This window comes from Rhipicephalus sanguineus, chromosome 11 (assembly GCF_013339695.2).
Source record: "Rhipicephalus sanguineus isolate Rsan-2018 chromosome 11, BIME_Rsan_1.4, whole genome shotgun sequence".
NCBI classification, from domain to species: Eukaryota; Metazoa; Arthropoda; class Arachnida; order Ixodida; family Ixodidae; genus Rhipicephalus; species Rhipicephalus sanguineus.
In genome coordinates, this window is record NC_051186.1 from 58,859,925 (window position 1) to 58,930,460 (window position 70,536).

Here is a 70,536-nt window from a genome sequence, read left to right on the forward strand (position 1 = left end):
CCACGTGGCGCGGGCTGCGCGGCAACTTCGTTCACTTCGTCTTGGCGGCGTGCGCGTGATTAAAATTTTAAAATATATACAATTGTACACTTTGCCCAAGGGCTAACACGAAGCAGGCCAGCAGTAGTAGTAGTAGTATCCTCTACTGCATGGCTCATACCCACTCTGGGGCATTGGCCAAGAAGTCATCTTATGAAAAACGCTCACAGTATGTCGTCTTCCTCTTCTCTCTTGCTCGAGCCCCGTGTCCACTGCCTTCATCACATAATAAACGACGCTAGTGGGACTGTTACTTCGTCCTTTGCGACGATAAAGAAGACGATCTCCTGCCCGTGGCTTTTGTCTTTCCCGGAGTGGGTATATGTGCCATCTTGGTGGAAAAACAAGCAAACTTCTCTTTGAACGAGCTTCCTAATTTTGTACGTTTCAGATTTGGATATGTGCTCGAGTTTTCGCTGAATCAAAGCGCCTAATTCTGTGTGACCGGTACATGTCTGAACCTATGATGTTAACGGGAACCTGTCCTCCCGTTGTGTGTGTGTGTGGGGGGGGGGGGGGGGAGGGCGCTTCTGTTCCCCGCGTGGTGTCCAAGGGACGGAACGGAACTTCTTTCCGGCGCAAGCAGCTGTGTTTTCTATGCTTTCTTTTTTCTTTTTTTAGTAGGGCTCGTAATTCTGTTTTCAGCGAAAAGAAGGACTGAAGGGGGGGGGGGGGTCTGTCTTTCTTGAATGGCTTTAGGCGAAAATGGGACGAAGTTACGTTGAATGCTTACGTTACCAAGAGTCGCTGCATGCTGGTTTTTCGGCTACAGCTTTAAACAGCTGTAGTTTGAGAGGTTTTTCAGACAGGAAGAAAAACATAAATAAACATAAGTTAGCACAGCGTATTTATACACGCAGACAAAAAAGAACTACGGTCGCCGTTCTCGGAGAACAGCGGCCGTCGCAACCGTCGCCGCCGATATGAAACAGACGGGCGCGTAAGCGACAATCCTGACAGTGCGCCGCCGGCCCGACAGAGGGCGAGAGCAGCAGCGCCACCATACCAGCTCTCGAGGTCAATACCATACTTAATAATATTGACCATAGGTAGGCCTTACCATAGGCGTGCGCAGGGTTCCCCATCAGGGGGGGGGGAGGGGCAAAGGTTCATCGCAGCGCCCCCCTCCCCCTCTTAGGTGACAATAAGGGTCAATGTACGGGGCAGATTTTGCGCCCCCCCCCCCCTTTGCGCACGCCTATGATATTGACCACAGCGCAAAGATTCTAGTTCATTGTACAGCCTGCATGCACAGCTATAATGCTGCCAAGCCATTACTGTTTTGTATTAGATAATCGGTACTTATGACTGTTCGCGTGATGGACATATTTTAGGTAATTTCAATAATTAAATTGTGATTAGTTTCACTTTTTTTTTTTGCGTAACATACTTGGAGTGTCTTTTTAAACAGCCCTTATTAAAACGGACTCAAAGCTCAGCTTAGGATCAAAATCTAAAAAGATTTCCAAAAAGGGGGCAACATACCGTAAGAGACCCTCGGAATTTTTCAAATGTCTTGAAAGAAAGAGAAAGCTCCCATTGCTACTGACGACAGTGCCACTGCATACTGTTTGCTGCTGGTTTATGCTGCTTGCATTGCCAACTAAACTATAATGAGAGCTTCAGGCTTAAAGTTTTACGCAATTGTTGTCAGTTATTATTTGAATATTGCGCATGTGTAAATACTTACGTCATGGCCGCCATGTTTTCAACGCAAACACTTAATTTTTTTTGCGCTCACATAGTGGCGCTGGCTGCTATTCTGATTCAGTGTAATAATTTCATACCTCCAGTATTCGTCAACAACAGAGGAGGCGTTGCAACACAAACTCGGGAGGGCAACAACGAGCATCTGTCCATAACGTTACAAATATTTCGTGTTGTGCGGCTGCGATTAGCGACGTCGCCTTTAACTCGTGTATTTAATACGCGTCAAAGTTTCTTTTGTAAGCCGGCCGACACCAAACTGTAGCCACGGTGAGGTTTGACGTTACCTGCTGGAGGGCTTAAAAACAAAAGCCGGGCGCCCAAGTCTGTATGTAGTTAAGCGAGATGCCATCAACTTGCCTGCCCTAGATAAGGCTTAGCTCGCATGTTTCGTGAATGCTCACAGGCGGCCGCTCTCCTTTATTATTGTTGCTAGTTTTAACAAACTCGCAGATCTGTCCTAGCGTTTTGGAGCAGGAGGATTACCCGTAAGCGCGTTTCTGTGGTTAGCGGACTTCGCGTGCTTGCTCTTGGTAAGCTGGAACCACAGCGAGTTGTCTACGTTGCTTCACGACGCGCCTTCACCAGAACTGTGTGACGTTCTCGGCATTTGTTTGTATTTTCTAAAGTGCCTGCTTGCCTCGTCCTATACCCGCAAATCGATGTATCGTTAGCGTTTTCAGCAGCATCGAGCTGTTATTTAACCCCTCTCAAATTTGCGGCATAGATCGTCTGCGAACGAACATAAGCGTTCGTACCAGTGGTTTGTTTATTTTTTACGGTCGATTTGTCCCATCTTGCATATCTGTTTGCATCGCGTATGTTGTGGAATGAGCCAGCTGCGTCAGTTTGTAAACTGCTATTTTAGTTTTGAAGTTTGCGGCATAGTTAGGTCTCTGAACGAACATAAGCGTTCGTGCCAGCAGTCTTCTATTTTTACAGTCGATTTGTGCCATCTTGCATCTGTTTGCACCGACTATGTTCTAGAATGAGCGAGCTGCGTCTGTTTATAAGCTTCTATTTTAGTTGTTTGACCGTGCGTCGCTCTTTTTGTTGACCGCACCTTCGTTTTAGCGGTAAAAGGACCAACACATGAAAGACCACAGGACAGGCCTTTCAGTGTTTGTCCTTTTAGCGCTAAAATCGCCAACTAGCCCAGCAACAAGTTCTGATTAAGCACTTACGCTGTTTCATCGAGTCGAGGCTTGGGTTTTGCAGTGCCAGCATCTTTGATGTGATCTTGTTTTCGTGTTTTTTCAGGAGTACCGACTAGTACTTCGGGAAGACATGGCTTTCCCACCCCACAGACCGCCACTGGGCATGCCCGGCATGCCGGTGCCACCCATGTTGGCACCACCATACACCATGCCGCACATGGGTAAGAATCACACTTTCACGTTGAGCGCTTTGCGTGAAAAGCCTTCCCGCCCCGCGTGCCCCCATTGCCCGAAACTCCTGGGGGCAGATGTGAAGTTCTCCCCACTAACAGTTACATTTTCTCCAACTCCTGTCGGCCGGGCTCTAATGTCCACATGTCGTACCTTGAACTACGAGTGGTCATACTACATCAGTCTGAAAGAATGACAGGTTTGATGCATCTAGGTTACTGTTATGCAGTGTTGCTTTTTCCAGACACCAACGTCTTGGTGCAGTTCTTGCTCTTAGTCAGTGGTCAGGGCAGTGGACTGCCTGTGTGTATCAATAGTATAGACGGCTTGCACTGACGTCACTGGAACAGCTGTGTTTGAGCACCAACATGGCGGGACGCGAACTTTGTGATGTCACGTTACCGTTATCAGTACACCGAATGCTGGTTCCTTGTATTCGTGCACAGAGGCCCCATAACATTCCAGAGACGTCGTTATCACACTGAAGCAAGTTAATAGCAGCATGGTTATCCCCTTCAGGCGCAAGTTATGATGCACTGACTCCAAATGTGTCAAATTTGTGTAGCATAATTCCAAGGCACTCTAATTCCAAGAAAGAAAAGGAAGGAATGTGTTGTTTTGTGTGAGCCATGTTGTGGGTCCATGACGTCATGTGCAAGCTATGAATTGTAAGTCCACGAGCAGTTTATGATACGAATGGCATAGAATCCTTGAGCACAAGGCATGGTTACGAAGTAGCGGTCCTTGGTATGCCGTGCAGTTTACTACTAGGAGTCAATAGTTTTTTCTACGAGTCACTCGTAACAGTTTGCGAGTTGCGGTTTCATGTGTTTGAGGGCACTACCACAAGCTGCCTAGTTGTAATAACCGATATCGTGGAGCTGTGAAACGAACAAATTGCCAAGGTATTTCGATAAGGGCTTGCTGGGATCCTCGGGTAGGATGAGTGAGACTGAAGTAAGTGCTAGCGGAACGCTTTTAAATTGAGGCTACTTGTTCCAGTTTTCTGACATGCTTCCCAATAGGTGAGAAACTCAAGCCACCGACTGCATCGAAATAGCTTAACGTTTTCGTATTCCGACGGGTTTCTCATACTCTGATGCATTGTAATGAAGGACCAGTAAGAGTTCCCCGATGGATCTTATTCGTGAGGAGCCGTGAATGAAGAACAAAAGATAGTCATCACTAGCTTTATTATTTTTTTGCCACCTGTAAGATGGTCTACGATTGCATTCGCTTTTACAAAACTCTTCACTATACTTTCTGTAGTTTCACTCGTTGGATGGACACTTTGCGGCTTTCTTGAGTGGCTGCATGCATTCCTTGAGAGCTTAACAAAGGTCCTCTTGAGACAAAAGTCGCATAATTGCCATCCGATTATTTGTTCAGTGCTTCGGTGCTGAACATTTCAATTTCAAACAACAGTTATGATTCTCGTTATCTCTATAAAAAAAACTTTGCTGGGAGTGCTTTCTCATTGTGTCGTATTCAGATGATGGATTGATCTTTGTTACCGTTCTTAAGGATGCTCTGTGCATTCCAGGTAGTTAATGCTAATGAAGTTTAGGTGTCCGTCATCTCGATCAAGCTGAGCCAGAGATATTGCGAAGCTTGTTCCCAGTTTTAAGTGCCTTGCTGTAAAGATAAGGATGGGGTGTGCAGATATGTTGATTTTTAATATGTTTACAGCTGAATAAAAGGACTGCAGTATGTAATTTGAAAAAAAAAAAAAGATATATTGCTGTTTTGGTTTTCAGAACTTTTGTTTGTTCAATATGTGCAGTAATCTTCAGGGATATCTTATTCTGGGAACTTGATAAATACACTTGCCGTGAGAAAAGACGCCTAAAAATTTTGCATCAGCATCTCATTAGGGAGGCATTATGCATGCCATCTCCTTTCACATTTAATAATATTCATCATAAGCTTGGAAGCTAAGCAAAAAAAATTTGTCGTCTTAGTTCTCTGAGGGAATGCTGAAACGTAAAGCAGTGTTGTGCGATGCCTACTCACCAAGACTTGTAATTCTTTTATTGCCAGGCTTTTTCCAGTTGCGAATTTGTATTAAAAAAGGTAGTGACAGAATTACCAGAAATAACCTGTAAGTAAGTTTACCTAAATCACTGGTTAGGGGAGTTTAATAAATCTAGGATATTATAGCAGGTGTGTGACTTAAACAGTTAGTTATATCGGGTGCACACATAAATGTCATTTGACCTTAAAGGGACACAAGTTGAGATAACCCCACTAATAGAAGGATTGTCTAATGTCTAAAACGAGGCCTGTTTTTCTTATTAAACGCAGATTTATATTTTTATTCACTCAAAATTAGTCTTGGCGCCTCTGGCGGCAAAAAAAGTGGATGTGCGCATGTACCTATCACATGACCTTTCACTGGTGTACGCTATTAATTGTCTCTATATTAGTGTTGAAATGCAGCACACTTTTATTATAACCTTTTCCCAACGTAAAACGTGCAGATATACATTCGTTTGCACAGAGTAGAACAGTGGCACCGCCTTCACGTGACGTATGACCGATGCTCATGAGTGCCAGCATCAGCGTTGTTAGCTGAGGGCCTTGCGGCACCTGACGACGTGTTGGAAAAGTACGAAGAGCGCCTCGCGACCTCTGAGATTACCTCCGGCAATGCGTTGCCGGAACTAATCGCGGAGGCCACAAGCGCCTAGCTCACGAGGCAATAAAGAGAACTCATGTAACGACGAGCATTCGCAAAACTTATTCTACCTGCTTTTAATATTCTGAAATTGTTGAAAATGCCAATGTGAAGGTGGTTAACCACAGTTTCACCCACTCCTGTGAGAACAAAACCTTGAGCATAATGCGAGGAGGGCTATCGGCATCGCTATTCCTTCATAGCGTTGCTGGGGGACGTGTACGTACGGTTCAGGGGCTTTTCAGATAGAAAAATACTGCTGATAAAATAACCACATGCTTTTGGGATTAACGGCTGCAGCTGCAAACGGTACGAAGGGTGAGCTTTCTAATGCAGTATAAAAACTGGGTCAAGAAAAATCTGTTGTTGGTCACTTTAAAGGGTCGAGGCATATTGCTGTTGCAATGGGCAATTGGTATCCACCTATGGTATTCTGAAACTTTGCTATGAACGACGTGTTCATTAGTGGCCGTTTCATTGTCTTTTTTTCCTCGTTTCATTATTTACATGTTCGCGCACAATGTAGTATATTAGAGCAGCAAATTAGTGTTACTCATACACGTTTCTCAAAAAGTTTTTGTCATCTGTAAAGAAGCGTATTGAATTCATGCATTCACTACTCACAAGAACAATTGGCATTGCTGCGGTAGAAGCAACGTTCGTGCATTATGAAGATTCAGATTCTTTTTATTTTTGCATATCGTCGGGGATCACATATTGTCGCCATGATTGGATGATCGCGAGTGCTGGGGGATAAGTGGGGCCAGGCAAAGGGAACCACTGCATTATTGTCACGCAAATATAAATAATGATCGATTGATGTTGGCCAATTTCAATGAAAATTGAGCATAACAATTTTTACATCGCTGTTGCCTGCTGAATGCGAAGCAAAATCTGGCGCTGCTGTTGCAAACGAAGCTTGGCGTGTTTCTATTGCTGTTCCTGATGTCATTGTGTGCCTTTTGCACTGCTGCTGCGGCAGACGACGTAATGAATAATAACTTGGGTCAGTAGCCACCAACAACATTTATGCATGCCATTTTCTTCTCTGGACTTTCTTTTTTTTTTATGCTGTGTCTTGCATCATGTGGAGTTTCGGCTACGTTCTCTGCAAGTATTACTTCTGGGTGTCGAACACTTCTTCAGCTTTCATTCATTACATTTGTTGCATGCTTATCCGAGAGCTTTGTTCTTTCTTTTTCTTTCTTTTTTTTTAAGCGAGAAATGTCTGTGATCTGACGTGTAGTTTTGGTTCCAGTGCCGTGTCGTCTCTGCACGTGTGTTTCTTGCTTGTCATTGCTTTAGTATTGCCGTGCTGTTCGCAGTGTTAGTATTGCTTAGTAGTATCGGTGTTGTATCAGTAAAGGCATAGGACCAATAACCGATGGTCAGTTAAAGACGTGGAATGTGTACCAAGATATTGAAAACTCAGTCGAGGACCATAGAAAGTTAGGGGTGGGGTGGGTGGTTATGAGATTTATAAATTTGCAGGTGGTAAAAATGAACCCAGCTTGCGCAAGACCTGGTAAATTGAAGGTCATTGGAAGAGTCCTTTGCCCAGCGGCCATATTTTTAGACGATCACTTGCGGTGGCAGTGTCGCTTTGCGGGACGTATAATCTCGCGTGTCCAACGATTGAAGCAACTACTTGCCTATTTTTTCTTTAAAGCGAATCAACACGCACTAAAAGCAATGTATCCAAAAGTGATTGTCTTAGATGTTCTGCAGTGGAATAAAAGTCTGATGATGCTGATAGATTCACCGTTGAGCGGTGTGATTTTCGTCAAATCGATGTTGCCGCTTTGCACTTGACTGGCAGTATTATAGACATATTTTTTATTTCAGTGGGCTTCTATGCATGCTTCACTTGTTATGGCTTTCGGTTTTCTAAATAGTGAAACATTGCTGCACATTACCGCATGCCATTTCATTTCTTCATGCGTGTTATGGTTTTGCTACACGCTTTCGCTATACGTTACCCTCTCAAGACTGTTGTCAACAGTGCTTTAAGTCTTGCACTTGCCATTTCTAGATAAAAGGAGTCTTGCGATGTGATGTGGTCGGGAGACGTGTAAGTGGAAAAGCAGTCCGTTTTTTTGTTACGCCTATTTGTCTTATGCGGTCGCACACTGCAAAGCTTGATGGCATCCTTCTGTGGAAGCTGCACATGTTTGTATCTTTTTTTTTCTTGTATTTTTGTGTTGTATATGGAATAAGTGTCTTTGCAATAGTGGTGTGGCTTTTGTCCTCCGTTTAAGTACAGAATGTGTTTGCAGTGTAGCTTCGGCTAAGCTAGTTCCTTGTTGCACGAACTAAGCCGCGTCAGCAGAAGTAAATCTGTTAGCGGAAGTATGACTCGCGGTGTTACACGGTCACCTTTAATTTTGATTGGGTATTGTCCAGGTGGAATTTCTTTATCACGATTGGTGCAACGTCACTATGTGGGCCGGAAGTCTGAAGTTTGGCTGTGTTAGAGTGCACAAGGTCATCACTAGTGGATACGCAGCACTTATTGAACTTGTCTAATATGTTGTAAAAAAAAGTGCTTTACAGAAGCCCTCCCTCTTTTCAAGAAAATATTACTGCTGTTTGTCATTATGGGTCGTCATAAGCAAACAATTAGTAGCGAGTTTTAATATATAGCAGTTATAAGGAAGTTCTAGTACTGCGTATATAGCATCTGTAGCGGCGTTGTGCACGTAAGAATGCCACTGTTTGACATAGAGTGCATGTGCAGGACTACATCATGCGCACACTGTGGGAAACATGTTCTTACTTACACTGCGCGGTTACAGATGCTAGATAAGCAGTTCTAAACTTGCTATTCTCTGCAACTCTCGCAACCACGACGTGTTGCAGCTACAAATGAAAATTTACTAAACAATACTTGAATATGTTTCAATCATGCGGCGTACCCTTGCCCAGAAATAACTTCTCTCGTGGCTTTTTATCGAGTGATGCCTGCTTCTTATTTTTAAGCTTACAGGATAGTGCAGCTGTCAGCCAGATTGCACTGAAGCTCGATCCCAATTGCCTTGATTCATATTAGGCCGGATTGTGATTAAAACTGGCGGCGTATCAGCACTCCAGTTCTAATTGGGCCCGATTACCATTGAAGGTGACTGTGTGACACTAATGTAATAAGTCTTGTTAGGGAAAGCAAAGCCCGTTAGGCTGAAAAGTTGAGACTTCTCAAGTTAATGAAATTAGACAAGAGAGATAGGTTAGACATTGTGCACATTGTCACTGGCACGTCTGTGTGTAGAAAAAAAGCATCGTGCAACTTGACTGTTTCAAACAGTTCTTTTATAACCATCGTTTTCGAGCATACTTTTTGATCATCTTACTCCGTAAAGATCAGTTCACTGCGCACTATTTGTTTTGCATGCTCATTCGCTTTGCCTCACGTAGCTGCCGTAATTCTGTGCAGCTTTGTTGTTGCCAATCGGTCCTCTTATTAACTGCCTTCTTTTTCTTTCAGTCCCAGGAGGCATGATACCAATGGCCATGGGTGTGATGCCACCGGTGAGTGCCTCCATCTCGGTGTTGCAAATTTGTCGTTTGCTTTGGTCACAAGTTGCTCCTGTGTTCGCATTAGTTAGGCTGACCAAGTGAAGGTGCCCGCAGCGCGGGCAGAGTGCGGACTCTCAACAGTGTTGCGCACTTGTGTTGCTTTTGTGTTTTCAGATGATGGCACATGTGGCCGTGACGGTGCCTCCGTCGATTCCAATCCTGGCGCAGCCGCCGCAGCAGCCTTCGCCGCAACCGCGCTCGCAAGGCAAGCGTGGCCACGGAACAGGCTCCAACTCGGCAGTTATCGAGAAGAAACCGCTCGTGCGCAGGAACCAACAACAACAACAGGCGGTGAGCGCTCAGGCTTAATTAAAGGGACACTCAAGCGAAACAAGGAGCCGGTTTATAGTGATAAATTGGTCTCTGAGAACTCTAATGTTGTTAATTTTACCACCACAGCTTTATTATAATGGAGGAGGAAAGGTCAAACTTCCATGGTTAAATTTTGCGCCGAAATCTCCGTGTGCCGCGTTGCGGATTTAAAAGTGTATTTTTCGTATTTTGGCGGCATTGGCTCAACGAAATTGCCTTAAACTTGGTACGTTAAATCTGTGGCCCCCACAGAGGACTGTGTACTTCATTTTTATTGATTAGGAACTATATAGGACTTCGTAGGCGCCGTCGTAATCTATGACATCACGGTGACTTGGCGTGAGAACTTCCAAGGTGGCGTCGCCACATGCATCTTCTTCTAGTGAGTTTTCTGTCTTGCTGAGCATCTTTTCATAGCAAGCGTGGTGATTTTAGAATTGTGAAAGAGAAATTTACTAATTTGAAAAAAAAAAAAAATTGGTTTTTTCCTTTAGTGTGTCCCGTTAAGGTTTTGTTTGTTCTCCTTTTGTTTGGACATAATATAGTTTATAATTACGCACTGCTGGAGACGATGTGGGGCTGTTGATGTTACATCATGCTAACAAGCTTTTGGCACATTGCGGTATTGTTATGCAATCTCGTAATGCATTGGCGTAAAGTGATAACGAAACAATGTGTTATCAAGCTGTTTCTGGGATGTGGATGGCTCTTTATTTGCGATGCCATGGCTGGGATGTGGATGGCTCTTTATTTGCGATGCCATGGATAATGCAGTGATGCTCATTCCCCCATTTTCGTGTAGCTGCTGATTTACTTAGCTTTAGTACTGGAGGCAATAATATGGAACTGGTTGTTTTTTCTTCCAGCACGAAAACACGTCAAAAGGGCCTCCCGTCACAGTCTTTGTGGGCAACATCACGGAGCGAGCGTCCGACAACCTCATCAGACTCATTCTTCAGGTTGGTAGTGTTTGATCACCTACAGCCTTACGGTGCCTTACAAGTCTCGGTCACAAGCGTTTTCCTGAATTCTGTCGTGTTTCGCTCTGCACAGCGGTGTGGTACCGTGGTCAGCTGGAAGAGAGTCCAGGGCGCAAACGGCTGGCTGCAAGGTGCGTAAGGCTCGCACCTCCGACGCCACTAATTCTCTGGTGGCTGTCATGCTATGCAACTTGTGGATTGATTTTTGGATTTCGCAGGCTTTGGCTTCTGCGAGTACGGAGATCCCGAGTCGGCCATGAGGGCCATTCGCATCCTGCACGACTGGGAAATTGGAGACAAGAAACTAGTGGTAAGCTCTTGCTGTTGCAAGCTTTTCATGTCCACTCGCTCTGGATGCGTGTGTTGGTTGGCATATACAAACATTTGTATTTTTTTTTATGGTAAAACATTGTTAATATGCACAGGTTTTAAACCTACTGTGGATGAAACATAAATGCCATGAATGCCTTATTGAGCCCAGTGTATTTGCTATCGTAGTGGCTCCTCCTACGCCCTTCAGTCACCGCGTATCATAGGTTAACCGAAACCCTGAACTCGCGGTGTGGCCGATGCCAGAAAAAGGCCTTCCGCACTTTTCTACTACAGTGCAGACCACTTATAACGTAACCGCATATAGTGCAGGACCGGTTATAATGCGGTCTTTTTCGAATCCCGTTCACCCTCCCATAGAACCGCATGTATACGCATACCGCTTATTGTGCAGTCTCCCAAGATGAAATACCGTTTATAATGCGGTTGCGGGAAAATATTTCTGACAAACGCGGTAGCGAGTGCGGTTCTCAAAGGAGGTACGCCGCTGGGGAGGGAGCGACGAGGTCGTTATGAAGGGCGAGGGCACGCACAGTGAACGAACGAGGGGCGGAGGGAGGAAAAAGACCGCGGCAGCGCTGTGCGGGCTCGCCGAGTGGGGAAGGATGGTGGTTGCCTAGGCGACGGAGTAGCCTTTGCACCGGCGGCGGCAAGGCGGCAAGGCTCCGCGGCCGCTTGCTGGCAGCGCATTACGCGTGGAACGTACGATCGCGTCCTCATCAAGTGCGCTTTAAAGTAAGTTTCCTGTCGGGAAAAGCGTCGTCGTTATCACACTTGCTACAGATATCGCGTTTGCGACCTCGTCCGCAAATTGAAAAGTTTTGCGGCTTCATGACGCGAGCTTTCGCCTTTTCTGCCAGTGCGCGGACTTAAACGAGCTTGGTGGGCTTTTGTCGCCGTTGATCTCCTGGCCGCGAACACAAACTTCGTATCACGCGCGCTGTTCTTAAGTTAGTGCTTGAGTGCGATCTTTTCGACGTCCGATCTTCTTCTTGTTTTGGACAAACTTCCCACGACAACATGCTGAACGGCACGCTAGGCCTAATCAGCGTTGGTTGCCTTTCGGTAGCGGTCGCGGGCGATAAAAGTTGCGGTTTGGTGCGGAATCAACGAAACTTTTTGCGATGGCTGCACTTGAAGGGAAGAGAATCATATAGTTAATGAAAACGAGGGCATGGTTGGCACATGCAACTCTCGAACTGTGGTTCCGGATTCGATTGCAATGTCTTGGACATCGCGTGCGCGCCCGTGAAATCGAACGATCGGTACCGCTCAGCACGTGAAATTTCGGTCGCGATTCGACATGGTTTTGTGTAATGCGCATACCTCGAGGTGGCCTTAAACGTAGTCGGCGAATTTCCGCGATGCAGTGATTCCACTCCTGCGCCAACTGCGCCAAAGTGCGCCAAATTGTATTTACTGCGCCATCCTGATAATATCGACGAAAATTGCGCCAAACTGCGCCAAAGTCGGGTTTGGGGGCGTCTATCACCGGCAATCGCACGGCCGGAGCGTCAGAACATGTGCAGCTTGATCTTGGGGCTGCCAAAGTCGCAACCATGGACCAAGCATTATTCCGCTGAATAAATAGCGCTCGCGCGTGCGTCCCGAGTAAGCCACGGTGCCGACGCAGCTTCTGTTCTGCAAGTCGGCTCGACAGCAAAATGCGCTCTCCGCAGAGGCTCGTGACGTCTAGGCCTATCGGTAGCGAGAAATTGCGACGGCGATTCTTCGGCGGACGTCGTCTGTTCTAGAAACGCTGCTGATAGCTCGTTTCAAGCGTCGCACGGCACGTAAGGAAAGCAATGTTCAGTAATAACTACATGTGTGCTGCTAAAATATCTGTCACTTCTGTTTCCGGACATCGCGGAATGAAATCTGGGATCGCTAGCAGTAGATATATGGGACAATATCGAATTTTCCTTGCTTCGCGTTTATGGAAGAGCACGTGAACGGTGGAAACGCGTTCTCACTTTTCCTCAGATATGCTTTATCCATGGAGCTTCATTCGGAAGAGCCTTTTCGTAATTGCTTATACAGTAAAACCCCGTTAATTCGGACTTCACGGGACCATAGAGAATGTCCGAATTAACCGAGGGTCCGAATTATCGCGAGTACGATCAAAACACTAGAAAAATGTTTCCGCCATCACCAGACTTTTATTTCTTAAAGAAGTCGGTGATCGCGGTTTGCTTCGCGGAGGCAACGTGCAAGGAAATCACAATTTTGCTAAGTTCCTGAAGGTCCGCGCACACTGTGCCGCAAAGCGGCGGTCTAGCTGACGCAGCCAGGTCATCCAAGCCTTTCTATTAAAGCGGTAGTCGACAGGCAGCTGCTTAATGTTCTTCAAACATCTTGGCTTCGCAGCCTTTCCTATCACCAGCAGCGGCAACTACTCTGTGCCGGTCATGCTCGTAGCCAGAAGAACCGTCACCCGCTCTTTTCTCCATTTCCCGCCGACGCACGGGTCCCCCCTTAAACACGATCGTCTTGTCAGGCGCTGTCTCGTCAGTGTTGAAAATGTTGCACGGCTCGTACGTAGAAAGGAGTGCGGAAAGTCCGGAACGCCAGGCCTGCACAACGCTTCACCGCGCACGTTGCGGAACACCAGGGGTGCTATCGCGGAACGATGCCTTATGCCATATTCTATGCTATTCTTATCATCCACCACTCATGGGTGGCTGATCGCGTTGATACAGTGGCAGTACGGTCCGATATTCTAGGGACCGTAACTGTAGCGTTGATAACGCGGACGGACCGTCGCCATGTTGCCTGTTGCTGATGACAGTAGCGATGCACTGCCTTTCATTGTGTATGTGCCTCCGAGATGCAAAGCTCGTTTTAAATCTCGGAGGCCATAATCCGATCTCGTTACCTCGTTTTAAATCTCGGAGGCCATGATCCGATCTCGAAATTGTTCAGATGCGCCGTCGATTTCGGCTGCGAATCCGAATTATATCCGAACCGCGGCCGTGGCGGTATCCGCTGCTGCTTCCCCGTCTCGACCCGACCTCGGTCGGGAGTTCGAATTAACCGAAGTGCGGTCGAATCTGTCCGAATTAATGAGAGTTCTCAGCCATAGAACAATGCACATTTTGGACGGGACCAGACGCCGCGTCCGAATTAACCGAAATTCCGAATTAACGGGGGTCGAATTAACGAGATTTTACTGTACCAGCACGTCCGAGTTTGTAATCACTCTGCAGTAAATACCCCCTAAAAGGCCCTGCCCTTTCGAGCTCACGTGCTAGGGTTCCAATTCGAATTTTTTGCTTGCTCTTTAAAAATGTCATCTCATTAATAAAAGCATATCTCCCGGTCGGAGCAGCCGCAAATGCGCAGCTGTCAATAGCGGGCCCGTCGCTGACGGCCCACAGTGAAGCGGCTACCCCATGTTACACGTCCGACGGTTAAAAAAACTCAGTTTCGCTTAAGGGCGAGGCAATGAATGCGATACCAACAAATTGTATTGTTAAACGAAGTAAGGCTAGCAGCTAACTCTTTTGGATCCGATCTCGCGTAACTCAACAAAACACTGGTTTAAGGGAATATGCCCGCTCCAGGAACCGAAGCGTTTTCTTGCTCTGAGTTCTCTAAACACGAAGTAAGCGTTGAGAGCACAGCAAGTTTACGAGCCGTCTCCTGATGCCTCGAGATAGCGCGCGCGCAAGCGACTGCGCCCTTCGAACGATGCGGTCCCCGCTCCCCTGGCGTCCTTTCCTGATCCTTACGAAAGACGGGCGGGGCGTTTCCTCTCTGTTTGATGAGCAATCGACGGCAGGCCCGCACGCGGGAAGGTGTTATCTCATGCGCTGTCCGTGCGACGGAGACAGACGGCCGGCTAGTTTAATCTCCGCTTCAGCCGCGTTCGTCGCCAGCGCTCACGAGCTTTTACCGGCGGCTAGAATGCGCGTGGTGATGTTATTAATTTGGGCTTTATACGAAAAATTACGGCAACGGCGACGGCAAAAATCCGCCGAGAGTGCCCATATAATCGCTATCACAATAAAAATGAAAAAAAAAATTGAGGAGCCATTTCACTCTGTGAAGTGGTTGATAAACGAAGCTGTTTCGCGCATGGCAAAAAGGTGACATGGTGGAGGACAGTTTGGTATGTAAGGCCAGGTTGTTAACGTTCAATACGCAATATTAATGCGAAAGCCTCAGATGCTTTATCAAACACGAAAATTGACCGTCGGCGACGTCAATCGATTGATGCAAAAAATAATCATCATGTGATGGCATCATCATCACGTCATAGACGTCAAAACTTGTAACGTCATCATGGCGTCATATATCGTGATGTCACGTGATGACGCCATCACATGACATCGTCGCTTTACACTGCTTCTGTGATCGGTGCGCTGATCATGGAGCTAGCGCAAAACCAGGTGAGGTGCAGAAAGCTTGCAGAGGAGGAGGGGGAGGATCAACCCGTCGATCGAGAAGAAAAAGAACCTGGCTTTCGCCTTGGAGTTGTGTTGGGGGAATGCATTAGGGACAGTGTGGCTCTTTGACATTGAGGCACTGCTGTACGTCACGGCGTTCGTCTACCACGTCTCCTGATAACCACATATATGTATTTAGAGTGTTATTTCATAAGGTGCAATTTTATTGATCCGGTATTCTGTTTATTTGCTAGTGTCGAAAATAATCGCCAAAGAGGTTAATCCAGAACACTCAACTGCATGAGCCCTTATTTTTTCGTTAGCGAGTGAAATATGGTGTTCTCCTGAGATTATTTTTTCCATGGGATTTGCAATGAATCGAAATATTTCTAGCCTTCATAAGAGCCCCATAGTAATATTCTGGTGCTTGAATGTTATTGCAATATGCTTCTGTAGTGCACTCCAGGATGTAAAATTCGCTGCTCCAGAGTGCTCCCAGATGCAAAATTATGTGCTCCAAAGTGCTCCAAGACGAAAATTTTGCTGCTCCAAAGTGCTCCAAAACGGAAATTTTGCTGCTCCAAAAATTGCTCCAAATCAGAAGTCCTCGGTAGCATCACTGCGCGATGGCACTTTGTTTTGTTTGCTTTTTTCCCCCGTGTTCATTTCGTTGGCAACGCAGGTCTTTGGCGGTTAATTTTTGAACATTCGGACATTTAAGTGGTTGTAAGCGCCCCAAATCGCATATGTCGATTATCGAACACGCGAGGCTACATGCTCAACACGTTTTGCGCAAGTGCAGCCTTTGAAGAAGGTTGTTTTGGTTATAGTGCGGATATTCGCGACTCCGGCGACTTACGTTATAAGCGGTCTATACTGTAGTGGCAAAGACCCCTGTCACACGGACAGCTTTAACTGCGGTTATGTTTAACCGTGATTTACAGGATTAACCGCAGTTAACTTGAACATAGTTTGCCATTGCTATACGGGCTCAGTTAGCTTAGTTGAGTGAGTCAACGAAATCACATGCTTATCATGTGGTCAGCAGGAAGTTTGGGCACACGTTCGGCAAGTTTTGTGGTACGAGACGGCTCTTCTACACCTCCGCTAGACCTCTGCGACAGTGTGTTGAATCGTTCCACCTTCGACTACATATACAGCGTTGCGGCTCTATGAGGCAGCTAGATGCGAATAAAGCAAAAAGCAATTCCCCTCAAGAAACTTTTAGTGCTAGGGCCGCACCCTCTCACTACCCCCGCCGAGGAGGGAATAAACTTTGTTCTTGGCCGTCCCATGGCGAACCTCGTTTTCCGCAACTGGAGTCGCAGTCCATTTAAATCCTTGAACAACTTGAAGCTGCCGATTAACTCCGCCGGTTCACGGCTGGTGCACTCGCAGCTTGGCCGCCATCTTATCAGCTTCTCGGTTTGCAAAGGTAAACCGTGCTTGCCTAGCTCGGTTTGCGACAACCACGGTTATGAAAGTAACTGCAGTTACGTCCATGTAGCTACCTCTAACCGTGGTTAGCCATAACCGTAGTTAGCTTAACCACATTTAAGGCTGTCCGTGTGACAGGGGTATTACAGAGAAGAGCAGCCTCGGGGGGGGGGGGGGGGGTGCTTTTCCTAAGGTTGGGAGACCAGTCGATCATTGGGGTTTTCTTCCGCCAGGTGAAAGTGGACGCCAAGACCAAGGAGAAGCTAGACGAATACAAAGCGAGCAAGCGGACCACCACTGGGCAGCAACAACAACAGCAGCCCGGTGGCACGACGGACGGTGCTCCGGCCACGGACGGTTCCAACTCCGAAGCCAAGCCACAGCCAACGGACGATATAGACGAGGCCACCTGGCGCCAGGACAGGGACACGCGCGAGGCCATCCTACACCTGCTGCGCTCGCACTCAAGCGAGCTCAGCCGGGGCACCGACAGAGAACGGGAGATGGACAGGACTAACAACGGTGAGCAATGGCATCCTTGCTGATGTAGTGCTTTTGCGCTGCACTTTTTGGTACACCAGCACTGTAGCACCGAAACACTCGAGGTCTAGTCGCTTTGGCCTAACTTGTTGGCACGTGTCTTGTTGGGTGTGGACTCACGCACCGTAACCTGCACTGACCGTGCCTTTTCATTGGTTGGTGATGCCATGTGCCTTTTACAAAGCGAATGGAGGTTTACCATACAGCATTGTAACTGACTGCCTGTGAGCTTGGAACAATTAGCTGGGGGGGGGCCTCACTGTGATGGGTTTTTAGAGGTTTTTAGCATGTCCGTGTACTTTTCTTTTAACATTACTGGAATACTGGATTGTGTTTACCGTGTAACTGGAAGGCACGTTTCAGTAAGGTTTTAGCTCCCCCATCCTTAAGGGGAGACTCTGGTCTTCTAAAAAAAACTTTTGTTTATTGTCATATTCAAATGAAATTTTCAGGCAATGTATATCTTAACCTGCTATAAACAGATATGCAATCCATTTTTTCTTAGCTCAAGTAGTTTTTGAGATATTAAATAAATAATGAATGATCAAATTGCCCAATTGTTCTGCAATTTAATCGTTGAATATCCTAGAAAACTTGATATGGCCATATTCTAGAACAATCAAGGATCACAACTAAACCATTACTGTAATTTTAGCTCTATTTTTATAAAAGTTATTGCCATCTGTAATGTAATGGTTGGGAACATGAGAATTTTTATCAGTTTTATCAGCATATAAAAAATTTTCTCTTGACCAAGTCTATAATTTAGTAGTATTATTGTGTGTAGGAACTCATAAGCTTTCAATTGCAACAAGAATCATTCAAATCTGATCACAAGATAAAAAGATACTGTGGGCAACAGTATAGCACATAGGCAAAAAATGGATTTTGAGAAAACTCAAAAAGAAGTTTGAAGACTTGATATAGGTTTCTTCTTGCTACTAAAAAGCAACAGATGAAAGTCCTTTTCGCTCTAGAAGCCACCAGGCACATAATCACTATCATTTTCTTTCACACGCCTCCTCTTCATGGTATTCCTGAAGTTTTCTGCTCTGGTATGCTTCTTGTCACATGCCGCTAGTCGCCGCTGGTCCTTTTCTAGACACCTTTCAACATCTGTGCTGCCTTGACTCAAATGCAGCTCCTTCAAAATGGCTTCAGAGGCACGTTTCTTTCCGGCATTGAACCGGGCGACTGCTTCCGCAACAGCAGTTTCGACAGTGAAGAGCGAGGCGTGTTTGGTTTTTGGCACAAGCGACCAGATTACTGAATGGAGGCTCTCATTTGAATTCTGCGTTTTGCCTCGTTGACAGCGCTCCAACAGCTTTCTATCTGAGAGGCGAGTGTACACTGGGAGGAGGGCTTCAGCAACGTATTCAGGGAGGTTGTACCGGTGCTTGGGAGGAGCCTGCTGCCTTGCCACTGCCTTGTTGTGTGCACACCATGATTCTTCGCCTTTTGGGCACCGTGAATGTTGTGGCTTTGTATCTGTAGAAGTCACATGATAGTACGTGGCAAGGACAGCATTCTCCATCTCATCAATGTTTCCCTGGTGTGCCTTGAGTGCCCAGCCATAATAATTCGTAAGCTTTGCAACAAGCTCAGCAGTGAGCTTGCCTTTGCCACCGAGGCTTGGCCGACCTTCCCCTTTGCTCTTCTGCAAGAGGTTTCTCAGTGCAGCACCCATTCGTTTATGAATGTGATTAACACAATCCTCCTTTTCGATGGGCACAAAGCCATACACTTTCTCCTCCTGAAGGCTGTTGAAAGCGCGGCTGTCTCCATCGCACAACATCGTTGTGTAACGCAGTCCATGTTTTTCAAGGGACCGGCCAAACAGAATTTTGGCAGCCTCCACCTCCATTTGGCCAGGCTTGCCCGAAGAGTTTTTTTGGCACTTATGTCGAGCTCGCCACTCACTGTATCGTGGGTCACCGTCCTTGGGGCCGATCTCGCAACCCAAACAGAAGTTCGATAGAACCTTGAAGTCCAGCACGTAGCCCGAAAAGAGTTCTATCACAGTTCCCACACAAATGTGTGACAGGTGTCCATGAGTGAGCCAAGTCCCATCAAACGAAACTGCGGTATTGCCGGGGTTCCCGAAGTTCAGTTCGGAATAGATGGCCTTCACAGCTGTCGCGCACTCACTCATGACACCCGCGGATGCGTTCACGGCGGCAGGGTTCATCTTTGTTTTTACGTAGTCTTGGTAGGTTTTGTTGTGCATACCGCGACGAGAAACGTTCAGCGCCGAGAAAATGTCGTTTAGCACGGTCTGCCCATTGCCCGTGCTCATAACTGCCCGAGCAGCAAGCACATTCACCTCGAATGGGTTGCAGGTCGCATTCCCCCCTGCTCTCGGCGAGCTCCATCCGGTGCTGACATCTCCACACACGGCACAGTTCACCACTATTTTAACTGCCACTCCGTACTCACGGTCGCCCCTTGAAACGTTCAAAGGGCCGGAGCAGAACTCGCATTTCGCGCACCGAAGCAGTTGGTTCAGCAGCGGTAGGCTTAGCAGTGTAAACTCGGTGCCGCACCCCGCCGCTTCCGAGGAATCTCCGATAAGCGACTGCTTTCGGCGGGTAGCTGATAATGAAGACAGCTTCTGACGTTGGTCTTCCGCGCGATGCTCAATAGCCACTTTCTCAGCTTCCGAGACAAGGAGCGTGTCGACGCGCATTGTCCTCGACGTGTCGTTGGCCACAGGCATCGCTTGCGCGGCCGCAGCTTCGGTGGATGTCGTACACCCGCTGGCGCATGTCGCAGAGCTCGTCGCCGTCGATCCACTCGATGCTGCGTTAGGTATCCGAGACGGACGCTTGCGTTTTTTGCCGTAGGCATGAGCCGTCGCGAACTTGCGTCGCCCGCCAGCCATCGTCGCGTCCGAACAATTTTTGATGAGGCGTTTCGCATTGTCGGGCAGACGAAACTCCGGTCGTCCAATCAGAGAGCAGGATTCACCCCACGTGGTACAAACGCGCCAATGCCGCGCGAGTATTTCCTCTTTTTCGGTGGCGTGCAGCTCCATAGTCGCCAGACCTAGAGGTGTTTTCTCGCTAGAAACGGAATGTAGAAGAATTCAGCTCTCGAATGATTCCAAAATGGCCGCGCTGCGGCCAACGGTTACTGCAGACGACGGCATTGAATTTGCCTGTTTTCGGGGGGCGTTTTCGAGCGAAAGCGATCATGAACCTCTCTTTAGAGCGCAATAACCAAATAAATACTCACCGGAACGCGTTAATATCGCAGCAATAGATTCTTTAGGACGTCTAGATTGCGAAAAAAATATTTCAAAAAGTCGATTTTTTGGCGATTTTTTGGTCTAGAAGACCCGTGTCTCCCCTTAAAAGTATACGTTTATGTTTTTACAAGCCACTAAATGATCATATTTACAGTAGAAGCTCGTTATAACGAAGCGGGATATAACGAACTAATGGATATAACGAAGCAATCGTAATTCCCCTTGAAATTCCCATAGACGCCCATGTATTTAAAACCTCGTTTTAACGAAGCTAAAATTTTCTCGCAATGGATATAACGAACCTTTTTTCCCCACCGAGCATTTACTGACCATTTTGGTAGCCGGCAAGTCAATGTCTTATAGCGCGCGACGGTTTACGTCCCATCACGGATGCGGTAATTCAAAACTCGCGCCTCGCGCTCCCGAGGAACCGCCTGCCAACACGCGCGAAGGTGCGCGTCTGCCTGCCTCCCCTTCCACTGAAACTCGTGGACCCACCCGCGCACGTCACCCGGCCTCCCCTCTCCCGCGGAACTTTTTCTCCCACGGAACGTTGAGTTTGGCGTCAAGAAGAAAAAAGTTGCCCAAGATTTCGGTGTAGCGTTGAGCACGGTACCGCAAGCGTGTAATCAACCGAATTCTACTCAATATGAGCATGAAGCGCGAGATTACAATCGACCTCTACATGGCGATCGAGATGCTACAGGCTGTTTGGATGTCTGTAACAGCAAGCACGATCGCCAAGTGCTTCCGGCATGCCTCATTTGGTGTCAACAGCGGCGGTGACAGCGAAGATATCGGTGCTGCCGTCAATGAGGGTGCCGCGGGTGACCAAGACCTGGCGTCGTGGGACGCTCTCCTTGACGCCGGAGTTGTGCCCGACTGCGACACCTTCTGCACGTACGTCAGTGCCGATGCTGACGCGGTGACAACCGAAGATCTGAACAGAGGCTGAAATTGTGCGCGCGGTGAGAGGGGTGGTGAATGACGACAGTGACGAATGTGTCGACGACAGCCCGGAGTCGGCGAACCCGATGTTCCGACGTCCGCGCAAGCGCTGGATGTGGCAGACCTGCTGCGCCGCTTCTTCGGCGCTCACGATGACGGCGGCGAGGACGGACTCGACATAGCGGCAGCGGCCGAAAAAGCCATCCTCCGTCTGAGGAAGACACGGCAGAAGTCTATTAAGGACTATTTTTCTGCTAAGTGAGCCGCCAGCTGGTGTGCCGAGTTTGGTGTGAATAAAGTAGCAGTTCTTAGCTGTTCTTTCTTTTTTTTTTCTTTTGCTAGTTTTTCTCCGTGCGACGGCCGTTTTTCGTTTGCGTGGCGGGCTGCTGTGGGATTTGGTGGTCAGTATATCCTCTCTTGCGTGCTAATTGTCGGTAGAAATAGATATTGGCTATAACGAACTAATGGTTATAACGAAGTAATTACGACTCCCCTTTCAACTTCGTTATAACGAGGTTTTACTGTAGATAAGATTCAATTGTTGCTGTGGCAAAATCATAATAGAGGTTTTCAGATGTGTACAGTATTCCGATGTATGCAAAGGGGTGTAGAATTACCGGGTTACATGATGATGGTATCATCTTGTGACGTTTCGTGCAACCCGAGGTATAGACACATTTGCTTTTGCGTAGCATTTTTGAAGGAAAGAAAGAAGATGAGGTATGTAACTCATTTGGAATTATGCCGCTGCAAGGAATTTAGACCAGCAGAGAAATAAACTGTACCGTATTTCTGCGATAAAAATTTTGTGCTTACCTGGTTCATCTCTGCCTCACCAGATGGCACCGCCTATCCGTTGTCTTGTGGTGATGGCTCCGGTAACCCGGCTCGAACAATGTGGTCGCAATCGGCAGTCGTACTTCGGCTTGTCTTGACACGGCAGCTGGAGTTTCGTAAAGTGTATCTGGCGAGTAGTTTACGTTCCATGGAAGCAAGTCTATGTTCCATAAAGGTGCATGCATGCACAGATTTCATTTGGTAATGCGGTAACATAAAATGCGTATGTACAAACTAAAAGCCTTTATTGAGGCAGCACTGGGATGAAGGGCTGTGCCAGATTTGCATTCCGGTGCTTGCTCACTGTTACGCCAATAAAACAATTGCGCTGCGATAGCGATGTTGTTGCAGAAATGGCTTCAAACGTGGACACAGGAGCTGTCGTTTATTGTCGAGTGAATTTTTTCCCCCGTTTGTTACAGCCACAAAATCCCCACGTAACACTCGACGTAACAGCCCCGAGCCTGAGAGGGAGTACAGGTCCAGCAAAAACGTAAGTGATCTCTTGCCTTGTTGTGGTACTGGGTGAACAAGGGGAACCATGTGAATCAGAATACCCTCGCTTTGAGGTGAATAAAAAGGTAAAGAAAATTGTGCAATGCAGTTAAATAAGAGAGAAATCAATAGCCTTTCCGACAACGGCAATTTGCTGTTACCGGCAGAACTCGCATGTGATGTATTGCCACGTGCTCAAGTCCTCGGTTGTTCCGTATTCTTCCACCTCCAGCACCGTCTGATGCAAGAACTGGATGAGATGGACATTGAAGAAGACAAGCGGAACTTAATCACTAGGGAGATCGACAAATTCCGGGACACGTACAAGGTAAGGAACTGTACATGCATCTGCTCTTACACAGAGTTGTTTTTTTAAACGTCCTTGCGACGCAGTTAGCTGACCTCCTTCCGTGTGTAACAACCTCGCGAACAACCGGCCGACCCCATCTCTTTTTTTGCCTGTCACCCCACCGTAATACTGTACGCTCCCATCTCATTTGCCCCCTTTTTTCTGTACCACTCAACTCACTGAAATCGTTATCACCTTCCCTCTCTAACTTTGACATGTGACCTTGAAGAACTTGCACATCGGAAGCCCGTGCCTCTTTAACTCTTTTTCTCTCTCCCTTTGGGCGTAGCAGTGTGTAATTAGTCACGCTTAATTGGGAAAGAGGGAATTTCAGCTTCTCTCTGCCTCCTCGAAAGCACCTTGGAACGTCTCATAAAGCTTCCTCCCCACTGTGTTAGCTTTTTTTCTTAGACTGAGGTACCTCACTTTGTAGCTGTCATATATGAACTGAAGCAACGCGGAGCCGAAGTAAAAAAGCAGTTTCTTCGTTAGCATTTTATTTTTGTTTGCATGGAGGTGCAGTATTTCATTGCTGACCGATTTGTAGAAACCTAACATGCCGTAGCTTGTTTCTTTCTTCTTTTTTTTGGTTTTCAGCAAAAGTTATCGTGAAGATGGCCTTTCTTTTATGGGGGGGTTTAACTTTCAGTGAAACGGCCTGTGGGACTATCCATAGTCTAGAAAGAAGAGTTTGTTTGGGAGAGGGGTTTAGGGGTAGAGGGGCATTTGGGAGGTGGGGGGGGGGGGTGAGATGGGGTGGTGTAGCGAGGCGTGTAGGAAAACGAGAGAGAGAGACAGAATGTGTGTGCCTTCGCGTCTTGGCCTAAGTGGCGCCTTGTTGCGATTCCCCCAATCACCAGGCCAACTGCCACAACAGCGTGCTACTTCTCGTTTGACTGTGTCAGGCCTAGAATTGTAGCTAGGATGATGACCCCTGGTGAGTATTGCTACCCCGTCTTTGCATATACTATATACGTAAGCCCCCCGCGCGCACCCCCCTGCGGGGCGCACGGTGCTGTCTTTCTCTCTGTCTTGTCCTGTTTGGTCTCTCTCTCGCACTCGTTGCGGGAACGGTAGTCTCCTCGTCCGGTCTCGTGTGTCGAGAACGAGACGACGTCATCGTTGGGAGTGGCAGTTGGGAGCGGCAGTGGCGCTCGCTCCTCCTTCGTCAACGGCCGGATTGTGAGTGACTGCCTGTTTCTCATCCACGCAGCGACGACGGCGCCGTTGTCGTTTTTTTTCTTTTCTTGCGCCGTGCGAAGTGAGCTCTCGTGCAAACCCCTGCAACTCCGTTATTGGCTGCCAGCGACAACGAAAAGCAACGAGAAAAAAAGGCGAGAGACTCACGCCCCCTTTACCCCTGTTTGACTTGTGTCGTGTCGCCTTTCTTCTGCATTGCGCTGCTTTAACATTTGAATGGCATGGATGCTGCGATTCTTTTTTTTTAAGTTCTGCTTTTTTGATGTCTTCTCAGGTCTTTTTTTTTATTGTGACGGGGGAGGGGCTTAAAAAGCACTGGTGTTATTTCTTTAGACATGCATTTCTCTTTTCCGTGCGCCCTTTTCCAAACTGTAATGATGCCTGCATGTCGGAACATCTGCAGCCCTCGGACCTCGGTCTGACTGTGAACTCGTGGGGTAAGTTTCGTATGCCTGCTTGTGTGTGTGCGTGTGCGTTCTTGTGCCGTGCGGGTGGGAGCAGTATTGTCTGTCGTGCGTCTTGCCGTTCGCAGAGTGGGTTTTTTACGCTTGCGGCGTGTGGTTGTCCCCCCGCTAGTCTTTCACCGGTGCTTGCTGATGCTGCTGCTGCTCTGTGGGAGGGTTTGTGTTGGGCTTCTGTCGTTGCCTGCTGGCAGGCATCTTGCCGAAGTAGAGAGCTCTGTGACTGCCTCGGGAAAGGGTTCATGGCATGTTCCTCCGCCGTTCGTAGGGCTGGCACGCTACTGTCATCGTGTCGACGCTGTAAGGGTACGGCCACGCTAGAGGCAAAAAATGCAAGCATCGTGCTGCGAGCGGTGAGTTGCCGCGTGGCAGCATGACCGGATCTCGCGCACTCTTGGAATGCATGAGCAACACTGAGAGCGAGCGTTGTTTTTTGTTTGTCAGTCGCTCTTCGCTCCTGATTGGCGATATCGCCTCACGGCACGTGTCATTTGCTGCAGAATTGAGTCTTGACCTATTTGACGCGCGTCTGCCCCGGTGCTGCGTGCGTCATCATGCGTGCATTTTTGCCGCTAATGTGGCCACACCTTAAGGGGGTTTCAACTGGGAGGCTTTGCTAATTCTGATGGCTCCACACTGGCCTGAGCTGAGTAGGCCTTGAAATGGCCTACCTGTACTTGCACTAGCCACCACGAGGATAGTTCTGAAGCAATGCTGGTGATACCATTCATTCAGCCAGAATTTTCAACTAAATATTTACTCTCACTAGCTGTAAAGAACTAACAAGCTTGTTCGGTAATAGAGCCTCATAGCCAGGTGTGTTTTGCATCAGATTATGAACTGACATCCTACATAATTTCGCAGGCCCATTAAATGCACCGGTGGTTTTCCGCTATCTCACTAATTGTCGATGACCGGCAACACGCTAGGCTTTGAAGGTAGCTTGTGGAAAGTGAAAGAATAGTAAACTGGGCAAGCTGGTATTGGAACACTGTGTATAAGAAAAAACGGAGACAGATGCAGTCAACTCTCGTCTGTGCCTGTGCTTGTTTCCGTCCTCTTGGTCATCCCAGTTTTCTTCTGTGCAGTGTACCATGATCATGAATCACCAACTTGCCCAATCGTCCACTCTGGCAAGTTAAAAGTTGCTCGCAGTCTTAATGGTAGAGCTAATGTAACACGGAAATTCTCTAAACAATTTGCTAGGTCCATCATTTTGCATCTTAATTTCCACGGTGGTCCTCGAGGAAGTGAAAGACAGTTTTCACAGTCGTGTGACCGTTTGTTGCGAGAGAACTTACTAAAGAAAGCGAAAGACTTACTAATCGAAGCACTGGGCAACCTATGGGCATTGTATATTCCTTTCCTCACGCACTGCTTGGCGCTTTTAACTGCCAAGCAGCCCCTTTTTCTTCCTTCCTCGACTTCGTCCCCTAACACGTGGCGCGTCCCTACCCACCTTCCCTCCTCGACAGGGAGCTTTGTTCAGCGTCTGCGCCGCAAGGTGGCGGCCAGGCCCGCCGGCTCGGCAGCCGCGGGCCCCGTCGAAGGGTTGAGCGTGAAAATAGCCTCGTACCAGAGTGCCTCGGGCTCACACGTGACCCACTTTCCGGTCATTTCCTCACTTGCCCTCGGTGACTACTCGGACAGCTCGCACAACTCACATTCTCAAGCATCGTCTGACACGGAGGTGAAAGTTTTGTTCTTGTCGTCAGCGGGACTTCTCTCATTTGGCGGCGGGTCTTTTCCGAACACTGCCGTGGGTGTTTTGGTCTGCTGCACCTTTCCGCACCGTCTCATCTATTCTTCTTGGGTGAAGGTTCTGGATGTGTGTGGGTTCGAAACCTTGGGATGCAAGCCAATGCTTGGTTTTGCTCATCACCCGCATCTGCGATTCTTTTTCGAGGTGTTGGCTGCTTGTGGGTTAATTGAGCTTTCGTGGAAGGCTTGCCACGCTCCTTGTTAGTGTTTGGGGATTTAAGTGGTGGTCTGCAACGGTGGTTGCTTTGGCTCAGCGCTCCTGCACCTTGCACAACACGAGGCTTCACTGAAGCACTTTAGGAGCAAACTGGTCTTTGCTAGAAAGTTTTCTGACAGTAAAAAAAAAAAATCCGCCAGATCTTACGCATTGTGGGAATCGATGTCATGTAAAGCAGTCAGTGAATGGATGCCCATGCTGCCTTTTTTGCTTTGAGCCAAGCGTTACGAGCTGGATCGACATTTTTGTGTAAGTTGAGTAGTTGTGTGCAGATTGTGCGCCTACCAGGCACGTCAACTGCACTGGCGCCTATAGGGTAGCTTACGGTCCGGCATCAGCTCTCACATTAGAGCTGATGTTACAGCCATCATATTTATCGAAACAAATTTCACGCTACATTGCAATGATGTACATGTCATAACTAGCAATCATTGTCGTATTCCTCAGGGGTCGTGTCTAGTGTTAACGTAGGTGACTGTGAATTTAACGTCGTGCCTGAATGGCGAACGGTGCACCTGGTTGGCTGGAACTGTGCACATGAGATATGTTATTCTTTTAACAACGAAGCTGGCTGTCTCGCGTGACCAGTAAACTAAGTTGCGCCCAGTGCGTACAACGCAATAACTCAGCCGTGCACTCTCTTTGACCTCATCTTCATCTTAGGATTGACTTTCTAATTAAGACCTTGCAAAGTAGGACCATACTAATTAAGACCTTGTTAATTAGGCACTTCATAGTTGACATTGTGCTAATTAACACCATGCTAATTAAGACCTTGATAATAATCTAGGTCGGCCACAAGCTGCCAGCATTATTTTTTAAAAGCAACACTAAAGAGGCAAATTATTTTTATTGTACACTCTGACCTCGATATAACGGACATGGATATAACGAATTATCGGTTATAACGAAGTAAATGAAGAATAGTCTTGTCATAGATACAGTGTTACAAATAAACGTTTATAACGAATTTTCAGATATAACGAAGTCATTTTCATGGCAGGTGTGACTTTGTTATAACGAGGCTTAAGTGTATTATTAAATCATCCTCTCACACTACCAGGAGCACCACTCTTGCTACGAGGAAACGCTTGATAACTGAGAAAACGCAGGTGGAGGCGCCACCTTGAACTTCCGCACCGGGACGTTATAGATTTCGGCGTCGGTCTACTGAGGCCTGCTTAGTTCGTAATTGGTATAAATGAAGTTCGTTGTGCTCTAAGGGTGCCAGGGAATTAACTTATCGTGTTTCATGAAATTTTATAAGCCAGTTGTCATAAACTACGAGGGAAAAGAAAGCACATCAGAATCTCTCACATTGCAACTTACATTTATATGGATTTCAGTGCGAAATTCAAAAATGAAATTTTGACTCCTTTTTTCTTTTATTAATGAACTTATAATCATGGGATTAAAGATGATAATGTCTTCAGAGAGTAGTTTGTCAGTCTAAACTGATTCGTTCTTTCACTTCTCAGTATTTGAAAGCACAGATAGTGCCAGGTCCTGTAATATTTTAGGCACATCAGTTATTTTTGTTGGTTAAAGCACTTGTTTGTCACATGTGGTCATCTTTTAAGCACTGCATGTGGGTTTGCACTTGCTACCTGCACTTTTAATTTTCTTTTATGTACTTAGCACAGTGGTGATCCCGGTTTGTGTGACTGGTTCATGTTGGATGGCTGCATGTGCATGCAAAAACTTGGACATTGCGTTTGTTATTTGACAAGGTGTTTATGCTTCTGCAATAGTTTGAAGAGTAAGCAGGGCAGCATTGTCGGTATGGCATCTTCTTAAATCAGCTGCACGTGTTTGTGTGTATTCAAATGTCTGTAAATGTTACTGGCTATTTGGGAGTACATTAGAGTGGTTGAATTTATGCGTATTCAAATGTGTATATTTTACTGGCTATTTGAGAGTACATTCAAGTGGTTGAAGTACCACTACAGAGGCTTCCATCAGTCTTACAGTGTTGCCAGCCTTTTTGGGACTGCTGTGGAAGATCTTTGACCAGTACCATGCCGGTACCGTTGCCGAGGGTCTTGTATCAGTCTTCAACTGGTACTTGCGTGCAGGTAGCGTTCAGTGCCGTTGTCATCTGACTGCTACTGGCCTGTACCATCATGCAGGTATCACCATGTGTGTACCAGTAACATCATGTGGAATGGTACCGGTCCTGGTCGTAGCCCTTCAACCACTTGAATGTGTGCTAGTAATATTTACATACCAATACCTGATTAGGCCATTGCCAGTCAATAGACTGGTACTGGTGCATCTAGTCTTGTACTAGCCTATATTTTAGAATTCTTGTTCTGCCAGTGGATTTCACAGTTTGTTTGCTCGAAAGCCTGCTGCTGTCCTGTCTACGCTTCAACACTTGCTTACAATGTCTAAAAAGGCATGTCCAATTTCTTGTGCTTTTTAAGCTCGTTAACACTACTAGCGTTAATTAATGCAGAGGCCCTCTTGGTGAGGTATTAACTGCAGTGACCTTGGCTAATGGAACCTGTCGCCTTATATGTCAGTGTAAAGCAACATCTGACTGTGTACAAGAACTGAAATTTGGGCAAGTTTGTAAGAATTCATATTAAGCAAGTAGCGCAAAAGACAGGGACACAAGAAACAACAGGAAGACCAGACGAGTGCTAAGGTGTGCTTGCTTGATCTTACACTCTTAAGAAAAAAAGCGAGTATTTGGGGAGTATTCCTGCGACACAACAATAATCGTCATCTGGCTTGCTCACGTCTCCGTTCTTGAAAACTCGGCTCTCGTCACTTTCCTCTCAAGAATTGATGTCACGCTGATAACGCGCGCGCCGTTCGTGACCGGCAAGTGCCGGGACCGCGGTGATAACGCGAGGAAACTACGCGAGGTGGATGACAATTATTGTTGTGTAGCAGAAATACTCCCCAAATACTCTATTTTTTCTTAGAGTGTAGTGTTCCTTCTTGTGTTCCTGTCTTTTGTGCTGCTTGTTCAGTCTAACTGCAGTTGAAAAGCAGGCAGTTTTCGTTCGCTTGGTTATCCCTTCATGAGCGTAATTTGCGTGGTTTCTTAAGATGAACGGCACGCATTGCACGGCCGTGCATGTCGTCAGTGGGAGATGAATAAGTGAATCTGGCATTATCTGAGCTAGCTGGCCAAATGCATATCATTGAAAGATTTCACTGCGCGGCTGCCTGTGTCACTTTCTGACAGTTGATCGTGAAAGAAGTAGAAAAGTTTCTTTTTATAACTTTTTTCCTTGAACTGCTAGTGTAAAGTGACGTTTAACGTTAACCTGAGTTTAATCTAAGTCTGTTCCTTTTTCTTTTCCTTACTTTTAGTGGAAAATCTCTCCGATACTGTAGTGAGTGCCTCTTGTTTTTTTCCTTTTTAACAAAGGACGTACTTAAACAGCCAAGCAAGGGCCATTGCATGACAATTCTTTTTGACTTGCTGCTCCTAGTGTTCAGCAGATCGCCTACTGCTACTACTGCGCACATAATGTGCTAAGATGCTTCTACCTGGAGACGGGCGCATCGTGAGCATTAACAAATATCTTACACTGTGTGTGCATGCTGAATGCCTCTTTCACGAGTGGAACGTGCAAGTTAAACCTGGACTTTTGAAACTGTTTGCAGCATCGGTAACTAATGCTTACTTGTTCTCCTGTGAATAGTTTTTTAAATTTGCGCACCCACAGATTTCAAGCTTAGATTAAATGCACTCTAAAGGGAAACAGCAGTTTCGGCTACATTGATAGCTTAACTCTAGAGAATGTTTAGGAACATCTACCACAGAGAACAGCACTTTAATAATTGAAATATTTGAGTAAAACGTATTTTGTATGTTAGCCCGGGTGGTGCGCAAATTTGTATCCCGGCGACCATTTTCTAAAAGCCATCGATCTCGGAGGCTGTGCTTTTGGGTATTGTGAGCACCAGATTCAGTAGTGGGGCCTGGAGACACGTCGTGGCTGCTCTGTTTGACACTGTCTCTTCACACTGGCAGGGGTGATAGAAAATTTGAGGGAGATGGAAAATAGAAAACAGTGATACAGAGCAGCATGAACAGGGCATACCAGTTCTCTCTTTTTTTTTTTTTTGTTTCACCGATTTCCGAAATAGAAAAGAAATTAAGGCGGTATCTCGTGTGTCTCTTTAAATGCTAAAGGGATCTCGAAGTTTAACTTAGTTGCATAAAAAGAAATCGCTGTACAAAAAGCGTACAGGATCTCGTGGTTGCTGCACGTGTAATAAGGCTTGGCACAATGTGCTTTCTTGTACAGTTGTGTCGTAACTATATCTCATTTTGGCTGACTGCAAAACTGGCTGATGGGCAAGACTGTGCACTAATTAATAGCTACAACCCATCACATGTGTGTCGCCTACACAGGCTGCACAGGGACCGCCATGCAAACTTCAGCAGTAATTTGTGAGCAAGTCTGAGAGCTGCGCTTTGTGAATGCGATGTGTTTGACGTCGCTGCTGTTTCATAATACGCGGCAGTCTCATGTTGCCAATGAGGTGCAAGTTACGTGCCCGCGCTTTTTCCCTTAGATTAATCGTTGTACACTCGCAAGGACTCCACATGTAGAGTATGAAAGCAACCTACCAATCTTTGATGACACTCGTTGCAGCGCGCTTGGCTCTGCACAGTAAAATGCTGTTGGTTGTTCAGTATGCCAAAGTGACGAGCGACGAGTGGTGGTGACCATTCCTCCATCAACCATTTGCAGCTATTTGCACTTAACACATTGCTATTGTGGCTGCTATAGCGTCCTCGTTTTGTTGTAGAGGGAGCGCTGCGTTCACGAATCGCCTGTATGCGCTTTGGGGGTGATCATACGTTCTTCGTTTGTGTGTGTGTGTGCTCGTTAGCCTGCATGAATGCTTCACTGCTCCGGATTCCTCCGCTACCGGCGGTAACAGGTACGTGCCGCTTTTATTTTTCGATTCGGCATGCCCCGCCTTTCGCCTTTTCCCTTTTACGTTCTGCGAGCTCTCAGGGCACCTTTCAACTATCTCAGAACGTCACTCTAGCTACGGACTTCATCGATGCGGAGCAGGTGAGCGGTCTCCCCCTTTTTTTTACCATCCTCGTTCGCTCTGTCTCTCTGCTCGACTGCGCGGCGTGCGTCGAATCCAGTGCAGTCACATAGGGGCCGTGCCGGTTGCTGACGTGGGTAAGTCACTGTTCCCCCCCATAAAGAGGAGAAGGCGCAACGAAGCGGCTCTCTCGCAAAACGTTGTGCGGCGGCGCAGAACCAAGCGGCTGCCGTTCTTCTTCTTCCTCCCGTGTTTTTGTTCGTTGGTGAGTGAGAAGAAACGCTTGTTTGCCTCGCTGCTCCTCTGCTATCATCGCGGCCACAGCGCGCCCCCATCTGCTGTCTCAGGACGTCCGCGCTGAGAAAGACAAAAGGGGTTTCGCGCACAGTTGGACCTATGTTTATCGAACTCGGAATAAGTCACTGTTCTGTAGGCCAAAGAATAGGCACGTGCTTCTGAAAATTTCAGTTCGACCATCTTCAGAGGTTGCAGGAACTCTACAGCGCACTTGCATGTAAAGGATGATTACATTTACATAGTATCAAGTTTGGGAAACGCTTATAAGCTGAAATGTAAGTATTGAAATGCCAGTGGAGTTGGTGCCTAAGACGTGATGATATAATGCAGAGCAAATTTCACTAGCATGTAGCAACTGTAAGAGTTATGATGCTTGCGGAGAAAAATAATACCTAGTGCTGCACGCATTTCTTCTGGCCACGTTCACATGTGGCAGCTGTAGTGATCATATTAATGGATCGTACTTGTGGAGTTCGATATGTCTAGGTTCAGTTGTGTGCAACGCACCGAGAGAAGTGGTCTTGTGGAAGGTGTCCGAGACGTGAAAGATCACATGTTTGACATGCTCATCGGGACTCTGGGGTTCACTTCCTATTTTAATTTGGCACTTAGTCTGAGGAATTGCTCTAATTGAATCATAAGGGGGGTTTCTTGTTTTCTTTTTCAGTTAGACTGATCTCGGTAGTTTTGTTGCCTGCACAGTTCCGCCCTGTGTTTTAAAAATGACATTTGCTGTAGTATCGGCCGAATCACTGTTGCTGCAACTCTTGGGAAGCAATGAGTGAAAGTAATTTGCACCTCTAGCGTATCTGGTAGTCAGATAACTACGGTAGGCCCTCCCACACTAAGCATACGTAATGAAATCCAGTCAACATCCCATCAGTGGCAAAAAAGAAAAATGTGGGGGCAAAAGTGCTTCACCTGAATTTTCCATAGAATTTCATTTGTTCATAGCAGTTTCATGGTGAGGTTCCATGGTAAAAATATAAAACAGTGCTTTCTTAAACACAAGACGAAGGAAGAAGAGACACACGCGGCGCTGAATTTGCAACTGGTTTAATGTACAAACAATGCGTACTTTTTGAAGGCGAGCAAAACAATGACAATGAGCATGCGCGCTCACCTTGAAAAAGTACGTGTCGTTCTTTTATTAAACCAGTTGCAAGTTCAGTGCCGTGTGTGTCTCTTCTTCCTTCGTCTTGTGTTTAAGAAAGCGCTGTTTTATATTTTTACCATGGATCATTCTACAATGTGTACGGTCTGCTAATACGTTACGGGTCATCCCTGTTAAGATTCCCGGAACTCAAAGCATGGCAGTACCAGCAAGCATCAGTTCTAAAAAGAAAACCCTCGGACTTGTGACAGGCCTTGCCATGTTTAACGCATTGAATGGGCTGTATGTAGTTTTATTGGGGCTGCACTCGGCAGTTTAGTAATAATACACATCCTGGCATGCAAGCCTAAGAGTGGGGTTCTACGTTGAAGGCCAGTATTTCGGGTCATGTTTTGTTTTCAGGTCAGATATGCTTAGTGTTTGATGTAAAGCTGGCTTCCACGTTCATGGTGTGCTGGACCATTCTACTCAATCGTTTTCTGAGGCAAGCACATTTATGTGGGCAAGCTGAATCACAGTCAGTTTCTTTTGTTTCTTTATTGCTGCAACTTTTAGTTCAGTTTGCTGTAGCTACTACATTTCACTCTTTGTGATACATTGCGTTCTCTAACTGCTCATGGACTAAAATATACTAGACACTCTCTCCAATTTTCCAGTGAACATGTGCACAGCGTATGTCGTCGTATAGTGATAACAAGCTCGTTTTTATTGTCTCTTCGATATCAAATTTAGAATTTTATCATTTGTTGAACCGTGTCAATAGAATAGTTTTAGCTTTGCATTTCTTCTATGGTAGTACATATTTGTTTATGATTTTCAACTGTGCAGCCAAAGCAATCTTTTGTTGTCAAGACAATGTTAAAGGGGTACTGACACAAAATTTCGCGGCCGAGATAGCCTGCTGGATCGATTCCCGTGTACGTGCGTGTACCATCTGCAAAATATCGACAGCGAATAAAGCTGGGAAGGTATTTTATATGAATTTTGAAGTTCGCGAGCACGATCCAGCATTATAGGCCGCACCTAGTGCATTGACACCCTCGGAGGTGACCCGAGGTGACCCCCCTACTTCCCCTACGTAGTCGTTGCAGCCGGTACAAGTTACGATGACGTCGTAGCCGCCATTTCTGTTTTGACGTGCTTCCCGACGAATCGCTCCTCGCCAGCGGGTCAAACCTGAAGTGATTCGCCACGTCGAAAATTCCTTCCATCCCCGCCGCAAGAAAATCGTCGCCATCAGACGACGATGAGCCCGACGACGACAGACCGCGCGGAAATGCGTCACTGTTCTGTGTGCTCCCGTGACCGAGCGTTTCACTCGCTAGGTGGTGATAGTTGCACCCGGCAGCTTGCCGTTTTTGGAGCTCTGTCAAACCGAAACTGAGGCTGTGTCGGTAATGAGGAGCTTGTAATTAATTATCTGTCGCGCGCTGCAGCAAACGATGTGCCGTGTTATGACTAACAGGCCCCCAGCAACACATTGCAGGAAAAAAACGCGGGGCGAAAATTTTTGTGTCAGGACTCCTTTAAGTGCACGTAATTTGAGTCTTACGAAAAACAATGAAGGGTAACTTTGAGAGATTTCAGAGCATTGAACGTGTCTGAAGAGGCATCATTGCACACTGTCGCTTCAGCATTTCTGCCACATCACCCGAGTAACACGGTAAATTGTCTCTTAAAGCTAAAACAACTAAAACAACAGTGCAGTTCCACCAGTAAAGCTGCTAGCTTCGCGTTTTTAATTATGTTTTGCTATATTTTAAGGAACAGCTTAGCAGTACAGGACAAGTAAGTACAGCAAATGGTTGCTCCAGAACCTTGCAGTTGCCCTTTAATGCCAACCTTAGCTACGATTCATCTAGTTCTAAATCCGTAAGCCACTTTTAATAGTGGTAAGGTCTAGTCCAGATTGTAAATACATCTCAGTGTGTCCTCCTTAGCACTTGATTTGAGTACTAGATTACATGTTTATTGACTATCAAATGCCCTTATTGCATTTGGCCTGCCTGCCCTGTACTGTCGAACATTTTTTCATCACTTCAATGAAGCATGGTGACCTTAAGTTTTGTTTTTTCCTATCGATGCCAAATAAGTTGCAGCTGTTTCTGCTCACGTGTGTTACGGGCACTTGCTTTTCCGTATTTGGGCTTTCTTTTTTTCTTTCTTTGAAACTTTTGATCAAATTGTGAATTGCCGTGTGTGTGTGTGAGAGTCTCTGTTCACAGCAGGAGAAAGGAAACACTTTTATGGCCTCTCTGCCGTCGGTCATGTAAGATTTTCTTCATTCACGCAATATTTGCTTACGTTGAGGAAAAAAGCGGGAAACGATAACTTGTGTATGCAAAAAGATGCGTGTGTGTTTATGTGCTCATGCAATTACTGCTTACTGTTCAAGAGTTTGAGAGCCTTTTGTTTGTGGAACGCATGTTTTTAGGCGGGACTGAGAAGCCACGAACGAGTCCGGTGTATCTTATCCGCTAAGTGAGTGTTTGGTGCAGTGCCTCTTGGCGTCATGTGAAAAAAAAAAGGAAAGGTAACGAAGAAAGCATCAAAACCAGCTACCTTCTTTTCTGCTTGTGGTGGCGTCTTTGTGTTTGCTGTGGGGGAGAGGGGTCATTTGGGCGAGTTTAAAATTCTTTTATCGTTGCTGCTGCTGCTGCCTGCCTGCAGCTGTAGCTGTGTGGCTAGCCTCGCCAAGATTTTGGGCACTTAGGCTTAGCCTGTTTGCCGTATTTTGTAGTGTACAAGGCTTTTAGTCACCAAGGTTGTCATTTCATTATGCTTTTGATTGCGAAGGCATGCTAACCATAATCGGGCTGAGCCTTTAGTTGCAGCTTTTCATTTTTACCACGACTGCTGAGGTTCAGCCTGACTGCAGTTATCGTGCCTTTGTAATTAAGGTACGGCTTGACCCTAGCTCAGTTTCGGCACTTGCATGCTCAGAAATTCAGGGAAATTGGTACTTAATTTTTGGCCTAGCTTCGTTTGTAGAGCTGCTTGGCTATCCAGTGTGGTTAGAGTTAATTGGTAATCAGAAAATAGCTGTTTAGTTCAAGCTTTGTCATGGTCCACTGCAGTTAATTAACGCTTTGTCAAAGTGTCATCACTTGTTAGCTTGAGCTGTGCTTAGTGTGCAGTGCTTTAGTTAGCTCACGACATGCGCTTTCTTGTGCACCAGCATCGCTTTGTGTTACAACAAACTGAGGGCTTCTGCAACATAACGTTGCTGTTCTGCGCTATTTACGTTCAGTTATATGTTGCAGAAAAGGATTAAGTGGGGCTAGTTGGTGTAGAATAGAATTGCTGTTGCTCTGAGATGCACCGTAGCTGTGCAGTCTTCGCACGAAACATGATAGCTTTGACTTGAAACATACAACTGTAGTCCCAGTTTGTGTTGATCTGTCAAGATGGTCTGCATCCTTATGCTGTCGTAAATATGTCACAAGCTATCATTTAGGAAGTGAGCTTTGATGGTAAAGTCAGGCTGACTATGACAAAGTTTAAGACCATTTGAAATTCTTAATGGGTCAAAGTAATGTTTTGTCACAGCATTTCAGGTGGGAAGCTTGAGCTTTGTTGTAAAGACAGCGTGTGAGGAAGGACGCAGTCTTTACATTTGGTGCTAGTGTACTTAAACAGTGAACACGGTTAACTAATTAAGGATTTTGGAGCTGTGTTACTGGGTCGCTCTGTGGCAATGTTTGAACATACTCTTAGGCCGGAAGCACGTGCTTAAGTTTTCAAAACACTACGAGCTAGACTGTAGAAATTGATTTTTTGCTTAGGCAATTCTTTCAACCACGTTGGCTGATATGGTTGATTCGAATGTAGCCCTAGGTTGCATGGAGAAAGGGTGTGGTAAATCGGATGCACACTCCTCCACGACTAGCAGCCAACTTTGCAAAGTGGTTCTGCAGGAATTCACTGACGGAACAACTTCTTCCTGTCTCGTGTCTGCTCAAAAGTGTGCTCTTATGTAGTATTCCTGCACAGGCAAACTAAGTGGCCTAGTGACACATCGTTCTAAACCTGTCACTGTAGCTTAGCAGCCAGAACGTTGCACTGCTGGGCATGAAGGCACAGTTTCGATTCTTAGCCACCGTCGCTGCATTTTGAGGGTGGCAGAATGCCATTGCAACTGTGGATCTACATTTAGGCGTAAAAGATTCCTAGGTGCTCAAGATTAAGGCCCCCCTCCCTCCAACCATGGCGGGCTTTGTAGTCATGTCATGGTTTGGTGCGTAAAAGCCTGGAGTTTAATTTTTAATGTTCTTGTAAAGCATACAGAGTGTTGGGAAAGGTGACTGGCCATCGTTTATTTTGCGTAGCGACGTTGGAGTTGCTGTTCGAGCGAAGATTAATAAATGGTTGGCTGCTAGTCATTGTTCTGTGTGCATCTGTTTTCCTGCATCGTGGTTTGGCGGCATTGTGGGTGTACGTAATATTCATATTTTAGAGTGAAAAAGGAAAAGTAGAGCAGGGACGAACGAAGAAACTGCACGTTGCTTGACGTCCATTGCGGCCATCTTGTTTTCTTGGTCGTTTCCAGAAACAGCAGGAGGAAGACCGCGATCGGGAGCGGGAGCGGCGCCGAGAGCGCAAGGAGCGGCGGGATCGGGAGCGCAGTCCCGACCGGTCATCGCGCACCCGCGACAAGGAGCGCTCGGTGCGCGACTCGGCCAAGGACGACCGTGCCGAGGAGAAGTCCGGCCGGGACCGGGACCGCGAGTCGTCTCGTGAGCCCAAGCCGTCGTCGGACTCTGCGCAGCCGGCTTCGTCGTCGCAGCCGCCACCCTCGCGGTCAGACCGGGCGCCTTCCAAGTCTCGCTCCGAGTCTCCCGAGCGCGACTGGGTGCGGGAGCGAGAACGGGAGAGGGAGCGGGAACTTCGGGAGGTGATGAGGTGAGTCGGCGTTTCTGATGGTGCTCTCAGTGGTCTCACAAATGGAATTCAATAAAAAGAAAAATCAAATAATTTGCCATCATGCCACCTCTGTTTTGAAAGAATGTTCCTTCGCGCCTAAGCCGACACTTGAACACTGGTATGTTCAGCAGCCGCGTACCAAGTATGGTTTTCAAGCATTGAGTTATTGCTTGCCGAATACGTTAAATAATTTCAGAATTACTCATGAAGATGCGCGCACTGTCTAATGCTTCTATTTTGAATATGCTTTGTTAAATAAGTTTTTAGTAATATTTCTCTTGTATAACTTTTTAATGCTTAGCATGTGCATTGTTCGTTTACGTTGTCTGGAGTTGTATTTTGCTTTTGGCGTCTTTTACCGAGCGACCCACACCCTGCGCAGTGGCTAAACCTGGTGAGAGACACACAGTTGATCATCACATTCCGTGTTTTACTGCGCAGGCCCAGAGATTCTGAACGTGACTGGGAGCGGGAGAGGGAAGAGGAGGAGGAGGCGTACGAGCGCAAGAAGCTGGAGAGGAAGCTGCGCGAGAAGGAAGCTGCCTACCAGGAGGTAAGCTTCGCGCCTGTCCTGTCCCGCACGTGTGTTCAAAGCATGTCCTTGGGCCAATTGGCTCACGCTCGACACAAATGTTTACCCCTCCTTCTTGTCACTTTGCAGAGGTTACGCAACTGGGAAGCCAGGGAGCGACGGAAAGCCAAAGAGTACGAAAAGGAACGGTTAAAGGAAGAGGAGAGGCAGGCCGAAGAGGTAAGAACTCTATGATGGACGACGCCCCATGTTGCTGGTCTTTTGAAGGACAGGCAAAAAGGCTAACGAATATTTGTGCCACACTGGCACGGAAAATGGCATTTACTTTCTAATGTGTTATGTTTTAATTTAGAAGGGTAGCGGATTGGTCTAGTTGGTGCTGCATGAGCTTTAGCGTAATAGTGCAGAAAAACGTCAAAAGACAAGATGGGAGGGGACAGTGAAAACCGCTTGTCATTGTCCCCTTTTGTCTTTTGTTGTTTTTCCACACTGTTATGCTAAAGATCCCATGTTTTGAATGTCATCTACGTGATCTCTCATTGACAGACCTAATGTGATTTGTGTTAGCGCTATTTGGTACTTCATGTGCTCGCCACTATTCATTCGACTGCAAAATGTGCACTCTCGATGCCGTAGCTTGTGCAGTGCTGTATATATAATTGAATCATTCCAAATAGCATCCATCGTACCTTTAAAAAAAAAGTCGGTTTTGCTGCAAGGGCAGATCATGAATGCTACAGCAACAAATTTTAATGTTATACAAAGTGAGGCTAGCAACCTGCTCCCTTAGTGCACGACCTGACGTAAGTAGAGAAATTGCAGCGACCGAAGCGACCTTCATGCTGTCTATGGCTCCAGTGCGAAATATGCAGTGAGAACGTAGCATGTACAAAGGTATGTTTGTTATTAACTGCATATCCGAAGATTTGTTATAACACTAATAATGGTGAGACTGTTTTCTTTACTTCGTTATAACAGCTAATTCGTATCTGTATTCGTTTTATTGAGGTTTTCTTTAACTTGATATAGGCTTGACTGCACTCTTGTGGACAAGTGAGCATAGCACAGGCAAAACGATTGAGACACCGGTATCACGTGGCATATTCTTTCGTTGTATTGTTACATCGGGTAGCGACATTTCATTGTCTCGATTGTAAGACAGCCTTTTACCTTTTGCTTCTGCGGGCCATGTATGGTTCCGATGCTGAAATCAGAACGCACCTCTTACAGGCAAAGGAGGCACGCCGACTGAAAGAGTTCCTGGAAGACTATGAAGACGAGAGAGACGATGTCAAGTATTACAAGTGAGTGGGTGCATCCTTTGTGGAGACGTCATTCAAAGGCATAAGAGGAGCGTTTAGGGCCAAAGGCATGTGCAACGCCACTAGCAGTGGCTAGGATCTTTTAGAACGAAAGGAGTTGGAATTTATAGGCTCATTTTTCTTTGTTAGATTGTTAGACACCACCTTAATGAGAACAAACAATCAAGCCAAGGAAAGTATGAGGCTCGCTTGTAATACACTCAAACCTCTTTATAACAAAGTTACATCCTACACGAAAATAACTTCGTTATATCCGAAAATTCTTTATAAACGTATATTCTTAGCACTGTATGTATTGCAAGACTATTCTTCATTTACTTCATTATAACCAATATTTCGTTATATTTCTGTTCGTTATTTGGAGGTTTCAGTGTAGACCCGTTTCATAATCCGCGAGGGTGCTTCCCTGCACTGCATATTCACCCAACTAATGGCAGCAGCTGTCGTGTTTCAACTGGAGACGAGGTCCTAGTTGCATGTGATGGGGCTTGTCTATTGCGTGTTTACATCAAGAGAGCAAAGTCTACATTTCCCACGTCATACCGCTAGCATACTTCGTTTGAAGACGCTGCTTGCAGTAGCTGCCATTAGTTGGGCAGACTGCATTGCGGGAAAGCTAGCTTTACAATAATGAAGAGGGTCTGTTATGGTATAAATGTGAAGAAATTAAAGTGGACGAAAAGACAACTTGCTGCCGGCAGGGACCGAGGCTGCAACCTTTGAATAGCGCATCCGATGCTCAACCAATTGAGCTGCAGCGACGGTCGTCGTCCTGTCTACTTTTCTCGTGTACATCTGTGCATTTAAGGGGAGACGTGGGTCTTGAAAAGTGTGTTTTTAATAATTGGGTGAACAGAATGAAATTTAATACACGTATTCAGTTTTTTCTGCAGATTCCAAATCTGTGAGAAGATTTTTCATAGCTGCATTAGAACAAAAGATATGCTATTTCTACAACGTTTTCTAGCACATTTCTTACGGGGATTTTTGGCAACTTCTTTTCGTCAAACACAAAAGCAAAGTATGTGGCAAGAATGCCAGAAAGCTGATCTAGCCGATGATGCTGTTTATTTTCTTATAATATTGTTTACCAAATGATAACTCTCGATAGTCATAAAGTGTATGAAGCAAAAAATTTTCACTCATATTTGCAGGCATTTATTTTGCATTCGAAGTTTTATGAAAACAATAAAATTAGCATCATCGGCTAGACGAGCTCTCTGGCAGTCTTGCCACATACTTCGTTCTTGTGTTTGACAAAGCAAAGTTGCCAAAAAGTACCGTAACAAATATGCTCTCATAAATTGCATATCTTTTGTTCTAATGCAGATAAAAAAAATGTACTTGAAGATTTGGAATCTACAGAAAAAACTGAATAGGTGTACTAAATTTCATTCAGCTAACCCAATTAATAAAAAAACTTTTTTCAAGACCCACGTCTCCCCTTAAACCTGAGAGTGTTAGTCAACGCCACTCGTAGAAGTGTCTTGCCTTCTGGTGCCACTAGGATGTTATCTGTTTTACGAGCTAGCAGATGACCAATAATCCCTTGCAATGCTACCTGGAGGCATCAAGTCTGCCAGAACGAGACCCTCGTTATGAATGAACGAAAGGAGTGGAATTTAAGGGCTTGTTTTTCTTTGTTGGGCACAACCTTGTTAGATACAGCAAGACAGACATCAAATCTCCAGCAATAATTATCGTTGTTGTTATTGGTTTCCGCCAGCATTTGTTGCCAAAGATGCCTCTGGCACATTGTTGCACGTGATAACTGCGATGCCTTTGCAACTGAATGCCTTTGCAACTGCGCGTTGCAGGGGAGCGGCCCTACAGCGGCGCATGAAGGACCGCGAGAAGGAGATCGAGCTGGACAACCGCGACCGACAGCGAGAACGTGAAGAGCTCGACGATCTCCGGCGGAAGCTGACAGAAGAGGGCCACCCGGATCCAGAGGCGGAAGCCAAGCGCATCCACCACGAGGAGGAGGCCCGCCTGCTCAAGCCGCAGCCACACCTGCTGCCCGTGGTGCGGCCAGAACCACCCGAGCCCGAACCCGAGCCGACGAGGGGCCGGGACCACCCGTCCTCGCCACCTCCGGCGCGACGGTCTTCGCAGCACAGCCGGGCGGTACCTCAGTCGCCCAGGGCCGAGCCGCGATCGCCGCCCCCGCGCCGGGAGAGCTCGACCACGCGTCGCACGCGCTCACCCTCGCCGCTGTCTGCGGCACCCCCCACTACGGCCGTAGAAGAGGACGGAAGTGGCCAGAACAGCCTCTCAGGGTTCTCAGACGTGGCAACACCACAGGAGGAGGGACGGAGCATGGGATTTGGTGTGCTCAAGTTGGGTGAGTGCCTCTCTTGCCAGTCTCTTATCTGTATCTCTGTCTATTGACCCTTTCTTTATGGTTTTTTTTATTAGCGAAACTTCTGAATTGAGACTGGTCGAAATATCCTTTGCAAGGACGCTTCACAGCACCGAAGGGAATGCCTGAACTGCTAAATTAATGCTGAATTATCAAGAGTCTCGGAAACAACAAAGAAATGTCTGCTATATCTCCAGGATTTCATTTACTCAGTGAATTTGCAAGTCCTCTTCGCATCTCCGAGGAAGTGCATGTGTATTGTCATTTTGCGACTTCCTTGAATTGAAAGTGGCTGTGGCGCAACATCCATGTCTTCCAAGGACAGCCCTTCTTTTTTTACCCCTGGCCCTGACCACCACCACGGCCACCGCACTTCGGTCATCTGGGCCGGACTTCGTTCGAGCTGTGTCAGACTGTAATGATCACCACATCAGCTGCAGATGAAAGTGCGTTGGCTAGTGGTGTAAGCGTAGATAGCGTCCACGCTCTTCAGAACGCAGTGGCACGACCTATACCGCTGTGGACGAAGCACAAGTCACTGTAAATGCGGGTGCAGACGGCAGCTGCGCGGTTTCAAAGGCACATGACCGTATCTCACCGAGCAAAAACAACTACCTTATTTACTTTTGTGATGATTACACCCCCACCCCTTTTTTTTTATTGTGCAGATTTAGGGTTGCAACGATTTGAATACCGCAAATCAGTTCCGCGGAATCCCACAAGGTGGTGGAAGGGTTCAGAAAGGGAAATTGACAGCCACCCGTAGCACAAAGCCACAAGGAAATCTGTCCTTGTGTCTTTGTGCTACAAATGGGCAGTTGTCGACTTTCATTTCTTTATTTGAATACCGTTTTGTTTGCCGCAGCCGCTCTGCGTGCAACTGTGGTCACCAAAAGTGCAATCGTACAGATGGTGACCGCACAGTTCCGCAGGTGCGCGATCAACACTGCGTCGTACGTAGTTCTACAAGCAAATAGTAGGTGCCAAGGCTCAATATGTTTGCACATGTAAACAATTAGGTCATAAAGTTGTTTTTCGTTCTTTCAGACATTTCTATTCTCGGTTACAACCTAAGAAAGAGATACCAGCTCCGCCCAGAGCCATTGTTGCCCCTCCCACAGAGAATTTGCATAAATGCTCCATCCAATAGCCCTTGCTCATTTTCGTGACTTCAAACACTTCTCGATTTTTTCAGGTAGTTGACTTTCCCATACAGACCCATGTTTGTGTCGTAGGTTTTAGGTTGGAAACTGAACGTCCTGGTAAATTTCGTCAGTGATTCTAACATTGCTGCTCAGCCAAACGTAATATTTCAGGTAGTAGCAACGAAACTTTAACTCTTAAAATACGCGTAGTATTTACATGAGCCAAGAAAAGGTACGTACAGTTCATTTGGAAACTAGCTAGCACGACTGCATTTCACGGGTGACGGGCAGGTGTATGGCAGTTTTGTAAATGGAGCCGACTTTTTTTTTTTTTTTAATTCTAATTGAGTGTAGCAGTAATTCGTTCATCTGCCCTCGTAATGTCAAGCTTCCACTGCTTTTGACGCCTCCTTCGCAACAGTCGTAATCTAGAAAGCTGCGGGGCACGCGTTTCTTTCTCGGCAGGCGGAAGCCCTGGCCAGACGAGCGGTCGCAAGAGCCCGACGTCGAGCGGCAAGCGCAAGAAGCTGTCGGCAGCCGCGTCGCAGGTGTTTGGCAACGCGGACGAGGAGGAGTCGGCGGAGGCGCGCAAGAAGCGCAAGTTGGTGCCCCTGGAGGATGAGGAGGCCCGCAAACAGCAGCAGGAGGACCCACAGCAGCAGCAGCAAGTGCAGCACATGAACACGGAGGAGAAGCGCAAGCACATCAAGAGCCTCATCGACCGCATACCCACATCCAAGGAGGAGCTCTTCAACTTCAACTTCGACCGAAGCCTCGTGGACAATGTGAGTGCCTTCTCGTTTTGGGTCGGGTTAGGTTGTGATTATGTTCCATACCCCTTGGTGATGGCTCTTCGATCTGTGCTAGAAGCCTCAAAAATCAACTGAGCACCTAGGTGCAATGATGGCCACCAGAAGTTGGTGCCTTTCCGAAAGATACACATAACGTGTCAACAGTACGTCATGTGCCAAGTACTGTAGAACCCCACTGTTACGTTCCTCACTGCTGCATTTTCCTGGCTATTACGTCGTTTTCCCTGGGTCCCGGCATAGCTCCCATAGGATCTAATGTATTGGGAAATACATTAGATGCCGAAGATTTCGGATGCCAAAGACTTTCAGCATCCGAAGTTTCAGACGTTCTTATACATTGATGTCTATGGGGCAGATTAGGAACTCCAGACTCGAAGGAAGTGCGCCCTTGTCTGCCACATCAGTTGGGCCTCTAACGAGGCCCAACTTTTCCTTTCACGTGTAAAGTGTTGTTGACACCACTTCGGTTGCACCAAATCATGTAAATAAGTACAATTCGGCCTCTGCATTGCCTCATTCTCGATAAGACAACCTAGCCAAAGGAAATGCCTGCATTTTGCTATCTCATAATATGCTTAGGGATCCTCTGCAACTTTTTTTTCTGTAATTTCACTTCGAAGTTTTAGAAAAATATTCGATTCAATTCGCACTCAAACTTCAATATCCGAATTCAGTTCGCACCCAGAATGTTGCTATTCGCACAGCTCTAGTATTCACCGATAGCAGCTATTCAGTTCAAATACTGAATCAAGCAGAATCTATTCTATTTGGACTCAAAATTTTTGAATATTTATGCACCTCTACCAAATAGTAAAAAGGTCGGGAAAGGAAGTAGAGCTTAAAATGTCGATACCGATTCAAAAATACCAAGCCTTATTTTAAATTGGTAACCATAACAAACAGAATGCCCAAGTTAACTGCCTAGTGCCGCCCTGTGCACAGAGAGGTGAAGTAACTGTTTGCCTGTGTGTGGCTCTTTTCATCCTCAGGCGTTGATAGACAAGCGCATCCGGCCATGGATCAACAAGAAGATCGTCGAGTACATCGGCGAGGAGGAGCCCACGCTGGTGGACTTCATCTGCTCCAAGGTGCTGGCTGGCAGTGCGGCACAGAGCATACTCAACGACGTGTCCATGGTGAGTTGTTCGTTGAAAACGCTTTCGCAGTCGGCAAACCTCCCTTTGCGTTTCCTCCCATGTCCATTCCGTTTTTTGCTCGGAAGCATGCTTCGTAGATTCGCGGTTGACCTAGCCCCTGTAACAGCACCACCATAATTACTTGTGCAAGATCGGCACCTTTACCTAAGTTGAGGAAGATGGATGCCTGCTAAAACTGCAGGACGTCATGAGTTGGCAAGGAAACAGTGTGACGAAAACACTTGCGTAAATTATTCAAGATCTCTGATCACTTGTAATGATTATAGTGTGCTTATTCTTAACAGTAGCCCTCCCGCTCGAGTCAGCATCGCTTGCATTGTCATTGGAGGTCACCAGTTCATTGGCAGACTTCTGCATATGATTGTCTTTGCTGTTTGTTATTGAGATAACTCGTTAAGATGTTTAGCGTTAGTAGTGACTTGTATCAGATGCGATACAGTCAAAACCCAGTCTTCCGCGAAACTTTTGTTTTTTTCCTTGTTTCTTCGCATCATAAGCAGAGACTGTTAACCCTGAAAACGAAGGGGACAGCGTTTATTCATGATATTGCTGCTGACAGAGCTTTTTCTTTTTCCTTTCTTTCTTTTTTTTTCTTGTGTTTTGTGTTTTGGTTCGCTTTTCATCCGAACCTTCCCACATTCATTCCCCAAGTTCCCACATTCTGTTTTTTTCATTGGTGAATTTGTTGATGCTGTCCTCCATTCCCGCGTCAGTCTTGCTTAGTATGGATTGTTCCCATTCCTTTGACGTCGAAATGTTGTGTGATGTATTTTCTCGCGTATAACCCGTATCCTCGGCTACGATTCCTGGAAAATTTTTCAAAAGAATAAACCCCACGTATTGCAGGGAAGCTAGCTTCCTTACATAGCCGTGAACGTAGCCACCTTTGCATAGCTTACATAGCTTTCGTAGCTTTACATAGTTTACATAGCCACCTTTGCAGACCAGCTTTTTTTTTTTTTTTTTGACCTTAGCACGAAATTTTCCAAATTTTTTGTGGGGGTTTACACTAGAAAAACCCACCACGGTGGTCTAGTGGTTAACGGTGCCCGACTGCTGACCCGAAGGTCGCGGGATTGAATCCCGGCCGTGGCTGCCGCGTTTTCGATGGAGGTGAAAATGCTACAGGGCCTGTGTACTTAGTTAGGTTTAGGTGCATGGTAAAGAACCCCAAGTGAGCGAAATTTCCGAAGCCCTCCACTACGACATCCCTCATAATCATATCGTGGTTTTGGGGCGTGAAGCCCCAACAGTTATACACGAGAAAATATAATAGTGTCACAATGGGTATGTCACATATTTACTATACCTTCTTCCCCCCTTTGTTATTTTTTCAGGTGCTGGACGAAGAAGCCGAAGTGTTTGTCGTCAAAATGTGGCGGCTTCTCATCTACGAAATCGAAGCCAAGAAAGTGGGATTAGTGAAGTGATCAGACTCTGTACACTACTACTCTTTTTCAAAAAAAAAACTCTTTAGGGACCTTTTTTTTTTTTTTCCTCTTTATACATATATACATATATATATATATATATATACACGCAAGTGGCTGTTCCGTGGACATTCTTTTGTGACAATCTTCTCCGTAGGTTTGTTACGAAAAGAAAGAAGAAACACCAACCACCGCAACCACCATGTCTTAAACTGTAAATACTGTCGATTCTTGTACTTCCTTCAACCGCATCTTTTTGTAGAGTATTAGTCTCTCCTCCTCTCTCTCACACTCATCTCTTCATTGTACAATGCACCGCTGCCTGTTACGAGCTCGCGGACGGGACGACTCCTCGCAGAAGACGTTGAAAAGAGCTCGCCGAGGAAAACCTTCGACTGTCGGCTGGCTTCTACCTTTTGCTTTTCCCCCATTCGCGGAGTTCAAAGCAGAAGATGTTGAGAATTTTTTAGCTTTGGAAGCGAAGCTCTACCCTTGTACCTATACGATTCTTTTTGTAAATGGCCTGCATTCTGACATCAAGTGCCATCGGCTATGTTCTGTATTTTTTTTTTAGTTGCAAAGTGAAATGCTCTTTTCTTTTCTTGTTTTACTTGTCTATGCTGGTTTTTTTTTTTTAAGTGAGCAGGCTAAGTCAATGTGAACTGTACAAGTGTCATTAAAAAAAATTTGAAAGCAAAGTGGTTTTTTGTTACCTTGCTACAAGACACCTTGTTGTCTGTGAAATTTCTTTATTTTCGTTTTGTTTTAACGAGGTAATCTGGGGCTGGTTCATTTGTTTTGGAGAGAGGGGGCGGGGGTGAGATGCAAGCTCTCATTGTAGCGCACAGAAGTGTGGAGGATATGTATCCCGCTTGTTGCAATGTAAACAGAACCTGGGCACGATGAGTTGCGGTCGTTTCTTGCGTTATGGTTAACGTCCGTAAATTGGCAAAGATGTTTCTAAATTTTAGCAGGTTTTTATAGTTGCCCTGAATTTGACCTTCGGCATTCTGTTAAACTCAAGTCAGTAGCGTGGGTCCTTTGGATAAGGGATGGTACTTTGCCATAACTGCTTGGCAAAGGACAAACCGAAGAGTTAAATTCGAGGCTTTTCTAGGCAATGCGTGGTGTTCAGGTCTTACTAAGAAAATTCTGGGCGGGAGTGGGAGGGGTGCAGGGGGTCCGAATGTTCAGACCATACATTTCCCACTCTAGGAGGTTAAGGCTGTAGTGTTAAAGTCACTTGCCTCTAATCAAATCTGGAAACGCTTGCCAAACCTTACTTTGTGGCCACCGCGGCTGCATTTTCGATGGAGGCAAAAATGTTTGAGGCCCGTGTACTTAGATTTAGGTGCACGTTAAAGAACCACAGGTGGTCGAAATTTCCGGAGCCCTCCGCTTCGGCGTCCCTCATAATCATATTGTGGTTTTGGAACATCAAACCCCAGGTGTTCTCACTTTGTGGAAAGTCTTTGCTTTGAAACTTGTCAGTGAAAATAAAGCATTTAGGGCAACTTTGTCCGTAATGCAATGCACAGGATAATGTGTGCTGTGGTTTTTTTGTGGTTTTGTGACCACATGCATGGTACCCATTTCACATTTATCGTGTTGTGATTCAATATACAGGCCACCTAGCTCGTATACATTTATTGTGCTCTGTCCCAACATGCCCACTCTCCCAGTCCTCCTCACGTATTGACATAAACACAGAGGCAGGTGCTGTGTGTTTCCTGTACACTCAAACCTCATTATAACAAAGTCACATCTGCCACAAAAGTAACTTTGTTATATCCGAAAATTCGTTATAAAGGTTTATTTGTAACACTATCTCTGATAACACTATTCTTCATTTACTTCGTTATAACCGATAATTTGTTATATCCATGTTCGTTATATCGAGGTTTGAGTGTATCACGAATCTGCAAACAACCTTAGGCCACGTGTTTTGGTTACAACTAAAATTTAACATGTGCCGTGTGTCTGCTATGCGAGTTGTTCGGGAGCTGCATGTAGTGTAACCAAACACACGGGCACAGGATAGATGCTTCTTTGCATTTATGTATTGCAGGGAGTTTAACAAAAAAACGCAAAGCCTGCACGGAGCGCTTAGCAGTCGCAGCGAAAGCTGGAAGAGCAGCATTTCTAGAGCCCGCTGTAAACTCTTTTGGGGGCTACTAATACAAGTACACTAGCAAGCAGGCCCGTAGCCAGGGGGGGGGGGGGGCGCCCCCCCCCCTGAAATTTTTATGATACATGGTGTTTTACCAAAAATAAATAATGAAAATAGGCGTTTTTCTCAAATAGTCAAGGTTTTCAGCATGTGGGCCCCCCCCCCCGAAAAAAATTCCTGGCTACGGGCCTGCTAGCAAGGTACCCACTACGCCATAAAACAATTTTTGCGAAGGTGGGAAGCACCCACTACACCATTACTCGTCATTCTGCGGAGCAGTGAGGTGCCCACTTCACTTCTGTAAGCCATTATGTGCACTTTGTTGATGCGGCGTCTGATGATGAATTATGGCTGAGCCCTTTGTAATGGGTTGGAAGCTTCAATCAACCCACTAGCTACGTAATTTGCATTGTGTGGTGCCCAGTTATTTTACTGTCCTACCATGCTATATAGCATATGTTAACATGAGAAACAGAGAAAGAGAGGGAAAGAACTTTATTGAGACCCTGAGGAAATGGATCATGGGGGCCTTATGGGCTTCCGTGGCAACTAATACAAGTACTCTTGCGAGGTACCCACTACGCCATAAATCATAATTTTTGTGACGTAGGGAAGCACCCACTACGCCATTTGTCATCATTCTGCAGGAGAACCGTGGTGCCCGCTAAACACCTGTAAGACATTATGTGCACTTTGTTGATGCTGTGGCTGATGACGATGAAGAATTATGGCTGAGCCCTGTGTAATGGGTTGGAAGCATTGTGGGACGCCTAGTTGTTATTTTACTCTTCTACCACGTTACATTACAATGTTAATGTGGTTCATTCCCAACATGAAGCCTGTATAGGGTATTTTTGCGAAGGAAAGCACCGTCATGGCTCTGTGGTAGAATACTGGGCTGCCACGAAGAGGGCCCAGGTTCGAACCCCTGTTCCATCCTGGATATTTTTTTCTTATTTCGTTTTTTTTTTTCTTCTTTCACACGAAAGAGGTTACGGACAGCGGCGGCGCCAAAAATGGCTGTTGTGATCTCATAACAGCTTACACTGTAAAATATTTCTCAACTTTTTAACCATGTGTTCCTTTATGCCACAAGAAAGCATGCTGGGCAGAAACCTTGCGCATAGATTTATTTGTCCCAACTGTGCTGGTGTGTTGAACATCACTGCACTCAAAATCATTGCAGCTAAGTTTTTGATCTCTTCAGTGATGCTTCAAAAAGTGCTTTCAGTAGCGCAGAATGCGAAATCACTGGCGAAACAAAGAGGGAGTTTGGACGCTATGATGACCATGCGCATTGACACAACACCACTGGGTGCAAGATATAATCTTGAGGTGTGGACATCACTTCTTGCGCGATGGACCGTTTTCTAGAAGGTGTCGCAAGGTATTGTCAAGCGTGCATGGAGTGTGACGATATCTGGCGGCAAGATGACATACAATATATGGCAGCAATGCTTTTCTACGAAACCACTGTTCTGGCATCGTTTTCGACACTGCCTCTCTTTCGCCTAATAAAATTAACACGGCTCTGCTCCCTTGCATACCTCTTTCGGCATATCACTACGTGCGAATTGTCGAAAGAGCACAGTTTTGCAAACTTGTTTACAAAGTGCTAAAAACTCGTTTAAGTCTTCACAAACTATTCTAACGTATTCAGTGAACCATCGGCAAAGGACTATGGCGCCGCTGCCACTATCGAGACTAACACTTGTGCCGATTCTGTGTGCGACAAATGAGCAGACTGCCTTCCGGTTGCCATGGTGACGAGGCTTTTATTGCATTTTACTTTTCATTTTAATGTGGTCTCATTTTTTCACCAGATGGCGCTGCGATGATCGGTCTGTCTTAGCACTGCGTGAAAGGACGTTATCAGGAAAGGTGACGAGATTTTGTTGCACCATAGCGTAGCTACGCTTTAAAAGTAAATCTTGCACTGTGCCCTAAGACACAATTTAAAAGCACCTTGCTGGTGGGCATGGTCCACACAATGGTGCTCATCGGACAGTTGAAGGTGGAAAATGTGTGCCATAATCATGCAACGCTTACTGGAATCCGTCACATGCTGGCATATCTTCCCACAATTTCATGGCATGCCTGTAATGACTTTAGATGTGTGTGTACTACAAGTCAAACTTCAACAACGGAGGATGCCACACAATGGTGGCCTCTGCTTCAATTGGAGAAGACCGTATTCGAAGAGTATGCCCCTGCATACGCAAATGGAGAGAGCAAGTCATTATATGTGGCTTCAAGGCTTGTATTGTGACAAAGGATCCCCCATATTCTCTACTGGCCATCTCTGAGGCCACATGTACTCGACCGCTGATGATGCATGGAAGGGGACGCTATGTGTACCCACCACGGATCCAGCAGAGTTGTGCGTGTTTGTGCGGAGGAAGCGAGATTGTGTACGGACACCTCTAATCAAAACGGCGTAGCTCCATTTTTCTGGTCATTGTACATTGCGTCATCGTTCTCCGCAGCTGCTTCTTGTATGAACCACATACACTGCTCATGGATAGAAATGCAAAAACTTAGGGCTAAGTAATGCTTGCGCTTTCATTTCCAGCATCCACAGTTTGTATCACATCAACGTGCAATTGACTCTTAGTGAACAGAAATCTCTTAAATGGAATTGCTGCTCAAACGGAACTGCCTCTAATGTAATTTGTTCTGTACTTGTATCCTGCACTTCTGTTCATCTCTCAGCAAACGGAATTCCCATTAATTGGAACATATTTTCCTGGTCCCTTCAGGTTCCATTTAACGAGAGTCTACTCTAATTTTGACTAACACTTACACAAGAGCCAGCATTAGCTTTAGCGGCCATATTTGCAGCGACATGACGCAGCTGTCACGGGCAATTGCTCATAGCAGTCATTGTACTAAAAAAAAAAGCAATGCATCATTTCAGTCCGGAAGTACTGCGCATTCTGCACTGCTAGAAAAAGGAACACATAGTCGCCATGGTAGCTCACCCAGCTAAAGCGGTGCGCTGCTCAAGACCACATTAACAACTCGCAATGGATCGAGAAAGATGTCTTTTTAATTCTACTATCGTACAATGTTTCGTCGCAGTCAGGTCAGGTTCCGTACTTGACTCTCCTGTCCCTCAGTTCTTGGATGAACTCTTCCAACTTCTGTTGTGGCGTCAATGGGGGATCGTAGTAATGCTTCGGCGGTGGCCCTTCAACGAGTCGAACGAAATAGTGACAGTACCTGCAAAAGACAGAAGTGCAGTTGGAACACATTATCGCTGCCCTTAGCAGAAATGCACGAAATTTAGACGGGAGTAGTAAAAAACAATTGCCACATGTAACGCAGTCCAGCAACGGCCTGCTGTAATGGCACATATTCATAACATGCGAAAGCAGAAAATAACGAAGCCTAGGAGGTGTTATTTGTAGTTTCTTGTTCATGTAGTAATTACAAGGTAAAAGAAAATTAAGGTGGACAATTAGACAACTTGTCGCCAGTGAGAACCGAACCCAATACTTCTGCATTGCACACATAGTGCAGTCATTATTGTTCGGCAGTGTCACTTTCCTGTCCACTTTCAATTCCCATTATCTCTTAATTACTACAATTCAACTAACAGCTACAATTAATGTCCCCGATGCTTTCATTCGCTTCGTTATCTGTTGCCCTCATGGTTGTGTCTAAAAAAAATGGCCCCCTCAATCAATTTACTCTTGGATTCCTGTGCTCGAATAATGCACAAAGTGTGGCGCCACCTGCCAGCATAAGGCGGCGTAACAGAGTAGTTCAAAATCTACCTACCAACCTCAGCTGACTGCGCAGCTATCAGACGCGAAGCAGCCATTTAACCTGATTCTGATGCATGTTGTACATTTCACAGTTAAGATGCAGAAAAAGAAATAACTTCTCCCTGCTGTCTGACACACCATATTAGACTGCCATATAATAGATACATGACTTGTTTGATTGCCTGACCAACGGAAAAAATACTAAGCCAAGTGCTGCAGTGGTGCGTGCTGCGGTGAAATGTAATTGGCATTACTGTAGTGCCGTCAATTGCTACAAACGAGAATGGATGGATCAAAATATTTTACGTTGTTGATTTCCGTACACTACTCTCATGAATAGCTACACTACTTAGCTACGTACCTTGTGTGGTGAGGTAAAAAGGGCATCGGCAAATACTACAATTCGTACTTCACTCATCAGTGAGTAACAATTCGCGGCAAGATGTAAACTGACTGCAATGAACTTGCCCAAGAGCAATTTCGAGATTTGTTCTCAAATGTCGCATGGTGTCTCGGTGAGATGGGAACAGAACAGACTGCAGTATTGATGAATATGCAAGGCAAGATGATACAGCTGGGTTAAAGGGCCCCTAAACCAGCCAGAGGCCTAAATTCAGTTGTGCTGTTGCAGTTGTGCATGAGTCTACAACGAACGCATAGTCGTGAGAATTTTTTGAAATGGTGCCGTAATAGTAGAGTTAAACGTGCTTGATGATACAAAAGAGGCCCTCGCTCGTTTCCCTCTTTGCTTCGCTATGCTCCGTTTGGCGAGAAGCACTCGACCTGCTGGCCAAGTGCTCCTCCTCACCGTGCGAGGAGGAAGAGTGGCAAGCACACGTACCTATGAGCAGACAAACAGGTTTTGTGAATGACAAGCAGACGAGAATGTTGACGTCACGGCGAACGCTGAGGATTGCCGAAAGGCCCGGAGAAAAGAAGGGATTGTTCCTTGGAGCCTGTGGGGTGCCCACGGCTCATAACACTGCCGTGTTTGCCATCGTTGATCGTGACAGCATTCTGAACACGATGCGCACATTTACTCGAAATGCTCAAAAATTATCGCAGGTAGTTTAGGGGCCCTTTAAAGGTAGAATGCCAATAACACATGCAATTGCTCATTAGATGTGGTGTACAGGTGCATCTCATAGAAATTTTCTCATTTCGGTCACATCGCGCGAGTGACCAGTTCAACGGAGCGAAAATTGACGCCAGCCAAAGTGAAAAGAAAGTGACACACAATATGCTTAACAGGTGGCATTCCGGAAGCCACAGGTGAGCCCAAAACTTATATTAAGGGAGCCTCCCTAGCATTCGTATAGGTGTGTTAAGGGCCAATCACAATACAGTCCTTAACAATATGAAATAATGTAAGTTTGGCCATGTTGGTGTTCTATTTCAGCATCTGCATTTGTCGGTTTTTCACCCCGTCCGTGTCTTTTGTTGTGCGCTAGATGCTGAAATAGAAGCCTTAATAATAATTCTGCTGTGTGCACATCGTTGGTCCTGAACAATACATGTAGTTGCCCCGACGAAGAACTGAGTGCTGTGAGCTAAAGTGGTCAGCATTCCAGCAACACTTGTAAAAACATCACGTAAATACTTTCTGGTGTAGCTCAAATGTTACACAGGTGTACAGTCAACCTGTGTAACATTTTGAGGAGGTGTGGGATGAAGTACAGTCGAACCCGGATATATCAAATCTGAAGGCAACCTATGAATAAATACAAGCTCTGCTCTCTGGACTACAACGCGCCTGCCATTCATCTGTGCAAGAGTCATGCTAGGCTGTTTCCACTCTAACCAAGAGTACTTTTCCTCTGTTAAAGTAAATACTACGCATACTGGCAATTAAAAGTATGTCGTCCATACTTAAAAGATAACGTTTTGCTGAACAGCGATGTCTGAATCTTTGCTGAAACTTGCCAGAAAGTTCCAATTTTTGACCGAAAGCCGACGACAAGAACATGTGTCTGTATGGGAATATCATCTACCTGATTTACGTGAAAGGTGCTTGACATCACGTAAATGAGTGCATGCAATTGGATGGAACATCTATGCAAATTCTCTGTGGGTGGGACCGTGACAGCTGCGGGCAGAGCTTACATTTATTGTTAGGTTGAAACTTACTGTAGGTTATTCAATATATAAAATAAGGCGACTTCACAACTGTTCAATATACACAACAATTCGTTATATTCGGGTTCGACTGTATCACATGAATGGAAACCGGGTCAGAGGAGCATTGAACTAGCATGAAATACGAACCTATAATGAATTATGCCCAGTTTTCCCCGGGCGTGCCTCCGAATGCCCTTGATGGTGACCGCCTTGCCGCAGAAGGACTCTCCAACCCAGAGGTTGGACTTGAACTCGACGTTGTGGTCCCGAACGGCCATCTCCTGCGCCTCCTTGAGCACTTCGATGACGATCTTGGCTCCTTTCCTGTGAACGAAGGTCAGCTGCTTGATCGCCTCGTCCACGCTCATGCCGCGTATCATCTGCGCGATGGGCAGCATTTTCTTGGGCGAGTAGCGGATCTGGTTTCGGTAGTGGACCACCCAGGCCTGGTTGCGCGGCTGGCCGGGTTCCTGGGGAGGCTCGATCTCGTCGTTCTTCTTGGGCCACTTTTTGGGCGCCGGCATGAACCAGTCGTCCTGGAGCTTGTGCAAGGTCGCGGCCACGCTGAAGTTGTTGGCGAGAAGCGTCGGCCCTGCAGGCAATCCGCTCGTCGGCGCCAGAGTGGGAGAGACGAGCGCTCTGCGCAGCGCCTGCCGGCACAGCGCGAACATGGTCGCCTTCGAGATGCAGGGGAAGGTGACCGGCCTAAGGCAACAAACCAGCGTTGAAACGCCGACATTAGGTGGACACTCAAGGGCAAGCACTATGACATGCAAATCTCACGGAACATTGATTGGTAATAGCGTATGAAAGTGAACATAAGCAAAATCTAAACGTTTTAAGCTCATAAGTTCAGCTGAAAACACAAAGCACCCCATAATACCAGAAATTCAGAGTAATGATACGTTGGTACATCACAAAATTACGGCATGCAAAAGATGTGCTCTAACCTAAATTTCAATAAATAAACGTCTATTCTCTCTAAATTAGAAAGGTTCCTAAATCGACTGGTGTCTAAGAAAATTTATATACTGTCATGTTATACTGCTTTTTGTTTTTATCCATGTCTTATTTATATACCAATCGGGCAGTTCTTTTTTAACTGAGATGGATATAACTATCAGTTCGATCCGAAACAGACACTTTTGGGCGGTGTCTTGGTCCCATTACAACAACGAGGTTGAGCTATTTAAGCAAGTTACGCTTTCGCAATAGCGAGACGGCCGTTCATACCACAAACGCAAGCACATAAACTCCGTAACCAAACAGAACACGGCTAGCGTGTGTAAGTACTGTACATTCGGGGCGCGCGTAACCAGTCGATGACGACGTCACCATTTCACGCACGCCGAAGTCACACAAGCCTCCACGAATACACACCGTTAGCGCAGCGTAACAGCTGTCGATTGAGCGCTGGGACGCAACAGATCACAATTAACGAAACCACACTTTGGTCGTCAATGTGACCGACTTTCACCGCCAGTGTTACTGATTTATGCGATCGCTCACGCCACACTTCACGCAAATATCGTGGTCTACTCACTTCTTACGCCTTCTGCTCCGTCTTCTCCCTTGTAATACGTGAGAGGATACTCCACGAAGAGCTGCGGCACTCACGATTTCGTCTTCATGCTAAGGCTCATGAGGTTTTCTTTGCTGTGGGCAGCCATGTTTGTTCAGATCAGCTGGTTTCACGCTGCTCTCCCTCACCGCAGATCCGTAGCAATCAAACTACAGAAAAAATTGTGTCTCGAGGAAACGTGTCAAGTTTTTTGTCAATATCATTTTATTTTTGTATAATTTTTATTGTTAAAACATCGAGATCGTTATATTTTGAACACTTCTTTTCTCTATCGCTTGCGACTTTAGCGCTCTAAACGGAACAGCGGTCGTTGCATCAGGTGTTTTGTGGGTAAACTACTTCCGCTCGCGGCACATCGTTTATTTCGGCGTCTCGGGCGCGTTGCGTTTTCGCGTGCTCGTGTATGTATGTTTTGCTCTTCGTCCTCGTCGCAAAACGTGCGGCGCGTGAACTCCTGTGCCCTCCCGTATTCGTTCGAGGTTCACTGGAAAGCAGCAGCTGCTTGACGAACTCGTTACTGCGGGTGTGTGTTTACGAGATCAGCGACAGCCCCGGCGTTCGCGTCGGTGGCGCTGACGGTGTTCGAACGTTGTTGACGGCGTTCTGCTGGTGTTGGTGTTACTTCGAGGCCCCAAGTTCGAAAATGCCGAGCGTCAAGGAGTGCAACAATGACAGCGAAGGCGAAGAGATGGACCAGGAGACGCCCGAGAGTGAAAAAACGAGCAACGAGGACTCGGATTCCTCGTCCGGATCGGAAGATGACAGTTCAGGTGAGTTCGGGTTCCCGCGCGTGAAAAACACTGCGGTGCCCCCATCAGTCAGCTGGTCGTTTTTGAAAAGGGCGGCAGTGTCGTTGGGAAACGTGGAACACAAAAGGCCCGTTAACGAGATAACGCTGTCGGTTTAGCATCGAGTCTAGTGGACAAATAGTTCTTCGGCCTAGCGCTGGGATATTCGTGCCGTTATCGTCTTGCGCTCATCTAAGATAGCGTCCTTCTGATTAGTTTACGGTCTTCGGCGCTAGTTTCCGTGTTTGGCTGTTTGTTGCGACTTTAGAAATAGTTAATAAGAATAGAAAATTGGGCGAGTTGGATTTCGTTCGTAGCTTACAGCGAAAAAAGGACACGGACGAGGAGGAGACCAGGCCACACGAGCGCTGATCATAACCATAAACCGTAAAGATAATATCCATAAACGTAAAGTAAATCATAAAAATAGTTAGTTTTGATTGCACGCATGTCGATAATCTTTGGTAAGCAGGCTGCACCCGGCCAGCACCATTCGTTTATGTTGCAGTCATGAAAGAGCAAAGTTGTTGCCTCAAAATCTCGGATGTCCTGACAAAAAAAAAAAAAATCGATTGGAGGCGTTATTCACTTAATAGCTGACCAGCGTAGCCGTCGCGCGGTTATTTTTAACTGCGATTTGGAATTCCTCGATCGTGATTGGTTTACGCTGCCTACAGCTGCGGAAGGGAGCCAATCGCAGCCGAGAATTTCGATCGAACTCGGTTGGGGTGGAACTTCTCGGTCGTGACTGGCTCCGTTACTACGGCGTAGGAACGGAGCCCTCAGCCAATCAAGACCGACAATTTCAGTGCCAGCCGCCGAGCACGATCGAAATTCTGGGCAGCGATTGGGTGCCTTGCGCAGCTCAGGCAAAGTGGACCAATCGAGAAATTCAGTCCTGATCGAACTCGATTGCAATCGAAAATAAACCATGTGGAGGTTACAGTGACCGAATAAGGAAATGTCTCTAAGCAGAAGGAAAATATTTTAGAGGTGCTCGTTTTGTTCGTTAGACACAACCGAATGAATCGAACAGACAATTAGGCCAGTGAAAGCATAGGGGTCATCGCTTGTCATTAACTGTAGTGTGATAATGATGATGTAAATTGATATTAATTGAAGTGAACGGCAAATCACCCTCTCCGTTGGTGGGATATGAACCGACAACTTTCGAATTACACATCCAGTGCGCTTTCAATTGAGCTGCGACAGAAGGTGATTCGCCGTCCACTTTGTTGGGTATTTCTGTATGTGTAATCCCTGGGATTGGTGGCCAGCACTGCTCGTACCCAGAAGGTGGTACTTATTAAACCCCAGCTTTTAGGGCAAAACATGTCTCTTTCCTGGCGAGTAAAGCAACTTATGGTGGTATAATGATGCTTAATGGAGCCCTGCTATGCCATCACTATGTACTTTTTGTAGGGAACATTGGAGCGTACTTGATTCGATGCAGACCAAGAGGTGCTGGTGTGCCCAGCTTCAAGCCTCGTGAATATGTTGCAGATCGCATGACTATCAACACAGCCTGTCCTGGCAGGTCGATACATTACATGTTGATGCTTGGCATAGTTCGTGCTATGAGACACAGCGTCGTGAGTTTATAACAGAGCAGAATGGTTGATAATTTAGCCCGACCAGGGAATAAACATACGGATAGCTTTGTTTTTAACGTCGCGGTGATAAGGATTAGTGTGAAACGCTGTCGCATAGTCATGCAGAAGATGACAAGAAGCAAGGCAAAGCTATTCGAGTAAGTGCCTGCTGGTTTTAGTAAAGCTGCGATTCATTTGTTAGTCGTTTTTTATAAACGGTGCTGTTTTTGCACGAAAACAACACAGGAAGGAATTTAGGACAGCATGCACACCAAAAGTTGTTCTAAAGTTGCTCTTGCATTGGTTAGTACAGAACAGCATGTTTACAAAAAATTTGGCGCACCTTCATCTAACCGTGACATTCCTGACACAACTACAAAGAAGGCGAGACAGACACTACAAAGCCAGTCTTTGTGTTTTAGCTGTTTGTGTGTACTTGTTAAGATTTATGTTACTGTTTCTAGTATGTATAAACTAAACCAGCAGTGACCTCTTCTGAACCGTAACCGATTAGCAGCATCTTATGTGTATCACATTCTGTACCAACTGTAAGAGATCAAGTTGCGTTTTATATAACCATACGTTGCTGCTCCACAGGATTGAAATTCCGAGTCACAACAACACGATCCCTGATTGGTAGAAGAGCTGAGGTTGAGCTAGTAGGGTGTAGATTTTGACTTCTTGCAGTGCTCTACTGTAAAAGTAAAAACGCAGGGGCAGCACCTGTGCTGGTTCCTGTTTGCCCTTTCTTTGTCCCTGCGTCTTACTTTACGGCGGCACACTGCAAGCATTCGGGATCCTTTCTTGATTACCTGGACTTCAGGATGAGTGCTTACAGAGTTGTTGCAACGTTTCGGCATGATTGCTCATTTACGACGAATGCCACGCAGAGATGGACGAGGAAGACTGCGAGAGAAGGCGGTCGGAGTGCATCGACGACATGGCTGACCTCGAGCGACAGTTCATGCACCTCAAGGAACAGTAAGTGAACCTAAAGTGTTCCCAGTTTTGTTTGGACGTCAGTTTTCACTGGAACAAAGCCAGGCAATGAAGAACACTGGCTCGTGGCACACGCAACACTGTCACAGCGTGCGATTCAAAACGCCGCAGCTGTTTCACTGTGCTTAGGTCGTCCAACCACAGCTGTGGGAGCTTGATGGTTCAAAATTGCCTGCCGGACACTTGTCGGTCACAATAAGCATGACGGCTCCTTCACACCAGCGACTACCAGCAGCGACGTTGATCACAAAAAAATGGTTGCTTCAGTCGAAAAGTGGCTGTTTTGGCTCAGTCACAAAGCTAGTGAACCAAAGTGTAGTTAGCTGGGCCAGTTGGTACCTACTTATTAACATGGAACTGCTTACTACCATAGAACTAGTGAACCAGTCTGATGCACAGGAACAGGACGTCTGCCTGTCTAACGAGGTGACAACGGAGAAGCGGACGTGAATATCACGACTGCAAGGCGTCTTGGTGCAGTGACGGGCAGGATGTGCTAGCCCATCTGAACATCGGTCACTTTGGTTGCAACAGGCAACCAAGAATATTTGGTTGCCTGTCGCAAACGTTCGTGCGGCCCCTCCAAGTCACCAGTGAGAATGAGCCCTATGATGTCTCCTGACCCAATAGTGAGGGGATTAAGTAATGCATTGGATGTGTATTCAATCCCGTCAAGCTCCATGGGACACCTGCCTCTGAACAGTTTCCTATAAGGGCGGCAACGTCTTGGTCCTGTTAACTTAAACGAGGTATTATCCACAATAACAGTGGTCAGAGAAGGCTCATTTGGAGCTGGAGTCTGTGCTGGGACAAGAAATGTCTTGAGAGGAGAAGTGAAAAGCTTGTGCTTTTAAAAGAGAGTACCTAGTCAAGCCTAAAGAACTACTTAAAGACTTGTCACCAGCCTTTTTGTGAGTTGATGAATATACAGGGAAGCTTTTGGTGTTTGCATGCGAGGCGAGTTCGTGAACTTTCCACCAATTCATAGTTAATGCTCTGTATCATGAGTTGTCTCATTCTGGGGCAGGTTAAAACACTCTAATTCATTGGTTATTGTACCGTCCTTACTAAAATGTTCCATAAGATTGTTATGGAAGTTTAGAGCAATTTACGGAGACTTCTCATATTCTCCATAAAGTTATACAGAATTCATATGGACTTACTGGTGTGCATGCAGAAAGTTTCAGTGTGGATACTTGTTGAACAATAAAAGCCATGAACTAGAAAACTGGCGACACTGGTCACAGGCACAGTGATGCCACGGCTGCTGATTTATCAGTAGATCTACTGACTTTTTAAATTTTCTGCTGATTCAGTGATAAGGCGTCTCGATCTACTGATTTTTTGTCTTTTTACAGAAACGAAAGGAACTTGTACTTTTTCATCGCCAACCTTTCTTTGCTGTGGTGCCACGAGGCAAACAAGAATGCTCCTTCATTTCCAGATTGGTGTAGTTGGTGTAGGAAGCTCTATGTTATTTATAAATATCGGAAAATCGCAATGTGAATGCATTAAAGCACCCCATAGCTACGAAGCCACAACCAATAACTCCTTTCCTGTCGTGCTTCGAGTTCCCTCCCTGTGCTAAGAGGTATTTGCTAGACAGCCAGAAGATGACCGGCCGGGAGTACTTTCACTCTTAGAAGGCTCGCTCTGGCTGGCCACGCTGGTGATTTTGGCAGTCCGGCCGTGGGCCTCGAGATGATTCTCTTGTTCTCCGCGTCTTCTCCCAGCCTCAGCTGGCCACTGGCTCTGAAGCTGTGCTAGAGGTACATACATGTACATACATGTACATATACATATGTACCTCTAGGATTATGAACCAACTAGGCCCAAAAGAAGTTTTACTGAAGCTGTGGCCCTTGGTCTATAAAGGGAACCTCGTGGGAAGATCTACATGCTACCTTCTGGTGATTAAGTCTATTTGCTAGTCGAAGCGGCGGAACAAGGCCAGCACAGACGCTATTATGGCATTCTGCACACGAGACACCTCAAGACTTTTTCAGCATGTAACAGATTCAAGATCCACAGGCTATTGATAAGGCGAATGAACCACAGGGATCAAACATTGAGCATTTAATGTGGTGTTGCTGGCGCATCCACTTCTGGAATGGAGGTGAACATTTGGTCGTGTTAAAGCTCTGCCAGGAAAGTCATTTGCGGAAGCTTTGTGGGGCTCATGTTTTCTTTCACCTCTGGCATAAGGAATGCCTGAAATAATCATGCTAGTAGTGCGACACCGCTAATCTCACGGACATTTTCGTGCTATTTGTTACAAAGTACAATACTGCAGCAATTACCAATATAAGCGCTGAATTTGTCAATAAAGAAACCCTGCGCAAATACTGAAATTCAAGATATACTGATTTCTACTGATATTTTGCAAAAATATTCACTACTATTTTTTTATGTGTCGTGGCAACACTGTGACAGGCAGCTTGTGCCCTCCTTTGCATTTGCAAATGAGCATGTGTCGATTTCTGTGCAGGCTTTACCTCGAGCGAGCACACCAAATCGAAGCGAAACTTGAAGAGGTAAAACTGGGCCGCGCACCTGAATACCTGCAGCCGCTTGAAGACCTTCAGGACAACATGAGGATACGGATAGAGGTCGCAGGTGCGTGCCCCTCTGTGCCTTTTGCACATGTCTTACGACTGTACTCGCTTTACTGTAATGGTGTTTTTTCTTCCTTTACTCGTACGCGCTACCCCTCCTATACAGAAAGTTGAGCTGGTTGGTCGGGAGTCATTGTGAAAGAAGATAAGGCGTGTAAACACGGACACTAGAGAAGACAGCCGAACAACACATGATACCGGTTTTTTCATTGTCCAGTTCTCTTGTGTCCTTGTTTGCATGCCTTACCTTCCCTGATGATCAAGTTGAGAAGTCATCAACAAGCTTCATTACTATGTGCGGTCGTGCTCAATATGATTTGCAACACGGGAGCGCGTGGCCTCACGAGTTCAAAGCTTGCGCATGGCTTCAACTTGTTTTTATTTCAACAGCTAAATGATATTTTCTTATTTGGGATCATACCCAAGTGCGAGAATAGCGTTTAGTTATGAAAGTAAGGGCTAGTGGAAGCCATACGCAGTCTTTGAACTTGTGAGGCCTCGCTTTCCCATGTTGCGAGCCATATTGAGCGCGACTGTACATTCAGTCTGTAATGGCATTGCATTTGTAAGAAGGCCACATTTTCCATAGAGCGCGTGAGCAGAGCCACTCGTGCACACTGTGCAGAACGCGGCATGTTTGCGTACAAAATGCCGTTAAGGATGCAACATACATAGTGCCAAAGCTCGCTATTGTCACACCTCTTAAAAGCCAGCCTTCGGGGGCGTTGCACTGCCGCTGTACGTTGGTTGTGATGATACACGAACTTGGAAAACACCTTAGGCGGTCGCGGTAACTTTGCAGCCAGAGCATCGTGGGCTCTGTTACCGCGACTGCCGCAGGAGGCCGCCACATTCCCGCGCGCGCGCTCACGATCACGCTGAAAGTAAGCCGCACGTTCAAAGAAGGAAAAAAAAGGTGCTCAAGATCATGACACACACGTGACGTAACTTCTTTTCCTCGTGCTATCCCTCCCTGCTTGGCTTCCAGCACACTTGTCAGGACAAGAGAAGAGAGAAACCATTTACAGCTTGTGAGAAATCTCCTCTCGTACCTGACGGACTCTAAAAATTTTTGCGGCGGTCAATTCTTGAGGTAATAAACTCCTTTAATGAAGCCATTCGATGGTTACTTGGAAGAGTGCTGCAGCACCCCTTTAAATCGAAAGCCTTGCATGCCTCATCAGATGGGAAAGTGCCCTTCGGCGCAATCGCAGTCAGTGTCGACACAAATGGTATCACAAATCATCATGATCATGATCTTGATTGTTCCTCTGGGAGGGCTCAAAGGCAAAAGCCATCTGGTGTGGTCATCATCATCATAATTAATAAAGATGATGATCATGATTATCATTATCATCAAAGATATTGACAATGATATTCATCAAATGATGTTGACAATGATTGTTTCTCTGGGAGGATGATGATGACTGCACCGAATGTCTTTCGGCTTCAAGTCGTCTTAGGCAAATGCATAAGGGACCCTGTGAGCTTTTTTTTAGATCTTGCTCAAAGTTAGATGGGGCAGCCTGTAGAATACAGCTCCTTGTAAGGCTACCCCTTGCATTTGGGCAAAGCTGAAGTGTCTAATATTTTGCTTCGACAGGTATTCTCAAGGAAATGAAGTTGAAAAACATCAAGCGAAAGTACGAAGCTGAGGAAATCGCTGCATTCCAAAACTTTGAGGTGAGGCTTTTATTTATTTTTTTTTTGTTCAGAAATAAAGTGCAAGTAGCCACGTTTTGCCAGGGAAGTCATTAGACACAGTTTCACTTCACAAAGACAATGGAACAGCATACGCTGTGCCATTGACAAAGACAATGGCACATTATAGCACGTTGCTGCCATTTTAGGCACCACGAGCCATAAACGGTGCCTTCATGTGAACAAATATGTCCAACATGCAAAATTTTTTTTCTTAGGTGTCAGTCTCACTGTAACATGGCTTTGAAAATTAACTTCGCCGCAATGAGTGTCATGCGGTGAAGCGTAATAAGAGTGCAAAAAGGGGCCGCTAGCCGTGACGAGACATAGCACATTTTGTCCCTTAATTACGCTTGCACGCATGTGTTGTATAATTACAATAACCAACATGACCACCATTGTTTTGAAACGTTAATGTCAATAATTCAGAGCGGTCTGTTGCGGCCCTGAGAAACAATACTGTATATAAAAAACAGGTTGGCAGGTATGGTTCAGACATCGTCATTCTGTTGTGTGCCGATGTGCAGAGCCTGGTCGTGCAAGCCACTTCACGGCTTTGACAGTCCTGTCATTGTGTTACTTCATGAGATGACAATTCATATTAATATTGTTTTTACATATACATAATGTGCTTACACTAGTAGAGAGGCAATTATGAAGAGTAGCTACATAAGTCAAGTAAAGAGCCGAAGTAGTAGAGCTCTAAGTTGCTATTTAAAGAAGTTTTTTTCTATATTTGCAGTCAAAATTTTCTTGTCTCGGTGCTGCTACGAGCATTGTGGGCCCTTTTTTTATCGGTCCCTCTCGACGATTCTGCAAGCACTTTGCCTGTTTCTTGCATTAGGCGGCCATCTTTGAGAGGTGTATCACAAAGCCTGACTTGAGATATTGTTTGAATGTCGCAGAGCGAACGAGCTTTGTTGCAAGACTCCATCCGATGCGAACTCGAGGAGAAGATCAGACGGCTCGAGGAAGACCGCAACAGTATTGACATCACGTCAGGTAAGTGCACATCTTTCACAGCCAGCAGTTCACTCAGGCAGTCACAAAAGTTCTTTTCGAATTGTCCGAGTATTATTGGTATAAAATACATCAGTATTACTGATGTATTTTTATCCAGTCATTGATTATTTCTCTCTATTTTCTGGTTGTTATGTTCATCTTTAGATGTTAAATAATTATTTATTGTTGATTTTTCTACGGTCTTTTTTTTTACTTTCAATTATTAGTTTAGCACTCCAGCATCTGTCTGTCGCATGTATTCGACATGTCTCGACCTGAACGGGCGGCAGGTCAGCCAAAGTTTTAGTGCCACTTTGGGTGTAATCAACAATAGCCTCATTTCACCCATATCGTGAGTCTGGTTGTTCAACGTTGAAAACTGAAAAGTGATTTTAAAATTGCAGATCTCTGGAGTGAGCAGGTCACCCACAAGAAGAGCCGACGCAAGACGGACTCGATGACGACCGACCGGCGGAAAAAACCAGTCACCGTCTCTGATATCCTTGTACTTTTAAGTTGTTTAGCATAATGAGCGAGCACGATCTAGCTCAGTTAACACTCTGGCTAAGGTTCATGCCAATTTTAATGGTTTAGCTCGAAACTTCACGTCTAAATTAGTTGCGGTAGAATGAAGTAGTAATGCAATTTGTGTGCTTGAGATTGGCGTTCAAGACACTAATGCCCATGCCACACTTGCGAGTACAATTTCATCAACTTAACAAGGGTGTTGATGCAGGCTAGTTGTTACTTCATCACAAGATTTGGTTGCAGCACCAAGTAACAAAATTAGGAAACTTGGATGACAGGAAAGAGGCGCACTAGCAGCAAGCTTTATTTCATGTCGAGAGCAAATATAAAGCTATGAAAAGCACCATGTGGTACCGACACGACCGCCACATAAAAATGAACGGATAACTCAACCACGTACCACACTAATCTTGGTTGTGTTATCTAAATAAATACAGCAAAAAACAAGAAAGAGAGATTTTCTAAGCCTTCGTCATCAACAAGATTGGCAGCAAATGCATCAGCAAACCTCCTGTTGACTTATTCTCAAGTTAGATAGACTGTCTGGACGATTAGTGTGGTGCGCAGTTGTGTTATCTGTACTTTCTTGTGCGGCTGTTGTGTCGGTACCGTGTGGTGCTTCATAGCTTTATATTTGCCATCGATGTGAAATAAAGCTTAGATGCTACTTTGCCTCTTTCCATGTTGTCTAAGTTTCCTGAACTTTGTTGCTCGGCACTACAACCAAACATAGCGATAATGTCACTGACCCTTTGAGGGTCTAATTCTTCAGAAAAACTTTCCGAGGCGGTCAAACTACTTTATTGCAGATTTTAATGCACACAATGCGTAAAGTCGGGAAAAAATTGTTAAAAATCGGGAAGAGTATTATGGTGTCAGCATCACTCAGTAACTGCCAAAATGTTCAATTATTATTTCAGAGTGTAGTATTCCTTGAAACACGGGTCTGCGCGCATCGCGTATCACAGTCGGCACTCGTAAAACAGAAGCAGAATTATAGTCTGAAGAGTCGTCGCTGTCGGTGTAAGGAGAACGGGCTGTGCATTCGGCCAGATCACCGCTTTACCGTTCATCTGAAGAACTCGAAGGAAACTCGGTAAGCAAGGGAAGCAAGAATATATCTCATGATCACCGGGGACAAACAAGCAAAGAGCAGCACCAATAAAGATGGAAACCAGACTTCCGCCACCTCTGCGATCACGCGGCGAAACCGAAACCGCGGAAGGGTGTTGCCTCAAGCCGCACGATGCGCTGAATCTAGAAAGCAGTTCTGTTTATCTACGAAAGAAGGTAACGATTTCACGCTTCTTGTAACTCCCAGGAGGTGACAGCACCTCGCAGTGAGCATGCATCATCGTTATGGCGCGAAATTTCAAACTGAGGGTCAAAACCGTACCTGTACGGCAAAAACCCTCAAAGGGTTAAGTGCGCTACATGCGCAGTGACAGTAGCTGCAGTGAATGCGGTAAGCTTGTATTCCTATCTTTATATATCACATATGCAAAAGTTTAGCGGGTGAAAGTTTCGAGAAGTCACGCTAAGAACGTTAATACGTGTATGTTGTGTTGACATTGTTTCATTTTACTTTAGAAATGCGTCCTCCATACGTAGCTGTAACCAGAGCCAGATAAAGGTAGGAGCTGTGGGGGCTGCAGCCCTGCACTCCCAACTTTCAGGGGCCCCTACTTCTCTTGAAAAATAAATGCTGGGCATGCTTGTTGGCATTAGAAACGAACAGGCATTGTGCCCAATTTTTGTCTTATATGCAAGCCTTTGGAGGTGTGCCAGTGCAACACTTTTGATTGTAATTCTACTTTCATTTCCTTTTAATTTCATAGATATTACAGTTAACTTAAACGCTACCAATAATGCTCCCATGCTTTCCTTAGCTTTGTGTAGTTTGTCATACAGAGGTTGCGTTTTGTAGTTACTCACCGCTGCAGTCACAGTGTACACATGGGTATCTGTTAACTCTTTTCACTAGTTCCGTGCAGTAGTGGTCGAGTAACCTTTGTCCTGCAGCGAACATGGTTTGTTGCATAACGACCTGCATGCATTTGCGTTTCTCTGCCATTTCCTTGACCTTATTCATCCACGGCCCTACATCGTGTACATGCTGCGGGAAAACGAGATCCTGGAAGACTGGACGGCCATAAGGAAAGTGAGTGCACCTCCCGTTACTTGCAGTCTGTATTGATTTTAAACGCGTAAGCATTTGTCTGCCGGTGCTCCGGTGCTTGGATTTGAAGCCGGGCCCTCATGCTCTAAAGGCGAGTGTCTTAAAACTTAGTAGTACACTACACATCTATGCTTGCAAGATATGAACGTACGTGAGCTACGTGTGTTGTACACGCGGTGCAAAACAAATTCAACAAGATAACACTCTCTATGAAGGCTTCGTTGAACTTCATGCAAGCGGAGTAAAAGCCCTCTGTGGGACAAAACGTTAAAGCCGACGGGGACGACATATACACATCAGGAACATTCAAACTTTGTGAGGTTTTCATGTCACACATTTCACTGGTCGCAGGATGCGCGCAGATAACAGACACTATGCCGACGCCACCCGAAAACAGCGTTCTAGGGACGGCCCCTACCTACAGTGAACCGCAATGCTTATGCATCACTTAGACGACTCCCAAAGGAGATCCTGTGTGAATTTAAAAAAAAATTACTTTGCAGTCTTTTTATTAGACAGTGTCGCAGAGCTAGCATGTGAATGAAAGGCAAATCTGCAACAAGATTCAGCCTTGAGCAAAAAATTAACCTTTGCAATGAGAGTGCATTTATTGAATGGGGCCAACGAAACATATTCTTTGCCAAAGGTACTTATACAGGTGCACGCACCGCAAACACCTAAAAAAAAAGAAACATATTTTTTCACAGAAATGAGCAAAATCAGTGTCCTTTAAATATGAAACGTCGTGGCTGCACTAAGGAAGGCAGAGATTGCGAACACAAAGTGCACAGGGCAGAAAGTCGATTTGTGCATTTGTTCACATTAATTTGCTTATGTGTTTATTAATTTTGCGCTTTGTCTCTTTTGTAGGCATTGAAGACAGCGAGGCAGAAGAATGACTGTAAGTGTCCATAATGATGCACTATTCTGTCACATGTTGGGGATACTGTTTGATGCAGATACAATACGGTCCACTGTTAAATAATTGTATATCCTCATTTGCAACATTGCCATATTGCTTGTCGCCCTCCATGTAGTAATACCCTCTGACAGAAGGCTTTTAGGATGTAATGAAATAAATGGCATTTATGTATAAATGACACACGACTTCCTTTACCTTTAGGTGTCCCAAAGCTTAAAATCTCAGAAGTAGTGGAAAGCAACAAAGCAACTAATGTATAACTTACTGCTCCAATACGACTGCCCTACTGGGGAATTATTCAGATATGGCATGGACATCATTTGCGATTCCATCAATTAACCGTTATATGGCAACACTAGCCGACATTGCCCATCATTTAGTTAACGTTAGCCATCATTTAGCTGACACCAGCAAACATTACTGAGTGCTGGTGCAGGTAGAGGTAAATGCAGTAATGTTTTTTTATACACTGTCACACTGTTAAACACACACTGACTAGTGCTTTTTCCGGGAGACATACTAGTGGAACAGTGATCGGGCATTAATAAATAAATGCCATAACCCCTCCAGGCAGTCTGTTTGCAATTGTGCACAGCAAGGTAATGAATCAAAAGTGTAACTAGTCACGAGCATAATGAGATTCTTCCTTTATATGGCAACATACCTTTTGTTTGTTGTTTTTTTTTTCATGTCAACTTTTGCTAGAACAGGATTGCTTTGTGCTCTCTTATGCATAGGTCAGCAATGTAGACAAAGCTTAGTCATTACTGACCCGCAAATTTTTTCTTGCTTAGGGCTCACTTAGGCTCGCCAAAATTCTGCTCAGACGAATGCACTACAACTTGGACTCTCTGAAGTTATGCTCAGCTGCGTTGATTCAGACTTTCTCTCAAATGTTCCACACTTTAAGGCTCAGTAATACTAAGCGAAATACTTTAAGACAAGAGACGGCAACAAACTCGGAGGAGCACTATTGCTCAGGTAAAGGGGCTCGTTAATTCGAAGTGTAACTTAGCCACGTGAGCGCTCGTCCGTGTTTGTTGCCGTCTCTTGTCTTAAGGTACTATTGCGCTTAGTATTACCGAGCCTTAAAGTGTAGAACATTTGAGATCAAGTCTGAATCAACGCAGCTGAGCATAACTTCAGCGAGTCTAAGTTGTAGTGAATTTCAACGAGCCTAAACGTTGTTTAAAGCTCAACCATACTTAGACTCCCACGAATTCTGCTCGAACGGGCTTTGACTCGGGTATGCAGTAGTGCATCTTTAGACCCAGTATTGCTTGACACTCGCAGGTAGGTCTGAGTGAGTCTGCCAGCCTGTGCTCTTATGCAGCTTTGAATGATTCACTGTTCCTCGTTGTCTCTATTTGTGCTGCACAAACTTAGTAATTAGTAATAAGTGCAAACTATACTTGGTTACAACCCAAGAAAAAGTAGCTCCACCCACAGAATCACGGTGCGCCTGCCATTCACCTGCGAAAGACACGTCGTGTTAGCTGGTTTCCGCTCGAACTGTCAGTACTTTTTCTCGGCTGATGTAAATATTACGCATATTAAGA

The 70,536-nt window shown here is 45.9% G+C and overlaps 3 protein-coding genes across 6 annotated transcripts in view; 2 read left to right on the forward strand and 1 right to left on the reverse strand.

The window, feature by feature from the left end:
• The first annotated feature begins 1,882 nt into the window (after positions 1–1,882).
• LOC119374369 (RNA-binding protein 25) lies at positions 1,883–47,647 on the forward strand. 4 transcript variants are annotated; one of them, XM_037644459.2, is made up of 20 exons: positions 1,883–2,016; positions 3,007–3,124; positions 9,293–9,336; positions 9,499–9,675; positions 10,563–10,655; positions 10,750–10,807; positions 10,895–10,986; positions 17,065–17,353; positions 22,826–22,896; positions 23,131–23,226; positions 24,851–24,884; positions 26,384–26,598; positions 37,878–38,230; positions 38,693–38,804; positions 38,913–39,002; positions 40,014–40,087; positions 41,923–42,449; positions 44,078–44,397; positions 45,414–45,560; positions 46,919–47,647. In XM_037644459.2, the coding sequence occupies exons 2-20, from the start codon at positions 3,034–3,036 to the stop codon at positions 47,009–47,011; spliced, it is 2,976 nt and encodes a 991-aa protein (XP_037500387.1). In that variant the 5' UTR covers positions 1,883–2,016; positions 3,007–3,033; the 3' UTR covers positions 47,012–47,647. The 4 variants fall into 4 exon arrangements, with proteins under 4 accessions (XP_037500387.1, XP_049276309.1, XP_037500389.1 ...); XM_049420352.1 differs by lacking the exon at positions 26,384–26,598 and adding an exon at positions 30,214–30,236; XM_049420351.1 differs by lacking the exon at positions 1,883–2,016 and adding an exon at positions 2,056–2,074.
• A 4,606-nt stretch (positions 47,648–52,253) lies between these two features.
• On the reverse strand, positions 52,254–56,762 carry LOC119374370 (39S ribosomal protein L22, mitochondrial). The gene is made up of 3 exons (XM_037644463.2): positions 56,613–56,762; positions 55,217–55,774; positions 52,254–52,403 (listed from the first exon to the last, which is right to left on the reverse strand). The coding sequence occupies exons 2-3, from the start codon at positions 55,738–55,740 to the stop codon at positions 52,268–52,270; spliced, it is 660 nt and encodes a 219-aa protein (XP_037500391.1). The 5' UTR covers positions 55,741–55,774; positions 56,613–56,762; the 3' UTR covers positions 52,254–52,267.
• A 236-nt stretch (positions 56,763–56,998) lies between these two features.
• Positions 56,999–70,536, forward strand: part of LOC119374154 (breast cancer metastasis-suppressor 1-like protein-A) — a 14,761-nt gene continuing 1,223 nt past the window's right edge. The window contains exons 1-8 of the mRNA XM_037644219.2: positions 56,999–57,421; positions 59,922–60,012; positions 62,519–62,646; positions 64,249–64,328; positions 65,252–65,348; positions 65,753–65,845; positions 67,973–68,037; positions 68,926–68,956. Of these exons, the coding sequence (XP_037500147.1) occupies positions 57,055–57,421; positions 59,922–60,012; positions 62,519–62,646; positions 64,249–64,328; positions 65,252–65,348; positions 65,753–65,845; positions 67,973–68,037; positions 68,926–68,956 (952 nt within the window). The 5' untranslated portion in view covers positions 56,999–57,054. The remainder of the gene's footprint in view (positions 57,422–59,921; positions 60,013–62,518; positions 62,647–64,248; positions 64,329–65,251; positions 65,349–65,752; positions 65,846–67,972; positions 68,038–68,925; positions 68,957–70,536) is intronic.

What these genes read in the sequence shown, in the direction of transcription:
- LOC119374369 (XM_037644459.2), top strand. Translation starts at nt 3,034, where the DNA reads ATGGCTTTCCCACCCCACAGACCGCCACTGGGCATGCCCGGCATGCCG. An exon ending in GACGATGTCAAGTATTACAA is followed by an intron (nt 40,088 to 41,922) that starts GTGAGTGGGTGC and finishes TGCGCGTTGCAG; the next exon opens with GGGAGCGGCCCTACAGCGGC. An exon ending in TACTCAACGACGTGTCCATG is followed by an intron (nt 45,561 to 46,918) that starts GTGAGTTGTTCG and finishes TTATTTTTTCAG; the next exon opens with GTGCTGGACGAAGAAGCCGA.
- LOC119374370 (XM_037644463.2), bottom strand. Translation starts at nt 55,740, where the DNA reads ATGTTCGCGCTGTGCCGGCAGGCGCTGCGCAGAGCGCTCGTCTCTCCC. An exon ending in CTGGGCATAATTCATTATAG is followed by an intron (nt 52,404 to 55,216) that starts GTTCGTATTTCA and finishes TGTCTTTTGCAG; the next exon opens with GTACTGTCACTATTTCGTTC.